This window comes from Sphaeramia orbicularis, chromosome 21 (assembly GCF_902148855.1).
Source record: "Sphaeramia orbicularis chromosome 21, fSphaOr1.1, whole genome shotgun sequence".
Lineage (NCBI taxonomy): Eukaryota > Metazoa > Chordata > Actinopteri > Kurtiformes > Apogonidae > Sphaeramia > Sphaeramia orbicularis.
The window spans coordinates 40,274,643-40,346,731 of record NC_043977.1 but is presented as its reverse complement, the minus strand read 5'-3'; positions in this window follow the sequence as shown (position 1 = coordinate 40,346,731).

The following is a 72,089-nucleotide window of genomic DNA, read 5'->3' as shown; positions in this document are numbered from 1 at the left end:
CAATCCGTTACTACAGCAACAGGTGGTGTGGTAGATATCCACAATTTAGCAGGAGCAGGAACTGATTATAAGTGACCAATCACTGAGCAGAGAGTGTATGGGCCAAGGAGAGTTATGGAGAAACACAGTCAGGATGACATCAGTGTCCACACGTGCACATTATCTAGAAATAGAGTCACTGTGTTTGTCTTGGCAAAACGATCTGTAATCGCTATTACTGGGCTTTTGTTAAAAGCCTGTGTCAGAGTGTGAGATGTTACAGATCTTGCATGTGCCAAGAATACTGTTTAGAGAAAGATTTAATGAGCCTGAGGTATTAATGTGTATGAGTCTCTATAAGCTCATTCTTGTCAAACAACACCATTGGACTGCATGGCTTTGAGTATTTACTGAGCAAAGGCTATGGAAAAAAAGAACAGTATTGGAAAAATACAGCGTAGGTGCAATCATAAAATCTGCCCAACCCTGGTTTATTATCTACCACATCTAAAAGACAATAAAAAGACATTCAACATGGGAAGCAACAAATATCCTATTAGTTTAAATGTTCACTTTTCAGTGCTTGACTTAACTATTTACAATTTTACTCCCTAAATTCAAATTCAAAGATTCTTTATTGTCAATTCACTAAATATACAGCACATACAGAGAATTGACATACTGTTTCTCTCTCACCTAGTTAAATGCCATGCATTAAAAAAAGAGGTAAAGTAGAATATGAATAGGAATAAATAAAAGTGTACATGCCTATTTACAGTAGCAGCACTGGTGCAATACAGTGATGGTTATGAGGTGAGGAGGTGTATAATGGAACCAAACAGCAACAGATTGTCAGCAGCAGTAGATATGGCACTAGTGCAATGTTTGAAGGAGGGATATTTTGCTTTTTTACATAAAATTATGCTTTTTAAAACATTTCCCTGTAGTCTACATAAACAGTAAATGCTATGCTTGGGCCTGAATTCTTCATTAATTCAACTCCACAGGTCCATTTTCAACCGTATTTCTGAGTAATGACACCAGAAAGGTTGTTTTGAGCGCTGGCCCTTTAAATGTACATGACCCCACCCCCTCCAAGTTGTTTTTGTGTTCGCTAATGCAACCAACAACTGATTTTTTTAGGTAATCGGCTCAAAGTTTGGACATATTTTCAGTATGGACTACAACCGCCGCTGCTGACAAACAATTATGTGGTGCTCGGAGAAATGTTCGTCAGAAGTCTTGACCTTATATGTGCATATGTCGTGACGTAACTAGTTATAGATGTAACAAATTAAAAATGAATTAAAACGGGTTGTAGAAATCCACTCGATTTTTGCCAAAATGAATATAAATATAGCTTTGCAGCACCTGGAGGGTTCAAATTCAAACTTTATGAACTTTTAGGGTCCAAATACACAAATAAATGTACCAACAAATAATAAAAGTGGGTTTAGCAAAATATGATCCCTTTAAAATAATATAACATATTTGTCACAAATATTAAGTCTGCTAACATTTTTAAAGCAGGCTCGTTTGCCTAATTTAAATATCTTTGTCGGGAAATATCAGTTATTTCTATTTTCCATTATTGCTTGCACACAGAGGAGACAAATTGTTTACATACCCACAGATGCATGAATGACACTAAACAACGATGGGATACTGTAATCATAAAATATCATGTTAGAATGGCGACATTGAAAAATTATTTGCACATTGGAGTGATGTTGATGGTCATTATTTTCAGAATATATATTGTTATATACAAATATGTTATTTTATTTTATGTTAAAATGGTTTAAAAGCATCATTTAATATGACATTAGGTTCAGTTAGCTTTGCACAGAAACAGCTGATAGAAATGCCCAAAGATACTTTTAACTTTTTAACTTTTAACACATTTCTGATTTTGTACTGTTTCACCCAAACTGCAGTAAAGAATTATTTGCACTTTACTTTTAATGTGCAAGTCCGCTGCTGCTGACATACAATTATGGCACTCTCTGAGAAATGTTCATCAGAAGTCTTGATCTTATATGTGTAAATGTTGTGATGTAACAAGTCATAAAACGTAACAAATTAAGCAGGAATTGAAAGAGGTTGTTGAAATCCACTTGTTTTTTTAATGAATGAATGAATAGACAAATAGCTTTGCAGCACCTGGAGGGTTCAAATTCAAACTTTATGAACTATTAGGGTCCAAATACACAAATAAATGTACCAAAGACTAATAAAAGTGGGTTTAGCAAAATATGACCCCTTTAGACCAGACTGTTTGAGCAAAGTGTAGACTTCTGCTGTTTCTTCACTTAGCTTTACGTTGTGGAATGAGGGCCCAAGTGTGAAATCTGCCTGTATAATGTAACATCCAATTTTTACTACCATCTCCCTATATAGGTCAGGAGTCCTGCAGAATGAAAAGAACCATTTTATGGGGTGTAATGTAAACACTTTGCCCAACTCGCTGCCTGTGTGACCACATTCCTCAATGTTCTTTTAATCTCTCATTTCAGACTCGCCAACCCCTGCTGTTACTCACCCGTGCATGCCCAACATATTTAACATGCCTTGTAAAATACAGAAGAAGTGATTCGTGACTCCTTCCACCCTGCATTGTTTGAAGGCTCTTTGTCGTTTTATGTGTGAACAGTAATCATGCAATTGCGACGAGTGCAAGCTGTACATTGAGGAATTTGGCAAACAAAAGAAGTTGACTTTGGCTTTAAGCTTTGTTGATAATAAATGTCAATAATTGGATCTTAGTGTTGATAACGTGGAGTTACAACACACCTGGTCGGCATGAACACAATAGGTGTTCCTGATGTGTGTTTAATGCTTAACTCTGCTGTAAATAGATGGATGTATCCCACTAACTCACGGTACGATGACAGAGCTTTAGTTAACTAAAACTAAGACCTGAGGTGGGCAGTGATGAAATACAAACACCTGGTTACTGAACTGAACTACATTTTCCATGCCTCTTTTTCTTTGTTTGGGAATTTATTTATTTTTTCTATTCCTTTTACACCCCATATTTTATTATAATGTACCTTCCCAATATTACAATTGCGGGAAAAATTATTAGACCACCCTTTGTTTTCTTCAATTTCTTGTTCATTTTAATGCCTGGTACAACTAAAAGTACATTTGTTTGGACAAATATAATGTTAACAACAAAAATAGCTCATAAGAGTTTAATTTCAGAGCTGATATCTAGTAATTTTCCATGGTTTTCTTGATAATAACCAAAATCACTTCAGTTCTTCCATCAATATCTATGGCATTGTACTGATAAAAACAGTGCTTTTAGGTATTCCATGTTTTCTTTTCTGTCTGTTTTAGTCACACGATACACACAGGAGTTAGTACTTCATGCATAACCATTGTTTTTGATGACTTTTGATGGTCTAATAATTTTTTCTGCAACTGTAAGTCTGATTTGACACAACATGGACATGACAATAACATGTAGAGCAGATGACTCTTTGGAAATAGACATATTTTCTTAGAATATTTTGCCTTTTTCCTAAAGGGAGGTCACATCTTCATTTGAAACAGTCTTTGTGTGTTTTGAATAAGTACTAATGCAGACTATGGACTTTTTCACATGTCGATAAAAACATTTTTAAAAAAGTTTTGCCTTATTAAGTGTCTGGTTTTGACCATCTCTTCATGTAAGTGTCATGAGATAACTTTTGTTATCATTTGGTGCTGTATAAAAAAATGTGATTTGATTTGAAGTGATATAAAGAAACACCAGAAATACAGTAGATGGCAGCACATGCAGGTTAAGGGAGAAATTGAATTATGGGGTCATCATTTTAGGAAAGAAGCATATGGTACATTAAAATGGTAAAGTTTTAGCTTTTAGCTTTGACTGGGCAATGTATATTGTTTTCTTGTAGACTGTATATTTGGATTGTATACTGAATAGTATATTGTATTTTTTTTCTATTGTCATTCTTATATATTTATATTGGAGAAGCCAATTTTCATTTGTTTTTTTTTTTAATTTTATTTTATTTACACCAGTTTTTTGCACAATCGGGGCCTGTCACAGCTCCCATTTCACTGTCATTGTCTTTGTCAATGTCATGTGACAAATAAAGATTCTATTCTATTCTATTCTATTCTATTCTATTCTTTATGGATAGTAAACATAGAAATGCAAGGGTGGCATTTGGTATGTGTTCACTCTGGGACTCAGTTTGAAAAATTTGCTTATTCAAGCTCCCAAATCAATGGTGCTGTGTGAATGAAATACCTATACGATACAAAATAAATAAATAAATAAAAATTGCAGATTCTATATCCCTTTATATTTAGCTGTAGGTGCAATAAAATAACTTCACATAATAAGGGTCTACTGCTGACCTATCACTTTATATATATAATATTTGACATAGAAAAATAATTTAAAACCAAAATATGACAAGAGCAAAAACTAAAATAAACAACTCAATAAATAAACAACTCAGTTGCAAATTGTCCCAAGATGATCAAACTTGGCAGTAAGGTTGACCTCGGTCACCTATGAATTTGGGGGACCAAAGGTAAAGTTCAAAGTCATAGGATCAAATGTGTCTACGATGCAAACATTTATGTCCTTCATTTCTTAAACAGCCATCAGTTTAGATAGATTAGATCAGTTTTGTTTAGATAAAAAGCATAAACATTGGACTTTTCAAAAGAAAAAGGTCATGAGGTCTGATGACTCCAGATTATTGACTCTGCTCCAGAGTGATGGATGCATCAGAGGTGAATGAATTGATTACCCATCATGCCTAGTGCCTACAGTACAATCCTATGGGGGCAGTGTTATGATCTGGGGTTGATTCAGTTGGTCAGGTCTTTGTCCAAAAACTAAAGACAACTCCCTTCAAAACTGTCACTGAACATTCCTGGAGATCCTTCATTTTCCCCATCATCATCAAAATCTACAACGTCTTAGTCTGATGACTAGGGATAGGAATCGTTAAGAATGTAACGATTCTGATTCCATTATTGATTTTGATTATCGATCCGATTCTCTTATCGATTCTCTTATCGATTCTCCTTGGGTGAGGGAATAAAAGAGTATAGGTGTGTTTGCATTAACTGTATTTTATATTTCCATCTGCACAGAAAATATAACATATACAGTATGTACAAATAATAATAACAGATGGTGCCAGTCCCGGTTTGCGGGGTGGAGGGATGGGTGGGGTGCAGTGAAAGTGAAACTAAAGACGCTTTACTAATTCCTCTATTGCTGCATGTCCACTACGTCGAACCAGTTTGACTCTGCTTGGCTCGTCTCCCGTTGTTGTGCACCTCATTTCCTTTCCCCTACCTTCGGAAACTTGTATTTGGGTATGACGTTTGTTGCCCGCACCGGAACTGGAACAGGGCCCGGATGACGGCCTGAGGTTCACTCTGCCGCTACATTCACAAATGTCGCTAAGTAGTGTATCAAATAGGTGACATTCCTGTACATGAATCACATGCTGTGGACAAATGTTTGAGCATATTGGAGGGATTCCACCCTTTTGAAGACATGGAAGCTTTGACAGTGTTCCAGTGGACCTGGTGTCGACTTTTTAGATCGTTTCTGCCCCAACACCACGTCGGGTAAGTTCTGACCAAAACAATGCAGCGTACTCGTGACGTCATCACACATGCGCACCAAAGGCGGAATCCATAAGCAGGCAGGCAAACAATTCCAAGGAATCGAGCTACTGGGATCCAGTTCTCAAAAAGAACCTGTTCTCGATTCCCATCCCTACTGATGACTGATAAATGCAATTCAAGACTAAACTGGATGTTGTGACAGTTTTTGTGACCTTGCATAAGCACTGAATGGCATAAATGAATGAATATGAAATGAATGTGTGTGACTTTGCTTTGGGCACAGCAGTGTATATATTGCATGGCATAATTTACAAAATAGAAGTCTATCTACTAAAAAATCTTGTCTAAGGGTAAATAAAGTTAGATTTGATCAGGTTCCAGCCACTGCTCAGCACCTCCTCTTAGTGCAGCGTAGTGTGGAAGAGTACTTGGTTTTACAAACTACCAGTACTTCTACATTTCCTGGCTGCTGTACCCACCTCTGTTGACGCTGCTACAACAGACTCTTGTGATGTTAAGGTGAGTTGACGGTGTAGAAAAAGCCACATGATGCAGACCACAAGAGGAGGTGGACACAGATTTATGAAAAGGATGACACATCCTGTAGGACTGGTGGGTACTGCTGCCCAGACCTAGGGCAGATGAGGGGGTTAAAGTTGGGGAATTGTGGGAAGACAGACCAGTGGACCGTCACAGATTGCTTCCGGGCCTTTCTGAATGCCAGTATTCAGATGGATGATTAACCGGAGGTGACTTGTTCTGGCTAGAACCAACCTGAGATTTAATCAGGCCTCATCCAAAATAGAACCTGACTACTACCCCCCCACTCCCCACCCCCACCCACCCATTGCACCTCCCTTCCATCCCGCTGTTGGTTTCCCTCCAGGCTTCTGCACATTTCTTCTTTGTTCTTTCCGTTTTAAACCTCCCTCCTTGTTCCATGCTCGCTCCATCCCATTTCTTTATTTCCTGCATCATGCATTTGTTCCTTATGTCCTTTCTTCAATATGCATTATTGACATTTTCCCATCATCAGGACCAATTTCAGTTTAAATGTATGTAGTAATAAACCATAGCAATGACAACCGTTTGATTTAATGTAATGAAACCATCATATGAAGGTAACTTTACTTGAATAAAGAAGTTTAATAAGTACTATGCACACTTTACTTTCTCATTTATAGTGTGTAGCTGTACTTTGGGCATTTGTCATTTCTACTTGGCTCTTTTTCTGATCCACTGCCTTGCATCTTTCGGTACTGAATTTATGCACAATTTATACAGAAGGAATGTATTTGAAAATGCATCAAGCCAAAGAAAAACACTCCTGCTGTGCATGCAGCATGTTACACAATACTGACAACATAATTATAAGAAAAGTTAAGAGTTTTGGGTTGTTCATTATAGTTTAGTTTTATTTAGTTTTGACTTTTTTTTCCCTCAAATTCAATTAGTTTTAATTAGGTTTTAGAGCAGACTTGCTAGTTTTCTTTTTTTGTAAATAATTAGTTTTTGTTTAATTTTAGTATAGGTTTTAGTTTTTTCATATTGTGGCGACAGTGGGGATGGATAAATAGGAACGTCACTAAGGCAGAGATGTAAAGGAATGCTTTGTACCAATCTTCCGACCTGACAACGCCACTCTGGGAATTTCACCCAGAGAATTTCTCTATTCAGTGAACCAACATAACATAACAGGCACACAGGTTCAAATATACAAAAGAGGGGGGTCGAGACATGGTTCCAAATGAGCAAAAAGTTATATTTTAATACAAATAGACAATTTTAAAATACAATTCAATACATGTAAAAAAAGGTGTGCAGGAAGAAAAGAAATAATACACTAAACAATCAAAAAAATGTGTAATTAGGGCTGGGGCCTTACCAGTGAGCGGAGAGAAGGGGAGGATGGTGAGGGATCCTGGGAGGGTCACCCCAATCACACGTGCAAAGACAATCACACACACAGCCACACGTGAAGTGAACAATCAACCGGGGCAGTGACGACACAGCAAACCAAAAAAAAAAAAAAAAAAAGGGGACTCCACCACCGACCACACCAGTCCCGCCGCCACGGCGGGCCCACAGCTACTAAAGAAGAAAAAACAAAAGAAAAAGAAATTAATTAACAAATACTCACAAAAAAAACAAAACAAAAAAAAAAAACAACTAAAGTAGGTACAGGAAAAGACACACTAAACCTAACACATTATAAGCAAAAGAGATCAAAAGTCATTACACAATATAATTATACTAAATCAAAATCCAAAATACATATACAACACTTTGATCAAATAATCAAAATTAACAAAAAGTTGACAAAGAAAACAAAACTTCACATGGATAAAATATAAAAGAAATATTACACAAAGTAAAATACCATGTGAGGAACAATAACCAGGACAAATCAATTACTAACAAAACAAATCATAATGACAATAAACCCCCTTAACACACATTCAATTAAAAGGAAGAAACTTGAAAGGTTTCCATGAAGGCGGCTTAAATGGTTCGCTTCAACAGCTAATACAAACGCCACGTTGTAGATGGGAAAGCAGCGATAACAGCCGCTAGATGGCCGTAGGCGTTAGCCAGCGAGCAAGCATGAAGTTCAGATTGAGATGAAGCGAACAGCTGACCGTTCGTAAGCCGCCGTTTTATCAGTCCGCAAAGCAGCAGTATTTCTAGGACCGTCAAATTAGCAGCAGGAGTGATGGTTCTGTTCACCCGGCCTCTAAAACAGAGACACGTGATGTTACCCACCGGAGACAACATGCTAATGCTAGCACAGCTAGTCAGGACCTACCATCATCGTAGCCGGTACACATTCATCCCCGAGAGGTACGGGAGCCCAGGAACGAACCTAAGGAAAGCGACAATGGCTGCTGAGTGGATGTTGCAAAATAAAATAAGTTACAAGCTGACTAGCAGCTACAGTCATACCTGCAGGAGCACAGCACCAGGTGAAAAAAAACCGTAAGGAAGCGGAACCGGAAATATGTCATCTTCCGCTCCAAAGGAGAGCAAGAGGGGTCAAGATGGCAGATCCCTGTTTATATAGAGTAGGCCCACAGCGATCGGCCAATGAGCAAGATGATGCGACTTCAAACCAATCAATATGGCATGTCTTGCTGCCACAATATCTTTTATCTTCCTCATCATCATATTCAGAGTATGGGATATACAGGACTCTACTGCTTTCTCCCAACTTTAGTCTCTATGTTTCCAGGTAGAGTGGGGATGAGAAGCCGACTCTAAATGACAAGTGATGGACTGTGAAGTGTCGTATGGTGCCCCCAGCTAAAATGGCTCAAGCTAAATAAATCAATTTCATATCAATCCAACACTGACAAAGACAAAAACAGAGGGAATTTTATCCTTAATTTACCTCCGCCAAGGAGGTTATGTTTTTGCCGGCGTTGGTTTGTCTGTCTGTCTGTTTGTCTGCCCGTGTGCAAGATAACTCAAAAAGTTATGGACAGATTTGGATGAAAATTTCAGGAAATGCTGATTCTGGCACAAGGAACAAATGATTAAATTTTGGTGGTGATCAGGGGTGGAGGGGGGTGGGAGGGTCACGGGGGCCCACTGATCTGCCTTGGCGGAGGTCTGCACTCTGAGTGCTTCTAGTTTTTATACATTTTCGTTAGTTTTGTAAGCGCACAATACAGTTTCAGTTAGTTATCATTTTTTCTCTTAATTATAGTTTTTATTTATTTCAATTGACGAAAATGTTTTTTCAATTCTAGTTTTTGTCATTTCATTAGTTTTGGTTAACGATAATAACCTTGAAACAGGACGAGAAAAATGTTCACTTTTATCTATGTAGGTTAGCCCTTATTCATAACTTTGTTACAAATTTTGTAAACACTGTAAAAAGCTCAAAGAATAATTGTTTTTCAATGAAAAGCTGATGCAGAGGCTGATCATTCATTCATATTAAGTGAAAGGCATAAGACTTCTCTATTCTGAGAAAAAGCCTTGGACACGTCACACTTTTAATTGTGCTTCCATAGCAACTTGCAGATATGAAAAGCATGGAGGGCATAAAGACACAGCAACTGATAGAGAGTGAAATATCCCATTCTTTTGCTGTTGAATGGATTACAAATCAAGTGGCTGATGTTTGCCATTGTTGTCTCTGTATATGTGTAAGTTACAAACTCAGTCACTCCTTCCTCTCCTCCTACGTATCCTGTTAACTTTCAAGAAAATGGAGTTTATTACCATGTGATGAGATCATAAAAACCAAAACTGAATGTGTTACAATGAAAATTAGCATTAGATTCAGTTATAGCACCCAGCTGAATATCATGTTATCACCATGTAGTGAAATACTGTATGACCACCTGCTATTAACTCTTTAAAACCTGATGTGTCATCACTGACACACCCTCCGCATTTGCAGTTTGGATGGCTGTAACTCTCTCACTGTTTGTGCAATTGGAAACATTCCAACAGTTTCTGAAACCTCAGATGTTGCACTTTATAGGGTTTATTGAGTCATTATGGTAATCTCACTTATGCCTGTACTACAAGCTGGAGAAGCAGCTGTTTTAGCTGTATTATAATATGTAGTAAGTTGTAAATGAACACTAGATTTTGAAAGTTCGAAGTGCTCTGTTAAAATGGGCAAGAGGACTCACTCACAGCATATTTTCTAAACTTGTTATAGTCATAATAACAAAAAAAAGTCCAGACGGGCCATTTTAGGCTCAGGGCTTAAAGGGTTAAATCAGTGTTTTTCAACCTTGGGGTTGGGACCCCACATGGGATCGCCTGGAATTCAAATGGGGTCGCCTGAAATTTCTAGTAATTGATTAAAAAAAGCTAACAACTTACTGATCAAAAAATATATGGTGAGTTGAGAGAGACAATCCCAATACATAAAAGACATGACAAACTGTAAAGCTGAAACTGAAGCACAGTGGTACTGTTTATCTGTCAAATGTTCATTGTGGTCAGTTTCAGATGCTGCAGCTCTTTCATAATTCATAGTTTGAGTTCTTGTTTGTTCAGTATTAATTGTCAGCCTTGTAAATCCAAGCTGGACTGACTGTACATATCCTGACCAAGGAAAATAAAATTCTCACTTTGTGCAGTAATCTACACCTGGCTTTTCTGCCTCCGTCCATAATAGTATATATTACATAGCCTAAATGTAGTCTGAAATTATTTGCAATACAATATAGCAAGCTATTACGTGATCAAAAACAAAATGATTTTAGCAAAAAAAAAAAAAAAAAAAAAAGTCTACGTTTTGAATGTCTGGGGTCGCCAAAAATTTGTGATGTTAAAATGGGGTCATGAGCCAAAAAAGGTTGGGAACCACTGGGTTAAGTAATGATTCCTCAAGAACCTGAATCCTTCAGTGAGTCACATGTTTAATAAATGCATGGCTGGCCTGTGTGTGTTGTGATCATGCAGTCAGTCCCATCTGCTCTTTCATATGGTTATCTAAGGATTCTAACACCAAGTTATGTAACAATTATCTAACTCCAATCTGTCTGGTCTTGAATTATCCTCTTTAATTTTTTTTAAATCAGGGTATCACATCCCTCAGACCAAAATAACTATTTTAGAGTCATTCACAGTGCATTTCTATAGCACGTGTCTATTTGTTGGTCCACATGATGTTGAAAAGTACATTTTAAAACTCTGTTATCAAGAATGGTTAGACAGAATGCCTAAAATTTGACACAAGCTTTCAGCTGAACTCATAAGTCAGGGTCATTGTGACATCACTGAACACTACTAGTAATTCTAACCTAGTAGAGAAGCAGCTGCAGTGGATGACTCACCTCACTACGTGCAGGACTGAACGTAATGTTAGAGAAGGTCCTTCAACTCCACTGACGTCAAACTGTACAACACCTAAATGAATGGAAGACAGACTGGAGGCTAAATTGAAAATACACAGAATAATCTGTCAATAAAATCACTATGCTTTCTTTTCTTTTCTTGAGCTGAAGGAGACTGAATTTGGCCCTGAGTATTAACAACTAAATATCTATAATTCACAGAACTGTATGAAACTACATGAGAATATGATACAACAATAGTGGAAGCGTCCCATTTAAGTTATATTTCTTGTGCATATCTGTGTAAATACTAGACCCTAACAGAAACTAAACAATTCACCACATACTGACATCATTGTAAAATCTCCTCTTAATATTTAGAGATTTACATACATTTTTTCCTTGCATCTTTTCATACAATATAGCTAAGTTAACCCACAACTGTTACAGAATATGCTTGATTTATTTGTATGAATAATAAAATAATGCACTAATGCAGTAGTTTCCAACCTTTTTTTTGGCTTGTGACCCCATTTTAACATCACAAATGCGTGGCAACCCCAGACATTCAAAATGGGGACATTTCTCTCTTGGAGATGTCTTAGCTGGGCCAGGCAGGTAAACAAATCTTTCCATTCTCTGTTTGGTCCAGTTTTTTTCTGATTGTGACTGTATCCGGGCAGGTTGAAGCGTAGTAACACCCAGGGTCACATGATCGGGTCAATCAAGATATACCCTTTCAGATATTATATTATATTTGAACTTGATTTTTATTAGGAAAAGTGTGAGGTGTTTTAATTATAATGAAATATATATTGAATGATTTTAAAAAAAATTGTATTAGTAATTTTTTAAAAAACAATTTCTAGAAATTTCAGGAGACCTCATCTGAATTTCAGGTGACCCCAAGGTTGAAAAACACTGCACTAATGAATAAGGTATTTAATATAGACCAAACACTGACTGACAAATTATTGAAATATATTAAGTTTTTATTATTATTATTATTATTATTATTATTATTATTATTATTATTATTATTATTATTATATTTCTTTATAACTCAAAAACTGATGATAATAGTCTGTCTGAAACCCTGGATATAGACACGTTTCCACATGTTTATTCCTGTTGGTAACCTGATTGTTACCCTACAGATAAGAGTGTTAGCTTAGCTGATTAATCATCATTAGTCATCATTTTTTCCCCATGGTGAACAGATTGTTTGATAGCAGGACTAATTTTAAAACAACAAAGGCCTATGATTTCTAAGGTTTTTGCCTGTTTCTGTACTGAGCTCCACTCTGGACTGTCTGTCTTGTTTTGGTGGCAGCATGACAAGTACTGATCACAGTAATTATTGGATAAACTTAAAAAGTACCACTCTGTGAACAACAGTCAGTGTTGTTATAGTCAGTATGAGTATATGCATCATGCAGTAATGGACTTTGCCTATCAGAAAAATGTAATAATTCACATAAATTCGTCAATTATTGCTATGATCAATTCAGTCCCTTATCAAATAAATAATTAAATAAACCAAAAAAAAAAATACAGAGGATTATTAATCATTAGGATAAACTAATACCAGGTAATAGGTATGTAAAAACAACCCAAAAACAAATCAGTGAACACTAGTTTTATCTCTGGTCTTGAGCGTGAGCATTAGTAATTGAAGAAAACAAAGTGATGAGTAGACTTTCATAAAAACAAGTCTTATGAAACATCTGGTTCTAATTCCTCTTCATGCCTAATTGTGTTATGTTTGACTCATTTCATGATACTTTAAAAACAACAAAAATCCCTTCTCTCCACAGGGCATCAGCCTGAAAAGAAAACCACACAGGTGTTGAATGTCCATGTCTGACCCTCCCCTGTCTTCTTCCTGAACTCTTTCCTTAAGTCCTCCCAGCTCTTCTGTGATTGCTGAATGAGTCTTGTTGTAAGATGAGCTCACTGGACAAGGATGTGCTTATATGCCAGAACAATCTGCCATACGTCTGCCTCCATAGACTTGGATGAAGCACCCTGATGCTTTGGAGTAAAATGGTCGGATGTGTGTCCATGGAACAGAAAACAGGTGCAGATTTTGCTGGTTTGTTCTCAGTTCAACCTTCAGAATTAATCATGCTTTTAGAAATGTATAATAGGATGTTATGGTGGAGTCTTAACGCTTCAGGGAATGATATTTTTTCCATAATTACCTTTCAACATATTGTAATGCTAGTGATCTGAGAGGAAATGAGACTTCTACACTGCTTTCTCTTCAGGTTGTGGAAAATCTACCCCACTAGAGGAAGTTTAGGCGGTTTTTGGCCACAGATGTTTTCAGGAGGATAGGCAGAAGAATGTAGGATTAACAGTTTTAGTAACCAATCACTGCTACCAAGGAGTTTTTCCTGATTTCCCTGTGAAGTGTTAAACTTACCCTACTGACAGGTAATAACACCTGTAATATTGTACTGTAGGCCACAGTTGGGTCAGTCACACCTCCCAAGGTTATAATAGCTTTGGATTTTTCATTATAGTTTAAGTTTTATTTAGTTTTGACTTTTTTTCTCTAATTCAGTTAGTTTTAATTAGCTTTTAGAGCAGGTTTGCTGGTTTTTATTAGTTTTCATTTTTTTCTAAATGCTTAGTTTTAGTTTAGTTTTGTCATATCTTTTATCTTTTTTGCTGTCGTATTCAAATAAATCCCAGACAGGACTCTGCTGCTTTCTCCCAACGTTAGTCTCCATGTTTCCAGGTAGAGTGGGGACCAGAGAACGACTCTAAACCACAAGTGACGACAAGTGACGGACGGTGAAGTACTGTATGGTGCCAGCAGCTAAACTTGCTCGAGCGAAATAAATCGCTTTCGTATCAATCCGACGTTGACAAAGATGAAAACGAAGGGGATTTTATCCATAATTTTTTTATGTTTTAGTTTTGTAAGCACACAATACAGTTTCAGTTAGTTATCGTTTTTTTCTTTTAATTATAGTTTTTATTTATTTCAGTTAAAGAAAATGTTTTTCCAATTCTAGTTTTCGTCATTTCATTAGTTTTCAATAATGAAAATAACGTTGACGCCTCCTAAGTGTGATGGCTCTTCAAACCTGTTCAAAGCTACTTTCATGTATGAACATAGCCTCTGCTTTCAGTAATAACTTCATATACACCAAATCGTTTTCAGAGAAGTTTTCATCGACACAAACATAAATACACCATGGAGCACGTAACCCTAAACATAAGTGACCTAAACCACAGTTTTCGTGTTGATGAAAGGAAAAATCACATGATAACATACTACTTTTTCCAGATACGTGGCTACGTATATATGGCATAAATCTCTCTAAAGCCAGGACACCTTGCTAAAATCCTTTAGGTTAAGAGCTCTCAGAGTGTTGTTGATTGTTCATAAACATGCTCCCAGTTTCTCCAGAGACTTGACCTTCACCTCTCTTCATTCTCTCACTGCAGCTTGTTCTAAAGCCCTGTCTGTAGCGTCAGTTTGAGCTCCTTACACAGATATAAACTTATGCATGTGGCACATTGACAGAATACTCCACAAAGCTGACAAAACCATTTTAAAAAATTGCTGAACTGGGAGGAAAATTCCCAAATGTGTCAAAACTGCTTTATTAAGATTGCAACATCAGCATAATTTATACAGTATGAAGTTCCCTGGTCCCCCAGTGTCTTGACTGTTGTGATTGTTTGAGATGTGAAACAGCTGGAAAAGTTTGTATCATCACCTTTTATGGAAAACAGCAGCTGTAGCCCCACTTTTTATTCTAGTGGAGAACCTGAGCAATCACCTCCAAGGCCTTTACTATATACCAGTTTATATTCATTACCATATTAAGATAAAGTGTACTTTAATTAAAACTTTTTCACAATCCTTCTTAGGAATGAGATCAGATGGTGCTGAATTTATCCCCCAGTTGCACTTAAAGCAAAATATCATGAACTAGAATGCATTTAGAAACAGAACAGTGACAAATTACAGGAAAAAGGAAAGGAAAACGCTGAGAATGAACATTGTTCTTCCAAAGGATTCACATTTGGTGTTTTAATGAGTGAGGAGGGTAGTGCTGTGTCAAATCTAATCTGTGTCCAAGTCTAATTTGTCATCTGTCTGTACTTGGATGTACTGGGTGACACAAAAAAACGGGAACTTTTTAACAGTCCAATAAAACCAAGAGTGATGGAAGAAAAATATTTTATTCATAGTAATTGAAACCTTAAACCATGCCATTTAAGAAACAATGATGGAATTTTCATTTTTTAAAAATTACTTCCTGTAGATGGCGTCCTCCTGTACGAATGCATTCTTGAAATCTACTGTTGAGATTCCTCATTGATCGCTGCAACATCTCAGCTGGGATACTGTGAATTTCATCCTGAATTCTCTGTTTTAACTCATCCAGAGTTCTTGGTCAAGTCGTGTACACTTTACTCTTGAGATAGCCCCACAAGAAAAAATCCCAAACGGACAAATCTGGCGATCTAGGGGGCCAGGAGTACGAGCACTTCTTGGTCGTCCTGTTGGTTTCTTCTTTAGGGCAGATCCAGTCTCTTCAAAGTTATTAATCCAACATTTTATCACGTGTTTTGATGGAACAGCACCATGACGTCCTAAGTTGTAAAAACTTCGGAACTCCCTCTGCGCAGCTGTCAAACTATCACCGTTTTTAAAACATTTTTATGGCTAACGCACGCAGTTGCCCGTTCCACTGATCCATGGTTACTAAAATGGGGGTGTGTTTACTTGCTCAAGGTCACTGTCTCGCAGTGCTGCCACTTGCTCATGTCTGCCAATACGCACTTCAAAAATTCCCGTTTTTTTTGGTCACCCTGTACACCTTCAGCAGATGTGCAACATACTGAAAAAAAATAAATAAATGAATAAATAAATAAATAATATAAAATAATAGATAAAAAGAGACTGCCAATGTTATACAATATGATTCACCCCACTGTGATGCAATATGATTCCACATTTTCTGTTTCAACAAACAATGTAATGCAGAAAGAATATTAAGCTGTGCATTCCGATAGAGAGTTTATTTTAATTTCCTTGGTTCTTTTTGGGAAGGCAGCAAATAATAAAATAAAAAAAAGATTCAACATACAGTAGGTGTTTACTGCAGCCCAGTGTTACATATATATGTATATATATATATATATATATATATATATATATATATATATATATATATATATATATATATATATATAAACAAGAAAAACCTCTCATAAGTCTCTGAAGATAAAATAGAACTAGTCCTGTACCACACTTTTAATCCCTTTAATCCACATCTTCTTCTACTACTTCTTCCCTTTTGTTTTATAACCATTTACATATTTGCGAAACACCTCCTCTTCTAAAGCAGATTAAAACCTTGCTTACTTACACTACATATGGTGGGGGAATATATCAATGAATTATTGGTTATATTTCTGAATAATAAAGGTATAAAACCTGTACAGAACCCTTTAACAGATTCAAGGATGTCATGACCCATACAGTTACATTACATTTGTTACTTACATCAACATTTATTTCAGTACATTTATACAATTTGGTGAATCCTACCAATAATTCTAGTGTTGAATAATTGCATATTTGTATATATATGAAAGAGTTCAATAAAACTCCCGTAAAGCAGATGCCAACCAACTGATGACAGCACTTGTTCCAAAGGTAACACTGGTCTTTTACATCTTTTAATTTGTCACCTGTCTGTAAACTGTCTGGTTAGGCTGTTGTTAAGAATTAAGAAGTTTATTGGACCTCACAGCGACAAAGTCCTCCTGCATGAGCACCATGACACACAAAGTCATTGGCTGACTGGATTCAGTTATGGTTATTGTACACTGACATTCCCAAATGTTTTCCTTTGAAGCTCTCAGAAATATGCACCAGATTAAGAAACAATACATTTAAAACATTGTTTTATATTACCTTGTTTAAATAGCAGCTAAACTGAAACCCTGCTCCTCTATAAAGGGCTTTTGAGAATACATTGGCAGCAGTGGTTACAGAGGTTACAGAAGCTCTCTAAATCTCTAAACTGTCTAGGAAAACACATGAAGAAGAAAATGAAACAGAACTGTTGTCATTTTCTAATATAGAAAGACATGCAGATATACCGGTATAGTGTGGAAGATAAAAACTACATAATAAGATCTTTAATTTGTTTGGGAACACTGAAGAGCTGTTGCAGTGCATTAACACACACAGACATCTGTTAAGGGAAAATATCCAGAGTAAAACAAATATAATTCCTCATGTATTTTTTAAATACATTTTACCTTCAGTTCAAATATATGTGTCCTTCTAAAGCAGACTGTCTTAGTATAAAACTGACTTTGCTATTGCTGTTAAACCTAAAAAAAGAAAAGATGTTTTTCTTTGTGCAATAAATCATGTGTTTGCAAATCCTTTGGGTCATATTCTTTGTGTGTGTGCATTTAGCCTTTGAATATTTCAGTCTTACTTATGGCCTTTGGGACTATAAAACAGTTGTGGCATTTTCTCTCCTGTAATAGTTGTAACATGTATGCCCAGCAGGCCATTACAGAGGATATTTTGCTTGTGAAGACAAATTATGAAATCAATCCCTGTAATTAACGGCGGTATTTTGGTCGGACTGTGAAAGTTATACCTATAATTACCTGCAAAATTTAGGGTAAAACATGAAGCGTCACCTCACTGTACAGCTTAGAATTTAGGTCAAACTATGAAATACATCCCTGTAATTACCTTCAAATGTGTCAGTTAAATGAGGGGTGAAATGCTTCATTATTCTGTTAATAGCCTACAGTAAAAAGAAAATGTGAAGCTCACCTGAAGCGGCCACAGTTACCGACAGATGTGCGTATTGACTGATCTCAGTTATTACATTGCCAAAAAAATTACAATCATTTTAAAGCCTCGAGACATGTGTGTGAAAAGAAAATGACAGAAGGTGAATGAGGCAAAGGAAGGCAAAGAATGAAGTGATGAAGATTCAAGATAAAACATGGATGTAATCCAAGAAGAGCACGTGCTGTGTGAAGATAAGATCAATCTTGGAAATGATTAAAGAGAGATTAGGTTGCGTGTAAGTGTTTAGAATCAAAGCAAATATGAGAAAGACAGACTATTGGTAAGAACACTTCAGCAGAACACTACAAGTGTTATATTGATCAAATTTCTATTGATTGCTGATTACAAAGAGCAATATTTAGTCATAGTCCTAACACAGTTGCAGAACTTGTTAATAAAATATAATTTTTTCAGCACTGTTGAAGGTATATGTAGAACAGATGTGGTGTAAAAAGAGTAGATACTCATTGGTGTCCTGCAGGGCTACATGTTTGGTCCTCTGTTCTTCTCACTGTTCATATACAACTACACCCCTGTGCATAGATCGAACATCAACATGAAGGTTGCAGATTAAATTGTAGTGTCGGGTTTAATCAGTGACTGCACACTGTATATTATGTACCGTACTTTCCGGACTATAAGCCGCAACTTTTTTCTTGTTTTGAACCCTGCGGCTTATACAGCGATGCTGCTCGAGTATAGATTTTTACGGGCTAACGGCCTCCAGGGGGCGAGCTAGCAGGAAGCGCAAAAGCGAGACAGACAGGTGGAAGAGGTGATGCGAAGAGGAGAAGTTTTAAGCTTAACTTTTAACAATCATTTTGCGTGTCATGCACAAACCCTCATCATGGAAAACACACAAAGAAATGCATATGATGCAGCTTTTAAGTTAAAAGCAATTGATCTGGCCGGCCAAGAAGGAGATAGAGCTGTTGCACGCAAGTGCCATTGAGAGCGACAACAGAAGAGAGACTGAGCAGGTGTGTGACGGAGCCTTTCTGAGGCTGTTCAACACCGACACTGAAGAAGACGACTGCAGTAGTTTTAATGAGCAGAAGGAAGATGAAGATAGCGATCATTGACTTTTCTGGGTTTTTTAACCAGCCGTGTTCCTGCCGTTTTACTGCCATGTTACAGGCACTGTTTGGAAAAAAGCAGTGAAGGTATGGAAATAAATATTTAAATAATCTTTCTGTTTCCCATCTTTCTGCGTAAATATCTCATGTCACAACGTGGACACCTGCAGCTTATAGTCAGGTGCGACTTAAAGTCAGGTGCGGCTTATGGCCCGGAAAGTACGGTATATATGTGACTAGCCGATGGAAGAACCATGACATCACCCATTGGTTTCTGAATTGTCATTTTGAAGCCAGTAGTTTACAATTTGACCATGGACATTGTTTATTGTTTATTGTTTATACAGATCCCCATTATCTTCCACTATAGTGGTTGCTACTCTTCCTGGGGTCCGTTAAAATACACATACAGTTACAAAATACATACATAAATAAAAACAAGTTTACAATTCATTGTTATCATCAGCCAGCTGAACATTTCATCTCAACACATACACCACAAAGCATTTAAACTTTTATCTTCACAGCAACTTGGATTGTGAGAGTCAAAACAATCATTTGCATTCCTGTATTTCCTTGAGAAGTTCCTGTTTGAGTGTTTTTTTTGAAGGAATATAAGCTTTTAGTGTGTTTGATGTATAAAGGTAACTTATTCCATAGACTGGAGGCCCTGTAAATGACAGAATTTTTCAATCGATTCGTTTTTGGTTTGGGAAGTTCAAGGTGACCCATGATAACCTGTCTGATGACATGTTGCTTTTTTTGATGCCAAAACTGACCATTTTTGGACAAAAGCCATCTGCATCTTTGTCATCTACAAAAGGGTCATTGATGAGATAATGCCAAACACCATCATACTGGTAAATGTCATGAAGCACTGTGTAATGGTGATTTGACAGTCTTAGTTGGTGTAAACTATTAACTGCAACCACAGCCAAGATGTTTGTCAGGAAACAACACAGTGAGCTGAACACTAAAAAATCACCAGTACCTATAGAATAATAATTTGTGAGCCAAAATTTGATAACTATCAGCATTTCATACGTATAAATATTGAACTGTCTTGTAGCTGATTATGGTGCATTCTAATTGTGCCTGTGAGAAATTTTGTTCATATATAATTTGAAAGGTTTTTTTTGATACTGACAATGCTTGGTTCACGTTAGGAAAAGATACCATGGCTTGGTTTAACCTGTAAAGACCCAAGCATCCACTGGCGACCAAAACCATCTATTGATTTAAAATGTTTAATACCTGTTGATCTACTAATTCTGTCAATACATGTAAATAACTGGTATAAAATGCAATTTGTCGTCTTTTCATGGTCATCAGATACAAACCATTTGGACATTCAGAGGCTCCGTAGTTACCGTGGAAACACCATCATCTTCTACAACATTTATTCACCAGTAAAACCCATGGAGTTGGATCAACGACATTGGATTAAGATACTTGATTTTATGTTCAGCTAATGATATCTTTGAAGAAAAGGTGACTTTTGCTGCAGTTTTCTCTGTTTTGAAGTGATAACCTTTGAATTTAATCTTAGTTTTCATGAGCTTCTAAACTAAATATAGGAAATTAGATATGGGAAAATACATGATTTACAGTGAAAAATACTAACTACAGAGAATTATATTATAATAAATAATGATAAGGCACTTAAGTAAAGGTTAAATAGAGAGAAAAATTCATTTGGGAACCACCACAAATGTAGCCCACAAAAGGCTTCACTCTCAGATTCACTGTTAAGGCTTAAATCTTTGGGAATGAAGTGGGCCATTGATGCTGTGATCTTCTTGGACTTCATTAAGCTAAAAAATGTAACAAATATCAGTGATTTTTTTCTTGCATGATTGTAGTTGTGCTATTACAGCACTGGTCTGGAGTTTGCAAAATGACTGTATCCAATTTTCCTTCCTTCTTGTAAAAACCAACAGTTTTCCAAACATTGCATTTTAGTTTCTGTGATATTTTTCACTTACATTTGCTTAATGCTTTACATGACTCTCCTAAAAGGTGAAAAGTCAGTGAGAGTCGATCAATGAGTAAATGCAATATGCACAATTAGCAGGAAATATTCAGTTAAATGATTCACACCTAAGCCGTCATTCATTTCATTGTACATTTAGGTTAATTCTGAGGTTTGTGTATCAATGCAGAGGTATCTTTAAATTCAGTTAAGTTAAATTCAAACAGCTTTATTTATCCCCATGAGGGCAATTCAATAATAAATGAAAGTTAAGATCATACTGTCTATAGCCACATATAGCCTTAATACGATATGCAAGTTTGTACATGTTATCAGTACTGCACAATGTTACCAGTTTGCATCACATAAAGACAAAAACACACACTGAGTCATGTTTCATCACTTAAGGGAACGTTGCACTGACTTACCTTATTTTCTTAAAAATGAGACGGCAGACCACATACATACACACCCAGTTTACACCCACTTTTATGTGATTTACTCAGAACATGTGACCCCAATAGTCTGTCCATTTTTTTCTCTTGTGCCATATTATTATAATTGAATCTGCTCTTGTTTTAGTTTTCTTCATGTGCTGTGGTTGTAATGCATTGAGCTACTGCCCTTCATGTGGGTTTCTGTATTATTTTTATTTGTACCGTTCTTGTGACACCATTGCAAAAACAGTATATTTAATCCGATTTTTGTCTCTCTGGATTTGTCTTGATTTGATGAAACTCGACATACTGGAGTGACCCAATGAAGTTGAATGTGTTGTTTGAGCAGGCCAAAAACAAGGAACAGTGGAGAATGTGGCTGGAGGGGAAACTATCGCATCGACTGAATGTTGGCTCCTGTGAAGTGACAGTTTTAACAAACTGAACAGACAATGTGAGGAGAAACAGGAAGAAGATGCAGAAGTAGATGTAGGAAAATGAGTTACAAAGTCATTTTTTTCTGCAAAATTTGCAGAGGACATTAACCCATGAGGACCCAGTGTGACTTTTGTGGCAGTTCCCAGATGAATTTTTCTCTCTGTTTAACCTGTCCGAAGTGATTTGTCACCATTTATTATAATATTGTACTGTGAATTTTGCATTTTTTCCTGTGAAAATCATCTATTTCCTATATTTAATTGACTGATTATGATGATGTTCATAAAAGCTCAGATTAAAGTTAAGTATTATTATATTCAAAACAGAGAAAATTGAAGAAAAAGATGATTTTTTTCTGCAAAATATATCATTAACTGAACATAAACCAAGTCTGTCCATCAAACTGTCATTGATCCAACTCCATGGGTTTAACTGGTGAATCAATGTTACAGAAGATGATAGTGTTTCCACGTTCACTACAGAGCCTCTGAATGTCAGAATGGGTCTTATCTGATGACCATGAAAAGATGACAAACTGTATTTTACACCAATTTTTTACATGGATTGATAGGATTAGTGGATCAACAGTTTAGATCAGTAGATGCTTTTTGTCGATGGTGGATGTTTGGGTCTTTATGGGTTAAACAACATTGTGTAATTTACTGTTATTGTAGTAGTTTCAGTTTTGGTTTCACAAAACTCTTTAGATCACAGGTGTCAAACATGCGGCCTGGGGGCCAAAACCAGCCCACCAAAGGATCCAGTCTGGCCCCTGGAATGAATTTGTAAAATGCAAAAATTACACCGAAGAAATTAAGGATGTTAAAATAATTTTAGGTCCGTTCAATCTAAAGTGGGTCAGACCAATAACATACTATCATAATAACCTATAAATAATGAAAACCACAAAATTTCTTCTTTGTTTTAGTGTAAAAAAAAAGGAAAATGACACAAAAATGTTTACATTTATAGACAAAAAATGTGAATAACCTGAAATGTCTTAATAGAAGTATATGGAATTGTACCACTATTCTGCCTCTTACTATTTGTAGATCCACTGTAATCTGTAAATTGTGATGCACTTGTATAAATAATGAACTAAGACGTAATATTGTTAAAATTGCGCTTACTTCTCTTGTTTTTTTTTTTTTTTTTAGGGTTATTTACATCTTTTAAATGTTTAGATAGTTTGTAAATGTAAATATGTTCATAATTTAATGTTTTTTTATTGCAATAAAACAAAGAGGAAAAAGTTGGAGTTGTCATTATTTACAGGTTATTACGTATAAATGATAAACTAAGGTGTAATATTGTTAAAATTGCACTTATTTTTCTTCAGAATTTTCAAGTTGTTCATATTTGTTCATGTTATGTTCAAGTACAGTTCGTAGATGTAAAGATTTTCATTATGGAATTGTACTTTTTTCACTCAAAAGTATATAGAAAACTTAAGAGTTGATATTATTTATAAGTTCTTATCTTATTATTTGTATTATTTTTCTGGTCCAGCCCACTTTAGATTATATTAAGTTGAATGTGGCCCCTGAACTAACATGAGTTTGACACACCTGCTTTAGATAACGCCCTTAATTTTGCTTCCTTTAACATTCAACCTGTCTTTTGCACCCATTCAGGACCCTTTTTATCCCTGTAGATCTAATTTATTTCATTACTCCTTACTTTTGCCTACTTTACAACATTGCCAGAGTTGTGTATTTCCAGTTAACAACATAACATTTAAACCCATATCAGCATAAATCCTTTTAATTAATAAGGACAACAAGGAAAATAAATAAATCTTATGCTACAGGGCTGTTCATCTCATCTCAATTCTTTGGCTGCTTAGTTGGGTTGGCACACACTCTTGAGCATAAATCTGGGTCTGGAGGTCTTTCTCTCATAGCTGCATGTGAACATATTGTCTTTGCAGGTGCTTGGAGAGATTTGATGTACTGTCTACAGTGGTTGTTTCTGGCCTGGGAACAGTTTGCACTTGGTTGTTACATTCTTGTCTTGTTGCACAAGAAGCTGAAAGTAATGTGCATATTTTCATCTCTCAAAAGTTGTCAAGTTATCATCCTGTAGAAAAAGTTGGGACTAGACATTAAATTAAAATCAAAACCTCAAACAAGTATTAGTAAATTATTGTGAGGTGTAGGAGGAGAAGCTGGGGGAAGCTTCCCAGCATGCATTGGAACAAAGTAGTTTGGGATAGTTTTATGTATTTACAGTGTTCTAAATTTAAAAGAAGTGTTGTTCTTGTTAAATAGCAGAGTTATGGTGTGTTTTACCCTTTTTGTTAGTTTTCTTGTGGAATGATTATTTCTATTGAATTAATTTTCTTGCACCATGAGCTAAGTGGCTCCTTTGTTTCATAACCCTCTTTAGTGGTTATTAAGTACAGTAATGAAATCATAAAAGTCTGAAATTACATTTATTTGCGACTAATGATGGGACTTTTGACTATTTGAAGGGAGCTGTTCAATCAAGAGCTATTCACTGACAAGAGCCGTTTAAAAGACTGGCTCTTTTATGTTTAATGCATCATTGTGAAACACCAATGTTTTAATGACCAAATAGACTACATGTGATGATTGAAATTACGTTTTAAAGGTGTTTAATTGGTGCGGCAGTAAATATTATCTTACCGTAAAAAAGAATAGTTAGTTCAAATGTGTGGGCTAAATACATGACATGAGAGGTGACATTAGGCAAATGGCGGTGCAAATTATTCGTTGACCCAGATTTGAAAGATATATATCTTTTTGCAAATATTGCTAATTGCATGCCCATGTTTTCTTTCTGAAAAGTGCATCCAAATACTACTCCTTTTTCTTTGGCTCATTACTCACAGGTGGTCACTCACTCACTCTCAAACTTTTCTCCGGTTTCGACCAGTTTTCCAGCTCCGCCTCCTCGAATATACTCACCTCACGCTTCAAACTGTTGTTTTTTTGCTAACTTCTTGCCATGAGACATGCTCGAATAATCTCCTCCTGCCCACTGCCTCCCCAGTGACGTTAAATTGACAGGCAATCGGACACTCCCAACTTAAAAACAAAACAAAACAAAAAAAAAAAAAAAGAACGGCTCTTTACAAAGACTTGGTTCCCATCGTTCATTTCAAAGAGCCTTTCAAAAGATCTGATTCATTCGTGAACGCCACATCACTACTTGCTACATTATCTTTGACCTGAATGACACTGAAAACAATGCAACAGGACTTATTCACTGTATAATTTAAGGGAGGAAGTATTTCAGAAAGAACAAACCAAAAAATCAAATCTGTTTTCATGCACAAAAATTGAGATGTGACAGTAATGGCAGAGCAGTTAACTTATAGTATAATGAAATATTATATCACTGCTTTATGTTTGCAGTTGGATTACAGTTAATATTAGTTTACAATACCCCCCAAAACTGCATATAACACACTAGTAGAAAACACAAATCACATGTTCAAGGACAATGCAGTTATTTCACAGTCAGTAGATAGACAGTAGATGATCAACTTTCATCATCATTTTTAAAATTACTGTCTCTACAAAACCATTTGCATTCAGTACAGGTTATCTTATATGCAAATACATGACCAGAACACAAAACAAAACTTTATGCAAAACTCTACTTTGCATAAACAGCAGCAGAACAAGAAAAACTTGAAAACGTCCCTTATGTGAGACGCTGATGGTTTAATGTATCCATTTCCTTATTCTGGCATGTGTGTCTGGATATGTATACCCTTTTGTGAACCCCACCCATGTGTAAGCTATTTTTCAGGTTTATTAGGCAAATAGGTGAGTATACTTACTACACCATTACCTTTTAAATTGACTGTATCTGAATCTCCATGTAAGCAGAAAACACTTAAAAGCATTCATGAAGGAGGAATCTGCAGCACTGAATAGCTCTCTTGTTTTGTAAACCTCCACCACAGTTCAATGCTAAATTTACTGTAAATTATATCATTAGGAATCACATTTTACAAATAATATTATTCTAAGCCTCATATGTTTTAAATATCTAACTGTTAACCAACACAAATAGACATCTTGGTATCATTTATAACATCCTCACCGAGGCTTGAAGTGGAAAAAAGGGATTTGTTATTTAGTACGAGTAAATATTACATGTTACATCCTCTGCTCTGTCTTATTTTAGTGTGCTACGCAGTCAAAGCACTTCTGCTGCATGGAGAAGAATGGTCTGAAGTTACTGGAAGATTAATCATATACTACCAATGTTATGTTCCATGTACTTCAGATGATGAATGTTAGAGTTGAAAATGTCTCTCCTTAGTTGATTGATTCCAGTTCAAGTTGAACTAGAATTGTGTAAACTGGAACTACCAGTTCTATCAACATGATGAATACCACACAGTATTTTGCACATACAAGTACCATAGACATATGTCTATGTTTAGTGACTCTGTGGAGTAATAAATAGTGCATTATTAGAGCTTGCAGTTCTGTTGATGCACATGTTGTCAGAAAAAAAAATCATTATTAAGGTGGAACTTAACTGGATTATTTTTATTACTGAAACTCAATACAATAACCAGTGTAACTTTACTGCATTAGCTAATGTTAGCATTAATTCATATTGAGTTATATGATAGTCATAATTAGCATGTTAATGCATTTCACATTGTGGGAGACACGGTGGTGCAATGGATAGCACTTGTGCCTCACACCAAGAAGGTCCTGGGTTCAATTCCAACACCAGTTAATGGGGGTGGGTCCTTTCTGTGTGGAGTTGGCATGTTCTCCCCTCTTCGGGTACTCCGGCTTCCTCCCACCATCCAAAGACATGCACTGATAGGTTAATTGGTTCATCTAAATTGCCCATAGGTGTGAATGTGAGAGTGATTGTTTGTCTCTATATGTCAGCCCTGCGATGAACTGGCGAAATGTCCAGGGTGTACCCCGCCTTCGCCCATAAGTAGTTGGGATAGGCTCCAAGCGACCCCCATGACCCTAGTGAGGATAAAGCGGGTTCAGATAATGAATGAATGAATGAATACATTTCACAACAATGCCCTTACTGTTACCAAATACAGCTTCATGTCTTATCAAGTAGTAAAAAATTCTATATGGTGTTTATTATTACAGTATTAGAGGTTAAGGTTAATTTATTTATTTTATTATCCCCATAGGAGGATTTGGTCACTGTATTTTACCCATCATAATACACACACACACACACACACACACACACACACACACACACACACACACACAGTACATAGCATTAGCATTAGCACACAGTGAGCTGCCATTGAAGGTGCTTGGGCTCCAAATCCAGATCTTCATCCGTACTGTGGTCAGGGACACTGGCAGGAAAATTAACCTAAATGTTCCTGTTTTAATGGTGGTGGAAGCTTGCATGGTGTGGAGAGAACAGGTAAACTCAACACAGAGTGACTCTAGTCCACTAGAGAGTCAAACCCAGAACCTTCTTGTTGAGGGGCAAAGGGGCTTGATGTTGTCTTTATAAAACCAACATGCCGATGGCCAGGTTGCACATGTCAAGGCTTCAAAATTGCAGTCCACAAACCAATGGATGACGTAAACTTGGGTTTGTTCAATATATTTTATATATTAGTGAAGTGTGAAGAACTGGCCAAAACCACAGCAGGGCAAGTGACAGTAATACCAACCCACCATTAGACAAAAGAACAGGATGACTGTAAGACATCATAGGATGTAGTATGTCATGTGAGTAGCTCAAACAGCACAGTAAAAATGTGTCCAGTGCAATATATTGTACATCCAGGTATGTTTGATATACTGCATGTTTTCAGTTGGTTGCATATCACATATTACAGTACTTTTACTCTGAATCAGTATGGCAGCCCATTTTGAACACAGCCATTGTCAGTCATGCACTCTATCAGTAGAAAGCTTTGGTTGTTCAGGAACTCTGGGTGTTGACCTTCCAGAACATTTGTGACTGGTCTGAACTGGCAGCATTTTACTTCAGATACTCTTTTTGTATTTTTGTATCCATTGATGAATTTGTGGCAGGTCACAGCAGTATCAACAGACTGTCACATATTGATTTCGTCAAAATTTGAATGGATAAAACAAAGCCTGTTCTCACTATTGCAGCCAGTCTCTCTCTCTCTCTCTCTCTCTCTCTCTCTCTCTCTCTCTCCCTCTCAAACTTGTTGACAACAGACCCATCCTCTCTGCATGCACTCAGCCAAAACAAGCATTTATATTTAGAGGGCATTTATTGATTTCTTTTACTTTATGAATGCAGTCCATTGTTAAACTATTGCATAATATAAAACAGTGACTGTGATCAATTAACAGTCACTTTTAGACCATATTCATACATTTATCTTCAGGTCAGTATCATTGATTTTTTTCTCCCTGAATTCTAACATCCCCTTATGTAATGCAGTGATTTTATCCAAGCCTGGATGCCCATCATGTTTGTGTTGTTTCAGAGCATGTTGGTTTACATGTGGGCAGTTTGTTTGTTTATACTGTACAAACATGCCCTGTTTTGGCCCAGGTTCATTATGTGCATTGATTTACTCTAGGGGTACAGTGTGTTACATGATTTGGTTTTGGATGATCAGTCAAAAACAGTGACCTGTGAACACAGCACAGAACATATCATTGCTATGTGTCTTTGTGTTTGCTAAGGGGGTTTTCAACAACAGGTCAAAGCTACATCTATGCACTGAATTTAAAGCTTGTTAACACATAACATCCAGTGCATGGTTTATGGGAACAGGACCAATTAGTGCTTCATGTTGGGTCACTGTTATGTAACAGAATATGAAGTACAATGCATGATGGAGAAGGGTTTGTGTTTATAGTGTCATTTTAAATCGCTTCCACAAAATGAACGAAGTAAGAAATTATGTTTGTAAAAGACATTTATGGCTAATGGTTTTTCATGCAACATCTTTAAAGACTTTTAAACGTGAGCTTTTTGCCTTAACTCCTTCATGTTACAGTGAACAGCGCAGATTTCCATTGCTTGGCATATCTTTTTCTGCAGTTTATTGTGGAATTTTCATTAAACCCAAATTTATTTACATAGCACCGATAATAACACATAATTTTCTGAAGGTACATCACCATTGGTAGATCTATAAATATTTTATGGGGTGGAAAAGGAATGCTAGGAGGTCTTTACTTGATGACATGGGAGGACAGTACACGGGAATCCCCATACATACTTGTAAACAGATTCAACAAAAGATGTAATTTTTCTTATGTCATCCCCTGTATTTACACACTACCCAAGTGTTCTTAAAGGTACAGTGTGTAGGATTTTCATAGTGTTCTTTCCAACAATCAGTCTAATTATTGATTATAATTAAAAAATAGTGCTCAATCAGTAAAAAAAAAAAAATGTTGGATTATTTAGAACCTAGAAAAACCTGTTTAAAAATACATAGCTTGGCTCGCTGGGCACCACCATTATCAATGCCATTTTTTCCCTACAGAGGACAAAAATCGAAGTAGCCACCTGCAGAACAAGGCGGGCTTCTCCATATCTTAATCGCCGAATAGTCTGTGATGGGCCCACGGAAGTGATACCAGTGTAAGTCAGTGACAGGCGTCAGCTGTGGTCCATGCACAGATCCCCTGATTCAAATATAACTGCATTGGGATCACTCATCTGACAAGCTTAAGATGAGTTATCCCAATGGAGTTATACTTGGATCGGGGATCTGCGTTTATCTTTCAAAAATTGCGACAGAGACAGCCAAGGCTCTTTGTCCCAAAGTGCCAGCTGTTAGGTAAGCGCAACACCGGAACAGAGAAATTGTCTTTGCACTGATTCAGGTATTTGCTGCCACCTTGGATAGGGGAGTACCACACTGTACCTTTAAGGAACAATAGGAACAGGAAGTCCAGTGATCAAATGAAGCAAAACTGTGTAGCTCTTAAAAAGTATAAGCCATTAAGTATTAATAGCAAAAAGAAAAGTAAAAGTTGTGCTCTGAGAAACATTACAATAACTGCCTCTGTATTGGAATAGAAGAAATAAAATACTTCTTGGTCAATCTACTGTTTGTTTCAATGCTCACTTGAGAAACTTGGGGACATAAAAAGTTTGGGGGTACACTAGGAGGAGAGGGGCTGTAGATCTACACTTGCATTTCACAAATCCAGTCCTACGTTCAGCACTGCCCAAGATGAGTGTGATTCATTTTAAGACCTGGCCAAATGACCCAGAGCTTTTACTCCAATGTCAGATCCACTGTCTCTAAAACACTGGCACACTTTGAACAAAGTGTAGATACAGATATGGTTATGTTACTTTACTCTCTGAATGTCCTTATCTTCTAACACATGCGAAGCAAAAAGACCCACAATACTGAATCTCTGCAGATTTTTTTCTTGGATCACTGTCAAAAACTGAAAGAAAAAAAGGGTTTTTATGTACTAAGAAAAGTAAGTATGTTTTGGTCAAAGAGAAACCATTTCATCCAGTAGAAACTGACTCAAAATCTACAAAAAAAAAAAAAAAAACCCAATGGATCACATCACTGTGTCTACTTCATACACTGTTTATAATGGCACTCTGCAGGGTCATGTGGATGCTTGTGAGTGTCGAGGAGATGCTGAGAAATTGGAGGCAGGTGAAGGTTCAGATACCCATCAAAACCCTACCCCTTGGGCCAGGTTCAGCTGCTGAGCCCTGGCTTTCAGATTTCATTTATTGAAGGAAGGAAGAGCGTCTTGACAGGTTTGAGCCTGGCCTTGGGCTTCTCTCAGCTGCCCCTGCCAAGCTGGACACTTGTATAATGACAGGATGTACGTCTGATTGCTATCTCCCCTCAGCCAACTATGGTAGGGTTTGTTGGAGGGCATGGGGTTTATGTAACTGCGATGAGAATGAGGGCATGGGAGGATACTGTACCCTGTCATCTGTGTCTATCTTTGGCGATGGATACTGAGAGTCCTGGCTGAGACAGACATAGACATGATATATACAGAACATCTGCTGGTCACTATCCAGTAACATTCGCTGGGAAACAGAAGCAGGGGCTGGTTGTGTCTTCTGACGTGTGCATCTGCAACCATCATGTGACTATATAAAAGCAGAAGCTTAAAGAAGCAAAAAAATATGTATAAAGACACAAGTAAAGCACAGTATCCTTAAATGTTTAGTGTGCAAGATTCACTGAGATTTAGGAGGACTTACCTGCAGAAATGGAACATAATATTCATGATTAAGTTTTCATCAGTGGATAGGTATGGGAAAATAAGAATGGGTGTATTTTTGTTTCCTTCAGTAGAGCCATTTAAACTGCCTGGCAAAAGAAAGTCTCTCAAACCACTTGCCAAGGTGGGTGGGGATGGGTTTGACCACATTGTAAATATATACTGATGTGTCCCTCATGAGGACTTAACAGGAACATACTGTATGTCATCAATACAGAATTTGGTGGTGAAAACATGGGGAAGAGTGTTGAGTACAATATCAATAGTCCAGACATTATTAGCTCTTTAAACATCTGTTTTCTTAGTTAGACTTAGGGCTGGGCGATATGGAAAAAAATCATATCACAATAATTTTTTCATATCAGATGATATTGATAGGTATCACGATATAAATCAAATCACTATTTTTGGCAAGCTTAAATTTTCCGTAACTCATAAGTTAGTTGTGAAGACATCAGAAGGTTATTTTTGATTTAAATATGATTTGTTTTCTGTCAGAGGTGGAACATGACAGATGTGCTGAAGAACATTATACAACTGTTTCAGATAAACAAAACAGGAACGTATATTTAAAACTAAACTAAAAGTCTGACTGTGAGGCAAAAGCTTTTAAGTTTTAAAAGAGAACACAAACTAAACAGACCATCTTCACAAAACAATGCCGAGTTTATACATGTGGGTCTGTGTGGTGTCAAAAAATCTGTATTTTTACCAAAAGTATTCATTTTGTATTCAAAAGTATTTAACCTGTATTCATTTGCATGCCAGAAGTTTTTCTTAGTGTAAGTGGTGGATTAGTGGTGGATTAGTAGTGGTTAGTGTGGATTGTACCAGAGTAGCTGACTTTTTTTCCTGGGAGACCCACAAAAGAACGAATACGTGAAGCCATCGAAAGAACATGTGAAATTGTGGAAAGTTACAAAACGAGGCGGGCAGAAAGGACATGTGAGCTCATGGAAAGTTTCGGAAATCGTGGTTCACAAAAGAAGTACACATGAGTGGAAATTTTGGACATTCTGGGAATTAATTTACATTTTCTGGGAAAAAGTTTAATATTAATATATGATAAACTAATACTGGGAATTAGTTGCATATGTATATATTTTGGCCAATCTTGACAGATACCAAAAAACCATACCCTATCGGACACAAGCTAAAAAGGGGGGTTTCAGACGTGACTAGATTAATGTTCAAAATATGATAAAAAATGGGTATGGTTTGTAGCTAAACCCAACCTAAAAATGGTCTCCCTGGCCAAAAAGTCAGTTACCTCTGCAGATGTCAACTCAGTGGGTTTTTTTTCTAAGAATAAACACTTCATGCGGCTCGAATTCTGCTCGATCTCCGACTTTTGCCTTGACTCTGTGTGCATTTATTCAACAGAGCTTCACAACCTAGACAGAGCTATAAAGATATAAGTTTCTGAAATATAGTGTGGAAGAATTCCAAAAGGGACCAATGATATCTACCACCTGTGGCCCTGAAGATTTGACACAACAACTGCCGTAGCTACTGTAACTGGCGTAAAGTGAAAGTGAAGCTTAACATACTTTGAACATCTGACTCCCAGCTTCTATGCCTCTGTTGTACGCTGGAACCCTACTTTTCAGTAACCCGGTTGCTCAAATTCTCAGTCAAATTTTCTCCTAAGGGAACAGTCATTACCTCCCGCTGTAGCCCAAACGTTAGTGTGTGTGCTGTGGTTGCTCTTACGCCTGTGCTGTGTGCGTCAACCTAACTTGCTGTGGCTCTAGTGTGTTTTGTTTGGTGCGGTGCTACTTAATTATTATTGGCTGTTCTTACATCTCTCAAAACATGGATGAATGAATTCTATCGAAATTGTATCGAGCATGTCTCATATTTCTATTGAGAAAAAGTTATTTTGCGATTTATATCGGTATCGTTTTATCGCCCAGCCCTAGTTAGACCATGTGCAACAAATCTGGCTTTTATCTGTTGATACATTGACATAAAAACTGTGCATGTGTGATCCAGCCAAAGGGATGGCGTTTTTGGTGTGACATTTTCTTGATGTGTTTTATTTAATTCACCTTTTGCATGTTTTGGTTTGTTTTGTTTTTCCACTGTCTGTATTTTGAGTTTGTCACGCCTCCCTAGTTAGCTGCCAAGGAAACACCCTGGACACATGACTGTCGTACCCAATCTGCGGGACTCAGTAATCAGCGCACCTGTGCCTGGCGGGGCACGAGAACAATAAAAGTGTCATTATGGGAAGACGCCAAGAAGAGGGACACAGAAGGAGCGAGGCACGCGACCAGAAGACAGCGGCACGCACAGGACCAGCCAGACACCAGAGTAAGACCACCGACACCACGGTGAGACCACACGCAGCGGCCAGCAGTCGAACCTGGTTTAAGGGGTTGACCACTACTACACGGACGGACAGGAAGGCGGACCGGAGCGCACCGTGTAGAGGACTCCGTGGGGCCGTATACAGCAGCGGGAGAGCAGAGAGCTCTCCCTGCCTGTGAGTATTGGAAAAGTTTTGATTACATGCTCTGACCGGAGCGGCCTTTGGCCTGGGGGTTTGGTGCGCTGGTGTGTCCTGTGCTGGCCTTTTGTGTGCCGTCTGTCAGGTGCGGACAGTGGACCTGAAGGAGTGAGGAGTGAGGAGCTGGAGCTGGCGTGGGTCCTAGTGCAGCTCAGCACATCGAGCCCCGAACGACGCAGCGGAGCGGGCCGGACGTGCTGAGGCCTGGACTCAACCTTGTGGATGACCTTCGTGACGCTGCTCGGAAGGGACCATCGTGTCACCTCGTTCCTTGTTTTTCTTTTTAAATTCTACTTTTAAACATAGTGTTTTTAATTGTAATTATTATCATTGAATAAATTTTATAATTCATTTTAACAGTGACTTTTCTTTTTTTTTGGTTACACCACTGCTCTCTTTTAACTTGGGTTTTAATAATTCGCGTTTTAATTCGGCCAAGTTTCCACTACTAAAAACAGTTATTCCAACCCCTCTTTACACATGGGTCCATTAAATGTCCTGAACAGTAGTGGTCATTTGGACACCTTGGGGATGTCTGCTGTCCACTTGTGCTCAGATGAACCACTTTAAAACCAAGTCTCTGACATTATGAGAAGATAATATGACTTATGACCCTATTCTGCACAACTGACTCTCAATTTTGAGGAATTCTCTGGTGTAAAACAGCGAAATCTCAGTAAAATGTAGAAATAAATGTAATACACGTTCAGGTTTATTGTCCAAATTATAGTGTCTTTTAAACCCAGAGAGAACACACATGAGAAAAAAAGCTCCTCCTGTTTGCTATTTATTTCTCACTGCTGAGTCCTGCATTGGCCTCTGAACACAAAACACACACTCTATCACACACACACACACACACACGAAGCTATAAAAATGCAGGGAGGAATGCACAGACGTCACTGCTCTGCTAATGTTATGTTATGTTTGTTAAGAGTACAGACTGGAGGAACATCTGGGGCTCAATAAAAAGTGGATGCTCTTTGCAGTGAACATAGGGTGTAAGTTTCATTAATGATTACAGAAACACAAACATGACAGAGACATTCCTGCAGCAATAAATGAAAGGACTCAGGGTTCATAATGAGACAGGGCTAATGTACCGCTCTGATCATTTTATGCTATTTATGATGTTTTACTTTTCATGCAACCGGTCTTTGTGAATTGTTTTAATCATAGCTCATAGTTCTTTCTTTTGTTCCAGGTTGTATACTTAGTGTAATTCACATTCGTATTTTTCATAAACATTTACAGGTTTTCACCTCCCAAATGAAATAAACCAGATGACTGAAATTGTGGGTAAAATGTATAAGAATGAAGGAGGAAAAGTGATATCAAACTGTATCAGGGATTGGTGTCTAACAGGAAAACTTCAACTCTGTATATTATAGATAAATGGAAAAAAGAACTGTTCGTAGAATTAAGTGATGATACATGGTATGAAATATGTGAAACTCAAGTGACTTTATCTAATTCCAGAAATTGGAAAATATTTTGTTGGAAAAACATAATGAGATTTTTTTTATAACACCAAAGATCCAAAAGGCTTCACTATTATTACCTCAGCCCTGTTGGAGGTTGTGTGGTGAGCAGGATGTGGGTCATGTGCATGTGTTTTGGCAGTGCACAAAACTGTCCCAATATTGGAATAATATCAGCGAAGAACTTGGAAAAATATTGGGATACGAACTACTAAGGATGTGTTCTGTGCTATATTTGGGTCATTTGACAGGAAAAGACATACCAAGTGGGGATGGATATTTGATAAAAATCCTCTTGGCATCTTTTAAAAAAGCCATCACACGAAAATGGTGCAAAGAGGACCCCCCTACCCTAAATAATTGGAGAGACATTGTGGAAGAAATTCACAACATGGAGAGACTTACATATAACATAAGACTACAGCAAGTAACTTGTGAAGATCGATAGAAAAAATGGACAATATACAGGACAATAACCGACACTATGTTCTAAATGTTTTTGTTGTAAAATTTAAAAAACGGAACAATAAAATATAAGTTAAAAAAAAAAAAAAACATTTACAGGTTTTGAAATCAATAAACACTGAATGGATGCATCTGCATTATTCGCTACAATGCCACAAAGCAGGTTCCTGGGAGAAGTCATGCCATTTTGCCACTGGCACAGCCTCCTCCAACAGAAATATATCTGTACTACTAAGTCTCAAAAAAGGGGAAGATTTAGCCTTTCAAGTAGCTAAATGTGCAATTCCCATCCATTTGAATTACTCAGATTTAATAGAAACACTTGAATTACTTAAATTAACTCTTTCCCCGCCAGAGCATTTTCCAGTGAGTTGGTAGCCAGCGCCAGCCGTTTTGGTCATTTTCACTAATCTTTGGAGGCTCACTGAAAATGTTGTGTTAGGAGTATGTGAACACTGAATACATCAAAAGAAAGAACAGAACTTCAACTTTTAAACACAAAAAACTATTTTATTCTATCTTTATTCGTTCGTGAGATATAAACATTTGAATATTGGTCATTTTCAGGAAAAAACTGAATTTTGAGCAAAAAGCTGAGAAAATTGCATTTTTTTCAAAGATATTGATTTTCAAGAGAAAACTGATTTCCTATTTACATTTTTGACTCTTTCTTATTTACCAACAGTAACACTGTCTTCAAAATCACAAAATAAAATAATAATAACAGCAATAATAGTAACAAACAGCTCTAAGATATCCCATCATTCCACAAAATGTTAGGGGAATCCACACCAAACTTTAGACCGAACATCTTGTAAAGCACCAGGTTCCTTCTAAACTTTGCACATTTACATACATCAGTTATAAGTCTAACACATAGTAGTTTAGCTTTTGGATATAAACACCTCAATATTCCTCATTTTCAAGAAAAAAAGAAACAAATGCACTAAATACTGTAGATTTCTGGCCTTTGGCTGCACCAGGTCCTCCTGTTGGACCAGCTGCTGTGTTTGATCTGTAAATAATTCTATGGACATCTAGTTATTTATCTCTGTATGAATATATGTATTTATTTATTTCATACAAAAGCCAAATCCAAAAGTGTCTTCCATGTGTCCTGCTGACATTCTACAGCTGAATCTGTTCTGTGTCCTCAGTCTGAATCTGAACTCACTCTAACAGATGCAGACTAGCTTTCCTTTGTCTTGTCCCATGTCTGTATGTCTGTCTTCTCCTTGAATGTCCTCTACAAATGTCTCTTTTCTCTTCCTCCTGTCTGTCATTTTCTCCGTGTTGCTCTGTGCCCCCGCCCCCCCCACCCGCACCTCCGTGTCGGACCTGAGCCGCTCCTTGTTTCCCGTGTTCCATCTTCGTCTCCCTCACCTTCTGTTTCTCCGTTCCTGTCTCTAAATGGTTCTTCTGTAGCTCCATCATATATTGAATTGTCAGACTCTGTCTCCATAATCATCTTTAAGGCTTTTGAAACTGCGCGCGGTTCCTGCAGTCTTCATTTCCTCATTCAGTGACTGCCGCTGGATGCGTTGCCATGGGATACGGAGACTCCAGTGCAAAAACGTTAAACCCGGCCCGTCATTTTTCCGAAAAAGCTGCTTAATTGTTTGTTTTTGGACTAAAGAAAGTAATTCACATGATCCACAACACCTCCAACTACAGTATAACAGTGAAAACACGGATTGACGGAAAATCTCGTCATTGGCGGGGAAGCGTTGGGAAGCAATTGACGGAATATCTCGTCAATGGCGGGGAAAGAGTTAATTTAATTTGATGTATAAGGAAAGAAGCAAAAACCTGATTTGCAGCAAATTTGATTTACTATGATTGACTATGATTGACTATATGACAAGGTTGAAACTTTGAGTATCATTATTGTGACATTATTGTGAAAAAAATATTCTGGAATAAATGTATACCTTTCATGCAGTGTCTTGTGTTGAATTTATCGGAAAAATTGTGTAGTTTCAGAATATAACATCAAAAAATGTATATCACTTTTCCTTGTGTGACTTTTTGCATGTTTGCTGAAAAGTGGGCAAAAATTACCCTTTTTCAGTGACAAATAATTTGAAAACCCATATTAATCCTGTTGCTGCTTGCAATTTTTCATTGAACTTGCTTCCTTTGAACCTTAGAAGAAGAGCTTATGGTCTGGCCTTTTGAATGAGGATCAGTTTCTGTAATTTCAGTTCAAAGTCGATGACATATCAGCCAGTTCCTCAGAAGACGTCCTGTGACGATTTTGTTTGGATTTTTTGGCTTCTAGGTAAGAATTTGACTTATAATTCTTTATGTAGAGTTGATATTATCATAAATCTGTATGTATTATACACCATTCTCTTTCTTTTTCTGTTGTGAATAAAACATTACCCAACAATTAAGTATATTCTAATATTAGATAAGTAAAATCATTACTTTTACTAACCCTACCCCCATCAGTTTTTAGTTTGTGAAAAAAATACATACCATTGTAAAAAAAACAAAAAAAAAAAAAAAACTTGCATTCACTCAATTTTCAAAATCTAGCCTCCAAAATGTAATCTATTATGCCCACCTACATGGGCTACAATTAGTTTAAGCTGATTTAACCAGCCAGAATCACTTTAGGAAGGCTTGTATATTTCAATTTATAGTTAAACTAATAAAACAACTCTTACACATGTTATGGAGTAATGCCTAACTGATATATATTTTTTTTAAATTTCAGACTGACTGAATAGGGCTAAGATGTTAAGACGAAAGCCAGGGGTGGAGGAAGGAAGGCCCCCTGGGGAGTGTTCAAAGCTCACAGATGAAGACAAGAAAGTATATCACACTCAGGCTACTCAAATAGTGCACAGGCAAAATTTCATGTTTTTTTGTTTCAACCTTGTGTCAATAAAGGCTCAGTGATTTGAAAACCACAAAAGATTTTGCGTAAATGATTTCAGATTCAGATTCCTGAGAAAATTTGACTCTAAACTGATAATATTTTCAGTCCATAACCAAGAACTTGAATTTTTACTCTTAATGTCACTAAAATGCAACTCAAACCTTGAACCTTGTCATACTGTGTATTAAAACACATGAGGTTTATTGTTACTATTACTATAGATAACCCTCTGTTTTATTTAATTCAATTCAACTCAGTTGTATTTGTAGAGCCCTATATCACAACAAGGTTGCCTCACAGGGCTTTACAGAATTAGATATGAAAACAAACAACAGTCAAATAAACAGTATTTATGCATGACTGACAAATATGAATCACACTTAACAGGTAATATTCTTACAGTAATAAAAGAATAAAATCCAACTGATAGGGGTAAATCATTTAAGGTTCAAAACCCTCTTAGATCAAAACTCTCAAGCAACTCGTGGCCCCAGTACACTTATATTGAGGTCAAATTGCTGAACAGGACAGGATAAAAAAAAGAAAAAAAAAAGAAAAAAAGAATGAATCACACTAAGTTTATCACTTTATTATGCAATCAGCTTTGATCAAAATGTTTGTCACATTGTTGATTTCTTTCTTAAGCAGCATATAAGTGAGATAATAGTCAGTGATCTGGTCATTACTCATGATCATGAGCCTGTCAGTGTTTATTTCACAGAAATGACAAGTCCACTGTACAGTATTCCTTGCACGTCCAAAGTGGAGTATCTGTTTTGTGAGCCAGATGTTTGTTGATGTTCGCTACTTCCATTTCCAAGACTATATCCATGATTACATCCTATACAGTGATTTCTATATAGAGAACTCAGATCAGTTTTTTCCACAAACATCCTTCAGTGTACTGCATGATGAAATATCAATCTTTCGAGTTGGCTAAAGTAAAAAAAAAAAAAAAAAAAAAAAAAAGATAATTTCCCACAAACACTTTATGTAAGCACATGTGCAAGTAATTAAAACATGATATTGTTTTTTTCTATTCGTTTTTTTTTGCGAATTTTGATTCTTAAAGCTACAGTATTGGACAGTTTTTTCAGCCATTTTAGTGAAAAATTCCATAATTAGCGACTGGCATATATTCATTCAAGAGGTCTGATTGTAAAGAAGAACTTCACTTCTTCCTTCTCTGGGTTTTCTGTAGACAATGTACCCCATGAAATAGACTGTGGCTGGATAGACAGGGGGTTGACAGTTTGTAAATGCAAGTTCAGATTCTATTAATTCACTGTTCTACTCCTTAACTCAGACACTTTGAAAAGGGACTAAGCTTTTCAGTAGTGATGTGAAATGGTGTCAGGTCATCTATTTTTATATTTAGTGTTCTGATTTGGACTGATCGAAGAGCGCTGTATGATGATGTCTACAAATTCTTTTTTTAAACCTTTTCTCTTTTCCCCTGATTTCAGCTCCTGCAGCTTTAAGCAGTGGTTTATGAATGCCTGTATTCATCTGCTGTTGACGCCTGATGAGTGAATGAGTCTGCTCTAAGCATGGCCTGGCAGCACCGCTCAACTCACAGCAAAACACTCCGTCTCTTCACAGACCTCCTCAATAGTTAGATCGGCTTTTGTTACATCTGAATGCTGACGCTGTGGACCACATCCCTGAAGCTCCAATACAACAGTGATTCACACCAAATGAGTCACATGGTGTCATCCCTTAAATCATGTATCAGTGTTCATTCGCCCACCTCTGTCAGTGGAAGAGTTCACTGAGGAGGAGCAAAGGACCAGGATGACTTTAATCCACTGGAGCATTGAGCATATACCCTTCTTATCCTATAGATACATACCCCACTAGAGAAAAAACAAAAACAGGTCACTGTTCTTTAATTGGTTTATAGGTGAAGTGAAACTTTTCTATTTTATTCTGTATTTTCTGTAGAAATTACTGGCAACATTTCACCTAAATTCAAGCAAAAAAGTCATTTACAACCTTTTTTTTTTTTCATTAAATGAAACTTTTCAGACCTTGAGGAATACAAAAAAAAAAGACATGAATTTTAAACAACACAAAAAAATATTAACATGTTATATTTGTCATTGCAGCACAGTGGTGCAGTGGTTAACACTGTGTTAGAATTCCTTGACGTATGAAATGGTGGACTCAAATGCACAACTCACAAAAACTGAACATTTTAACAAAAAGCGCTCACTAGGAGGATATAAAAAACTACAAACAAATCTCTATGATGAACAAAACAGAAAAACTTGAAGCATAAAACTGACGAACATGGAAAAACCTAGTAGGCAGCTGGATGTGAAACACAATGACAGAATCAGACAAACTGGCACAAGACAAAGGGAGACAGGACGATGTATATGTCGAGGCCCAAAACGGAATCTGGCTCGATTCAGAATCGGGCCGGCCCAGAATGGAATTCTATTCTAGGCCGGCCTAGAATGGAATCCTGCTGCTATAATGTTATTTTTATACCATGTTTAATGCAAATGATCCATAATTCCATAATTTGTCATAATTTTACATTTTCAGTCTTACATACCTTGAGTAACTATTGTCAATTTCAGTCGACTTCACTGTACCATATATTGGTGGGGAGTACCACTAGGTTCTATTTGTAAATAAAGTGTATTATAGTTTACAATTAAAATGTTGTTTGTTTCATTTTTTTTTTTTCACATATTTGCAAATTCCATGTATTGATTTTTGTAATAATTTAGATCATTTGCATTAAACATGGTATAAAAATAACATTATAGCAGCAGGATTCCATTCTAGGCCGGCCTAGAATAGAATTCCATTCTGGGCCGGCCCGATTCTGAATCGGGCCAGATTCCGTTTTGGGCCTCGACATATACATGAGGTAGGGGAACACAGGTGACAACAATCTGGGGTGGGGCTGACAATCACACTGGTGGGAAAACACACAAAGGGAGGAAGTCAGGGTCTGAAACAAGAGGGAAAAGGTGTGTACAAAATAAAACAGGAAGTGCAAGACAGGACAAAATGTGAAACTCTAACTTAACATAAAGTGACCAATCAAACAAAGACAAAACACTGAAAACCAAAGATGAGACGTGAAACACTAAACATTAACATAATTAACAAATCTGACCAGACATGACACACTGTCACCTCACAGCAACAAAGTCCTGGTTCAATTCCATCAGGGGTGGAGCCTTTCTGTGTGGAGTTTGCATGTTCTCCCTGTGTTTGTGTGGGTTCTCTCCCGGTTTTCCGGCTTCCTCCCACCATCCAAAGAGATGCACCAGTAGGTTAATTGGTTTATCTAAGTTACCCATAGGTGTGAATGTGAGAGTGATTAGTTGTTTGTCTCTACATGTCCAGGTTGAAAATAAGAATCAGTTCTCAACTAACTTACCTGGTTAAGCCTTTATAGGGCACTCACTGTAATACTCTGAAATTCAAAATTCCAACCTTAGTGTGTTAGTCTTCCTCCTCTTGACATAAAACATCCAAAAAGCATTTGCTAAAAAGTAAACACATGCAATAAAATGACTATAAAAACATCATAAACTGACAAAAAAACATTCATATTCACAATTTACAGGTTCAAAATGTCTGCAAAATCTTTCTGAACCACTGTATAGTGTTATAAAAACCAACATGCTTCTTGACCTCACTGAGGCACGGGATTGACCCCATATTTAATGTTTGCGGAAATTACCAAAAATAGTCACTTGCCTGATAAAGGTTTAAATAATAATAATTTATCTGTATTTTGTTAGACCCACTGACCTCAATCATTCCCAGTTCCAGGAAACATAAGTTTAAGAATTCAGGAACATAAACTTCATAACTACAGTAAATATTATTTCAATTAATTCGACTACAGATGATGATATGTTAGGGATGCTTCATTATGCTTAATTTGTGTTGGATTATGCAGAAGAGGACCTGCACACTAAGAAATAAATCTGCAAGGAACTCTTATTTATTTATTTATTTATTTATTGGTAGAATTATGTTCCTGGCTACATTTAGCAAGTTTTCAGTTTTTAGGACCTCCTCATTTACTAATGAAGCATTGAATATTAATCAAAAGTATACTGTATGCATCCATGCATGCAGGTTGTTGGAGCTTGCTTTCTTGTCTTGCACATGCATGCACTTATGAATTCACACAGACACATTCATTTTTCACAGGCATACAAAATAAAATAGCATTCAACAGACATTTCATACATTTCAGTAATTTATGTTTTCATGTTACTGATGCTCATTTTTCATATTCTTTGATAATTTGTTTATTTTTATATACTTATTTCATGAAATAATTTAATAAATATCTTTGGATTTTTAGTATTACCAGCACTATTTGTTGTATTTTGATTTAGACTTTTTCTTTTGTTTTACTGTGCAAATAATAAAAAAACGATTAAATGAATGGGCTACAGAAACACTATTCATTATCTAATCTTAGTTAAGATTCTGAAGCCCTTGGATGACGTATGTCCAGTTTCAGAAAGTCTTACATAATGCCTAAGTTGGGGACTGAAGTGTGTTTGGAGTGATGGGGAAATGCAGATTTGGTTAAGAATGTTTGATGCATCTGGTGCTGACTCTTTTAACAGACCAGTAGGAGACATTTAAGAGAATATTGTTGCATCAGGTCCAATATTATATAGAGAATAAGCTAGATTTTCAGTCACAGGATTCATTCATTCATTCATCTCCTTATGTTTACCGCCATTCTTTCAGATTACTGTTTAGTCCTTTATGCCCTTTCAGTTCTCATTGTTTGAAACAACTGTTCTTTCTACCAAAAATACCTTCATTCACTCAATCTGAAGGTTATTTTTGCGCTCTTTCGGCTCTTTTTCTCCAATCAGAGTTCTGTTGTTGGATCTACCACATGCTGGGTTTCCTGGAGAAGTTTGGGATTGTGGTTATGTTGATTAGTGGCTTGGAGATGTATGTGGCTATATATATACTTCAGAAACACACCAAAAGTACAGGCCTTTCTGGAAAAAAAGGTGGGGTGGGGGGTGGAGACGGACATGCAGAGAAGAAAAAGAGAGAGACAGAGCAAGAGGATAAAGTCCCCAACATACCACACATGTTTATGCAAACCATTTGATCCACAGAGAAATGCCTAAGGAAAAGTCACTTGCTTGAATGATACCGTATGTGATTCACTCTTCTGCTGCCAAAAAGCTGAAAAGCCACAGACCTTCAACATCTTCTGTCCTCTAGGGAGGCCTGGGCTCACTTTCTTAAACTCTCAAACAAGCTTATTACCAGTTCAGGACTCAAACGAGGACTTAAAGGAGGATTTAAACCAACACTGTTAAGTCTTACGCTACATTCAGACAGCAGGTCTCAAAGCACAATTATAGAATTTTTGGGTGAAATCCAATATTTTTGTGTGCTCGTTCATATTACACAGTAAATGCGACCAGTGACCATGCGATCAGTTTTGAATATGAACCAAGGTCACAATAGTTTTGGATTTTTCATTATAGTTTAGTTTTATTTAGTTTTGACTTTTTTTCTCTAATTCAGTTAGTATTAATTAGTTTTTAGAGCAGGTTTGCTAGTTTTTATTAGTTTTCTTTTTTTTTTTCTAAATGCTTAGTTTTAGTTTAGTTTTAGTATTAATTTTAGTTTTGTCAAATCTTTTATCTTCCTCGCGGTTATATTCGCATAAATCCCAGACAGGACTCTGTTGCTTTCTCCCAACTTTAGTCTCCATGTTTCCAGGTAGAATAGGGACCAGAAGACGACTGTAAACCACAACTGACGAGAAGTGACGGACCATGAAGTACCGTATGGTGCCGCTAGCTAAAATTGCTAGAGCAAAATAAATCGATTTCGTATCAATCCAACATTGTCAAAGACGAAAACGAAGGGAATTTTGTCCATAAGTTTTATACGTTTGTTAGTTTTATAAGCACACAATACAGTTTCAGTTAGTTATCGTTTTTTCTTTTAATTATAGTTTTTATTTATTTCAGTTAACGAAAATGGTTTTTCAGTTCCAGTTTTTGTCATTTCATTAGTTTTCGTTAACAATAATAACCTTTGTATGAACTGATAAAGGTGAAGTGAAGACCCTGAAGTGACCTGCATGTGCAAAACAGGTCCTGACGTATTACGTGACCACACAGGCATGCACTATGTTTACGGTAGTAAATACATTTTTCCCGCCGCTACTCCTCCTGGGATGCAGAATTGTGACGTTTGTTGCATTTCAGTGGCATAAAGGTCGGATACATGTGACCTGGCCGATCAGACTGAAGTTGCATTGCAAAATATTAGAAACATATCGGATTTAGGACCACATATGAAAGTGGCTTGGGTCGGATTAGAAAAAATCGTATGTGTGGTGTTCAAACAGTCTAACAGATCGGCTACAGGTCACAAATGGGCAAAAAAGTCAGATTTGGGCCACATTTACCTGCAGTCTCACCGTTGCATTAGTTCAGCCTTTAGTTTGTTTCATGCATGTAGATATGAATGTCAGTCACACAAAGGAGAAAAAAACCACCATGACTGTGAAGGGTTTAGTCTGCAGAAGAATGGGGGCAAACCAGGATGCAGATGGAGATGAGGAGGAACTAAACCAGCAGAATTACAACAACCGACAACAAATAAATAGTTTGGTCTGATGTTTGGTCAGATATAAGGTTCTTAATGCCCTTTAAATTTCAACATGAAGTCTTGAGGAATGAGATGAGATGATGATGAATTCAGTTGCTGACATCCTGAATCCTGACAGAAGAGGTTTACAATAATCTGAGAGGTTTCTAAAGACAAACACATGCACATGCACACACACACACACATGCACACACACACACATGCACATACAGTACATACATGAGCACACACACTTTCAAAACTCATTAGATCACACAAATGAGTTATTTTGGATACAATACAGTATAAGGTGTCCTATCCTGACTAATGAAATAGAAGATATTGTCATATCAGTCCCTGGACTTTTTCTTGTTTTGTGTGTTTCCTGTTTTATTTTGTTAGTTTCCCTCATGTGTCTTGTCTGGTGTCTTTACTTCCTCTTTGTGTTCACCTTTGCCCTGATTACCTGCCTCCTCCCTGATTGTCTCCACCTGTGTCCAATTGTCTTCCCGCCCTCTTGTGTATTTAAACCCTGTGTTTCCCCCTGTTCGTTGCCAGTTCGTTTTCTACCCTCGGTGTGATAACTTACCAGTGTTTTTTGATCCTGCCTGCCTGTTGTGACCTGTTTTGCCCATCGACCTCCGACTCTGCCTGTTCCTCGTCTGCCTGCTTGTCTGTCTTCGACCTGGTTTGTCCATCACACCTGAGATTACGCCTGACCCCTGTCTGTTCCTCCGCCCTGGTGCCTTATCCTGGTTTCGACCCCTGCCTGGACTATCGGTACGTGAGCCTGCCTATCCCCATGTACGTTTGCCTGAGTAATTGTCTGCCCGTGTATGACCTGGTCTGTCCCTTGACTATCCTTTGCTTTCTCCTAGTCGGGTTCCCCTCGTGTGCTCCCGACCTGGGCTGCAAAGCGGTTCACTTGGAATCTGAAGCCGAGACGATTCCCCAGCACAGTTCCGCCGAAGATTTATCCATTACTTTCCTGTGTGAACCAATTACTCTGATTGTATTTAATAAATCCCCTTTAACTGTACACCTGTCTGAGGGTCTTGCATCTGGGTTCAGTTTACGTACCATCAGCCTTAACAGATATATGATATGTATTTATGTTTATTTGTTCGGAGAGAAATCCATCAATGCAAACTTCGCACTTTTGTTGCTAAATTGAGCAACTTTTCAGACTACCCTAGCTACTTTTTTTCAAAAAGCACCAAGCACACAAATTTAGCTACTACTAAAACTGCTTTTAGTAAATTTTGAGAAGTAACTCAAACGCTAAAATGCGTTTTCTCTATAAATGACATAAAATAGTTTTCTGTGCATGGTCTCTCTCTGTAGTTGCAAAAGTCAGTGTCGCCAAATTATCCACTTTGTTGGTATAGGCTATTTAACCCATAAAGACTCAGTGCTACTTTTATGTCAGTTCCCAAATGAATTTTTCTCTCTATTTAACATTTATTAAGTAATTTATCACTGTTTCTTGTAATATTATCCTCTGTATTTTGCACTTTTTCAGTGGAAATTTATATATATTTAATTCACTGATCATGTAGATGTTCATTGAAACTCAGTGTAAGTTCAATGGTTATATCAAAACACTGAAAACTGAAGAAAAAAATGACTTTTTCAGTAAAATCTATCATTAACTGAACATAAACCATGTGTCTCCATCCACTGTTATTGATCCAACTCCATGGGTTTTACTGGCAAATCCATATTGTAGAAGATGACAATGTTTCCACGTTCACTACGGAGCCTCTGAAGGTCCAAATGGGTCAGATCTGATGACCAGGAAAAGATGACAAACTGTATTTTACACGAATTATTTACATGTATTGATAGGATTAGTGGATCAACAGGCTGGAAGCCATGTATAAGATATAGACGATCCAAATTATCAAGAAGCATAGCAGTATTAAATAAAGCAAAACAGGTTCTGGATCACAAATCACTCCACATTCTCTACTGTTCCACAGTTCTTTCATATATAAGTTACTGTGGAGAGGTCTGGGGCAATAACTACAAGAGTACAATCCATCCACTAACCATTCTACAAAAGAAAGCAGTAAGGATCATTCACAAGGCAGGTTAAACAGATCACACAAATGCATTCTTTTTACAGTCAAAGTTACTAAAACTCAAAGACATCATAGAACTACAAACAACACAAATCATATTCAAAGCCAAAAATAATCTACTACCAGGAAACATACAGAAATTATTCACTGAAAGGGAAGGGAATTATAATTTAAGGGGTAGATTTAATTTCAAAATTCAGAGGGTGCGCACTACTAGGAAAAGTTTTAGCATTTGTGTGTGTGGTGTTAAAGTGTGGAATAGACTGAGGGAGGAGCACAAGGAATGTTCAAACATAAGACAATTCAAAAACACTCATAAGAACATGTTTTTCACAAGATATAGGGAAGGGGGTTATTAATTGTCACCATATGTTCACTGTTGTTTATGTATATATTTCCTTCCTTGAGTTAGTTATTATTTGTTTATTTATTCGCTAGCACAACTAAGAAAGGCACTGGTAAAAGATTATATGTGTATTTGTATGTGTGTATATGTATAAACGTATATATGTGTATATGGATGAATGAGTGTGTGTGTATGTGTGCTTGTGTGTGTGTGTGTGAATAGATATATAAATATAGAAGAGTAATGTAAAAGGAAGAGGGACATATATTATTCATAATATTGTAGGGAGAGGGGGTGGGATTAAATAAGCTATACTTCTTCCCACCCCTTTTCGGGCATGTAAATGGAATTATTGTGCTTTTCTTCTGACTAAGATTGTTATGATTCTTGATATTTGTATTATTATGTATGTTTTGCAAGTCCATATATGTTAAATTTCATTGCATGTTTGGAATAAATCACTAAATCACTATTAAACATTTCTGATCAGTAGACATTCTTGTTTGATGATGGATGTTTGGGTCTTTGTGGGTTAATGATTTTTTAGACTCCTTTAGGGACAAAAAAGTGACTAGAAACAAATCCACCAACTTTTTCTAGTGTTATTGGAGACTTTGGGAGACTCCGATGTGAAAGCACATCACATTGTTCTTTGTCTAAAATGAATCACTGCGCTGAATATAAATCACTCCCACTGGCATTCACAGTTTTCTCTGTTGTCTTTTTGGTCCATTTAGGTTGTTAATGTAGACTTTCTTTTTGGCCCAAATAAAGGATGAGGGTTGAAACAGTGACATTAAATTGTTTAGTTCATATGTAGTTCTATTTATGATGTTTTTACACTCACTTTTTGCCCCACAATGTTATTCCTCTGTCCTACATTGTTCATTATGCAATTACATGTACATTTCTGATTATGCAAATTATGTTTTGATGTCATTTTGCAACTTCTACTGACTTTTCAGACAGACAATAGCTACTTTCCTTACTGAGCAGTTGAACAACGCTGGATAAATTTACTACTACTTTCAGCTGCTTCCTTTAGGGCACAGGTGTCAAACATGCGGCCCGGGGGCCAAATCCGGCCCGCCAAAGGTTCCATTCCGGCCCGCTGAATGAAAGACCAAAAATAACCTGAACAGGTCCAAATCATTTTGGTTCAGGTTCTACATACAGACCAGTGTGATCTACAGAAAAAATAACAACACAATAACCCATAAATAATGACAACTACAAATTTACTTTGTGAAAAATTATGTGGAAAAAATTTAAGTGAAAAAAATAACATTACACTGTGAAAATATTTACATTTACAAAACTATTCTTTCACAATAAAATGCAAATAAATACACAAACAAAACAAAGATTAACAACCCAAAACATGCAGTTTTAACAATATTCTGCCTGTTACTAAATGTTTATGCATTTATGGATCCACTGTGATCTGGAGTTGTGTTAATAATAAGATAAGTAATATTGTAGAAATTGTTCAAATTTTAGTTCCAAACTACAAAATTGTAACAATATTCTGCCTGTTACAAATGTTTATGTAACACTGTGTGTAAATGCACATGTATAAATAATAAGTCAAGGCATAATATTGTTAAAACTGCACATATTTTTCAAATGAAATTTGTGTTTTTTCAGGTTATTCGCATCTTTTTTGTTAAGTGTAAATACTTTCAAAATTTAATTGGGGCTTTTTTGTACAAAAAAAAAAGAAAAACTTGGATTTGTCATTATTTGTAGGTTATTAAGTCATTATTTTACTGGCCTGGCCTGCTTGAGATCAAATTGGGCAAAATATGGCCCCTGAACCAAAATGAGTTTGATACCCCTGCTTTAGGGGTCACCGCAGCAAATCATCTGCTTCCATCTGACCCTGTCACTACTTCTCACATACCAGCTACCCGCATGTCCTCCTTCACCACATCCATAAATCTCTTCTTTGTTTCCTGTTAATTCCATCTTCATCATCCATCTTCTGCTATATTTACCATCCCTGCTCTGCACACGTCTGTCTCCCTTTGTCTCCAACGCGTCCAACCTGAGCTGATGGATGCATTTTCATACATAAATGCAGAACAAAATGAAATGCATCAGTTTCCCACTACTTCAATGACAAAATATGTTCTCATGTGATCCACTAAACCCTCACAGAGTTTGTTGACATCAGCTGGTAAGTGGTTTGAGTGTGAGAGAATGTAAGGACTCAGATTGGTATAAAGACACACACAATGGGACAGCACTTTGCTAAATATGGCATCACATTCCCTTGATGACGCAAAACATGTTTCATACTATTGTGGGTTTGGGGATTTTTATTTTTACATTTTTTACTTTCTGAACAGCCAAGACGCTTAAGGAACCAAATGCACTGCATGTTCTTTCTTTATATAGAAGAGGACAAGTAGCTGACACTCAAAGTACAATTTTTGGCTAAAAAACGTCAGTAAGTAAATATGGAGAAGAGACAATTATGTTACCATTATTTTTGCCTGCCATAGTCCTTGAATGAGTCCATGTTGCATTTCTTTTTGTTACAATGTAAAGATCGGATAAATTCCACTTTTTCAACACAAAAATCTGTAGATATGGACACTGAGTGACTGAATACTTTTTCTCCAGATGAACGTTTCCCCTCTAATCCTCTCCTGACATGGGGCTTGTCACTCACAGTGTCATGGCTTGACTTCTCTCCCATGTCCACTCAGGATGAAGACCCCCCCCCCCCCCCCACACACACACACACACACACATTACATACATCTGCAGCTCATCACAATCTAATGACCCATGATGCAACACTGCACAGTCTTATTTATTTCAAATAAGTTTAACTGACCAAATGAAGTTGATTTTACTTAAGTTGCATTAACCCATAAAGACCCAGGGCTACTATTATGTCAGTTCCCAAATGAATTGTTCTCTCTACCTTTCTCTTAACCTTTCCTATGTGATTTATCACCATTTATTATAATATTGAATTCTGTATTTTGCATTTTTTCAGTGAAAATCATGAGTTTTCCTATATTTAGTTCACTGATCATGTACAGTCGAGGAAAAAATGATCAGACCGGCCCTTATTTTCTTCAATTTCTTGTTCATTTTAATGCCTGGTACAACTAAAGGTACATTTGTTTGGACAAATATAATGATAACAACAAAAATAGCTCATAAAAGTTTAATGTAATAGCTGATATCTAGCCATTTTCCATGGTTTTCTTGATAATAAACAAAATCACTTAAGTTCTTACATCAATAGCTATGGCATTGTATTGACAAAAACAGTGCTTTTAGACATTCCATGTTTTCTTTTGTGTGTTTTAGTCACATGATACACACAGGAGTTAGTACTTGATTAAATAGTCATTGTTTTTGATGACTTTTGATGGTCTGATCAGTTTGTCCACGACTGTAGATGTTCATAAAAACTCAGATTAAAGTTGAAGGTGATTATATCAGAAACATGGAAAACTGAAGAAAAAGCAAATATATCATTAACTGAACATAGACCAAGTGTCTCTATCCACTGTCATTAATCCAACTCCATGGGTGTTACTGGTGAATCAATTTTGTAGAAGATGATGGTGTTTCCACATTCACTATAGAGCCTCTGAACATCCAAATGGGTCATATCTGATGACCATGAAAAGATGACAAACTGTATTTTACATTAATTATTTACATGTGTTGATAGGATTAGTGGATCAACAGGTTTTAAAAATTTTAGATCAGTAGATGCTTTTGTTCATTGGTGGATGTTTAGATCTTTATGGGTAAGCTATAAATACTTGAGTTCCTTGTACTCATGATGATGATATCATTTTTTCATGCTTGAATTGTTTTCAGTTAATAAACTCACATGACAGTTTCCTCAAATAATTTGACTTGACTCATCAGGTTTTACAAAGTAATTATGTTTTGCACGTTGTGAAAGTTGCCAACATTTGTCTGGAAGCAAGCAACCGACAGCCTGTCATTTCATTCAGCCACAACATGGCACACATTTCTACACCACGTCTCACACATTAACCATCGTAGGTGACAACAGTATAATCTGAATAATATGACTGTGGCTTCAGTTCAAAACCAACATATTCACACTCACTCTGCACATTACTGCTACCCTGATGAAAGAGTCTGACCTTTGTGTCAAGCTCTGTTCATGTTTTATCTGATTGTAAAGCAGATGTGTGGCTTTCACTGTCTTTTTTCTTTCCATGATGGAATTTCATTCAAACCAGTGCTTCCAGTATAACCCCCTGTTTAACCCATAAAAACCAGGACCTACTTTTCTGGTAGTTCCCACATAGATTTTTCTCTCTATTTAACCTTTCTTAAGTGATTTATCATCATTTATTATAATATAATACTATGCATTTTACAATTTTTCATGGTAAATTATGTTGTTGGTTTTTGTTTTTATATTTGATTTGGATCAGTAAATTCAAAGATTATTATATCAAAACTTTGTGTCAAAATTGAAGAAAAAGTGACTTTTTCAGCGAATATATTAATAACTGACCATAAAACATGTGTCTCCATCCACTGTCATTGATCCAACTCCATGGGTTTTTCAGGTGCATCAATGTTATAGAAGATGATGGTGGTTCCACGTTCACTACGAAGCCTTGGAATGTCCAAATGGGTCATATCTGATGACCATGAAAAGATGACAAACTGCATTTTACACCAATTATTTACATGTACTGACAGGATTAGTGGATCAGCAGATATCAAACACTTTAGATCAGTAGATGGTTCGGGTCTTTATGGGTTAAGCTGGATTGATGCAGCTCTTATCAGATCATAGTCAGACATTTCCAGAGTGAATTAATCACAGGCCATTGAGATTGTGGTTGAATATTTAATTAAACTGTGCTGTTACTCAATCCATCCCCCAGTGTCATGGTCTGTACTCAAATACTGAGACATTGTACATTTGCACAGAATGTAATGACAGCGGCCTTCAGTGGAAATGTAAATAAGTGGCTCCGTGTTTATGTAAAGGATGAAACTGAAACCAGGTGAAAGATTTTTCGAAGACGATGATGAACTGTGTTAGTCATTTGGGTTGTCGGTTCAAAAACCCCAAGGGCATAATTTCCAAGCAAATCTAAAATGTGTTAGTCATCTTACTTTTAATTCTGTTATTATTTTCTCAGAGGTCGGCACTTCAGCTGAAACCACTCTGAAATCGAATCCATATGGGTGAATTTTTCCATTAGTAATTTGTGAGGATCAACAACAGAGTTAGTGGAGAAGCAGCCAGAGGAGAAATAAAGGAAAACAACAACAACATAGTAGGTGGTTATGGATGAGGAGATTATCTGTGTTGATTTATATACTATAAACACATAAACAGAACAGATACTACACCGAGCCCTGGAGTATTTGGTCAAAACTCAGTGGATGAAAGATTTTAATTTAAGATGGTCAAAAGTTTAATATGATCCTCAACACTTAGCGGAATTGTATTGTGCAGTTTCCCATAAAGTATGACTAACAAAACCATAATTTAATCAAAAAATAATTATGTCTGCCAAAATGTCCATATAAATCTTGTCCATCAATAGTACTGCTGTAGGAGATGTAGCCCAGTTTGTTATAGAATAATCTAATTTTATGTTATGCGGTTTTTATTTCACTCTGTTTTGGTTGATACTTGTTTTCTATGATCATCCAACTGTAAATCACATGGAGCTGCTCCAATATTTATAAAAAAAAATCTGCCCGAAATTTACCCGAAAAAACAGCGCTCAATGAGACAGACACGGACCGGAAGAGGAGGAATTGATTCTACACAAACTTATACAAATAAATAGATATAATGTAAACCCAGACAATGCAGTCCTAACATTACGGCACTATAGTACAAAAACTAAACAAAGCAGTGGTATGACATGAGACAATAATCATAATAATAATAAATACTGACCCAAGTTTGTGTAGAATCAATTCCTCCTCTTCCGGTCCGTGTCTGTCTCATTGAGCGCTGTTTTTTCGGGTAAATGTAACTAGCGAGCTAATTGGAGAGTGAACAGCCAATCAGAGTGTACTTCCGCAAGCTCTCCGATTGGTTGGTTTTGTGGCACAATTGTAACGTGTGTGTCAAGTTGAGCATGCGGACACGACAACCTGAGCGCGCAGGGAGAGGGAGGTTGAGCGAGAGAGGGAGGGGGAAAGCGAGCGAGCGCAGCGGTCTGTTTGTGCGCCATGGAAAGAACTGGTGAGAGAACATTATGAGTAAAACTAACATGCAAACGCATTTATGGAGCACAATATCGATTTTTGTTTGCTCAAGCGTAATTTCTTTTTGAAATATAATTGATGTGCTCGCAAAATATATTTTTATGTGCTCAAAATCTCTAATTGTGTGCTCAGAATCTATCGTTGCTCGCTCAAGAAACTGGCACAAATATAATTCTATAGTAAAACTATTGGTTGAATTCATTCCGAATTGGGTTATTAATTGTCAGTGACCCAGAATAGATCTGATTACATTTTGGGAAAAGTAGGTCAAAGTTTAAATTTTTTATGAATTTTTAAAATGTTTTTTTCCCCCATTTACTTATAATGGGCGAAATTTCAAATATCTATAAAATCATCTATTTTGTTTTAGTTTACTTCAAACTTGGCACATATATAGAGGCAATTGATATGGTGACATCACTGAAATAAGCTACAATACGTGCGAAGGGTGGGGTTTGCCGTGTCTGGCACCACTTGTTTTTCATTGTTTTCTTTTTTTACTGTGTGTCCATGAACTCATCTTCCACTATGTTAGTCTGTACTTTCTCATGGAAAAAACCCAATTCCATTAAGACCCTTTTCAGGAAGTAACATCCATTTTCTCTCTACAGAACTGAGCCATGTCAACTGATGCTTATCACCTCAGTTTTATAAACATTTTCCCACTTGTCACACAACTAAAGGTCCACCCTCTTGGATGATTTCATCCACGATGTTTGGCTAGAAAAAACAAAACAAAAAACACATACCTAACATGATTAGGAATATTCAGTGTGTTTTATTTGCTTGTCTGTAGAAGGGCCACTAGTTAAATACTGATCATGTAAACCTCTATAGCTAACTTAGCTCTAAATTCAGCTCTGAATTTGTATAACACTTTCACTTTTCTGTTGTCCATTCTATCTATTTCATGATTCTTCATAATGATAATTTAAGTATGTATTTGTTTCTTACGTCTCATTAAAACATGAAAAAAAAAGTATTTTAGAGATTATTAACCCATAAAGACCCAAACATCCATCACCAACCAAAAGTATCTACTGATCTAAACTGTTTAATACCTGTTGATCCACTAATCCTATCAATACATGTAAATAATTAATGTAAAATGCAGGTTGTCATCTTTTCATGGTCATCAGATATGACCCATTTGGATGTTTAGAGACTCCGTAGTTACCATGGAAACACCGTCATCTTCAACAAAATTGATTCACCAGTAACACCCATGGTGTTGGATCAATGACAGTGGATGTAAATGCTTGGTTTATGTTCAGTTAATGATATATTTGCTTTTTCTTCAGTTTTCCATGTTTCTGATATAATAACCTTCAACTTTAATCTGAGTTTTTATGAACCTCTACAGTCGTGGAAAAAATTATTAGACCATCAAAAGTCATCAAAAACAATGGTTATGCAATCAAGTACTAACTCCTGTGTGTATCATGTAACTAAAAGAGACAAAAGAAAACATGGAATGCCTAAAAGCACTGTTTTTGTCAGGACAATGCCATAGCTATTGATGTATGAACTTAAGTGAATTTGGTTATTATCAAGAAAACCATGGAAAATGGCTAGATATCAGCTCTGAAATTAAACTCTTATATACTACTCTGATACTTTACTATTACTCTGATATATTTTACCGAAAATGTAATTTTTTCTTCAGTTTTCATAGTTTTGATATAATAACCATTGAACTTACATTAATGAACATCTACTTTTTCTGCAGTTTTCTCTGTTTTTGATAAAATAACCCTAAACTTTAATCTGAGCTTTTATGAACATCCACATGATCAGTAAATTAAATACAGGAAAATACCTGATTAATACTGATAAAATGCAAAACACAGAGGATAATATTATAATAAATGATGATAAATCACTTAAGAAAGGTTGGATATACAAGAAATTTTATTTGGGAACTGACACAAAAGTGGCACAGGGTCTTTATGAGTTAAGATAAAATGTTACCAGATAAAAGAAATAATCATACAATATATTATAAAACTCAAATAAACCATTTTGATGTTATGTATAAATATATGGATTTGTATAACTGTGTCTTTGTGAAGTACAGCTGAACTGACATTGTTAACTGTCTCTTTTAGCCAGACTTTTAAACAGACACTGTATTCATTATTTTTGCAGACCAGCAGGTATGGAGCAGGGATTAGTGACATGCATACACATACACCCTGTCAACACGGTGACAGATGACAGCAGTGTGATGTGTTTATGACCATATTTGGTATAGGACAACTCTGTCTCTTCGTTCAATACAACAGATTAAGAATTCTGGCTGCAGCTGTATTGTCTTCGTCACTAATGTGAAGAGTTATTAGACAGCTCTCCCACGGAGTTTTCCACAGGAATGCAGCATGTTTATCAGTCTTTACACCACATTTTATGAACTCCAAAGTTAACCGTGTCAGGAATGTTGTATGTAGTTACAGTACCGATGCTCTGTCCTTTGAGAGGTCATGTACGGAGCAGTGGTGACTCTGCAGCTGGGAGTCATTTCACATTTAGTTCAGGAGGATTTCAGCAGGGTGAGCACATGCTTTCAGCAACTGTAATTCCTACTTTTAGGATGGTTTGTTTCCTCGAAGCCACACGCTGACTCAGACATTTCCGAAATTACATTCATTTTTTCCAATATTAAATCAATATCTATAGTTGATTGTTCTGATTCTGCAGCTGTGATCTTACTCCTGTGTTGAGCCATTGACTAGTGCAGTAGACTCACATCTGACTGAATCCCAACTGTGATGCCCAAACCCCCCATCTCTGGTTAGATTTTCTGCAGCCTGAAAACACAGCAAGAAGCAGATGTAGAGGTTTTCCTTCCTGTCAGACTACTTGACTATTAACCCTTTAAAGGAGTGACATTTTGTTTTTGTTTTTTTTTAAATGGAATTATGCATTTTAAACCATTTCCCTGTGGTCTACATAAACTGTAAATGCTATCCTTGGGTCTGAATTCTTCATTAATTCAACTTCACAGGTCCATCTTCGACCCTATTTCTGAGTAATGACACCAGAAATGTCGTTTTGAACACTGAGGGATGTTCGTCGGAAGTCTTGACCATATATGTGCAAATGTCGTGAAGTAACTCGTTATAGACATAACAAATAAAGCAGGAATTGACACGGGTTGTAGAAAGGGTTCATATGCTGATAAGTGCCACAGTCTTAACTGTTAACGTGGATGCTACATAGTGTGATCAGCTTTCTCAACTGAGCTGTGATACAAAAGTGGATCACATGCACCTTCCAAGTAGATTGTGTGGTTAATAAAAAGCTTTTAAATGAGTTTTTATTGATTTAAATGTAATCGAATGTCTTACTTTTACTCCATCCATCCATCCATCCATCCATCCATCCATCCCCTTTATACTTCACTCATAAACATACTCTGAAATTCAACATTTCAAACTTAGTGTGTAATTGGAGGACATAATGAGACTTTAATACTTTTTGTGAAATTTTTACATTTTTTTACTATGAAGAAAATCAAGGTCAAAGAAGTTACCATATTTGGTTCCTCACCCATAAGTGGCAGAAAAAAAAAATTAGAAGTATGCATAAAAAATACAAGAAAAACACATGTAAGGTGAAAGGAACATGTATTTTAGAACATTAAAAGATCACTTTTAGAACATTAGACCAACATAAGTGCTGATCCAGACCCGTCCACATCCACATTCTCCCTTTGAACATCATTCCTTACATTAGTACCATTACTTCATGGTACCTAACAAAGCAGGTCCACTCACTGTTCATGCAGAGGTGGACCTTACAGACCCTGTAGACCACATTGGACCTGAGATTGTTGACTCACTGTCCTCACTGGAGCTGTTGCTGTCACTGTTTTTTTAATGCATGCAGAAATGATCAAAAATAGTCACTTGCCCAAAAAGGGTTAAAGAAAAGCTCACAGACAGTAATCTTGTGTTCACAGGCCTGCTGTTGAGAAATACATTTGCATGGGTTGAATTCTATAAAAGTGGGTGGAAACTTGATGACGGGTGCGAGTTCAGACCAGCTGAGAACCACTGCAATAGGATATAGGTTTGCATAGCCAATGGCATTTAATCTGAGTATGACTTTAGTGATATTCATACAGTAATTTAATCCAGTACGATGCATTTTGTCTGCCAGAAAACTGACAGAATAGGGCTGTTCTTTTGTTCCCAAGATTTTGGCTCTGTTCATCTTTTAATAAACTTAATCTTTGAACATCTCCAGTTCTGCCTTTCCTGGAAACTCATCATGTCATCAGAAAGAATAGATTTGCTTCAACCAGAGAGAAATGATCAGATTAAGTGTTTTCATGGTTATTATGGACTAATATGTTCCTGTAGATCGGATTATCCCTCCTCTCAATCTGATTGAAATGTCCATCTGATCGGCTCAGACTTCTTTTTTTATAATCTGCTTATTATTAGAGTTTTATGGCAGCTATTGTTTCATCACGCTCCCCAAGGAAAGTGTGCTAAAGACATGCTAATTATAAATGAAACCAAATTTTGTTTTGCTTTTGTCTTGTGGGATTTATGTGAAGGTTGAAATGAAGACATATCATCAGTTTCTCAGCATTTTACACAATGGAAGTAACATTAATAACCATGCCTAATTAGTTTCACCTCAGCCTATTTAAGTCAGTGGGATCCATGCACAGAAGTAATAACAAATGAATTACAGCATACAGTCCTGAAGTATGATACATCACTGAGGTAATTGTTGATTTTGGATAAGATGTCTCTTTCTGAATGCTGCATATCATTAGATATATAACATGGAGTGCTTCATTTCATTTCTCTTCTGAAGTGTAAAAGGTCACAGGCTTTCCAAAAACTATTACCTCGAACCTGAAAATTTCATTTTGCTGCATGAGCCTCCTCCTCACGTGCTGGACTTAATGCAAATTCACCTGTTTTGACTGAGATTATCAGTAAATCAGCCACTTAACTCAGATAGAGATCTCAGGGAAGTATCACCTTACCTAAAAGTATTCAGAGTTGCCATATTTCACAGGGTGAGATGCATTGTGGGCTGTCAGCACAAGTCAAGAGCAGCAGGCTGTTTAAAAAAATGACTGCTCATATCACAGATCCTGTTACAGTATTAAGGAGGTCTCATGTACAAGTGGAACACCTACATCCTTTCACCTTAGACATTCACGGCTGTAAAACAAGTTGTTCACAGTTGTATGTCAGCTCCAGGTGGAGAAAACTATTTCACCCTTTTCACGTGCATATTTGTAAAACAGAACATCCAGGCATATGTCTGTGCATATGAGCCGCTGTTTTACAATGAATTACAGTGGACAGCACAAAGAGGCAGACATTTATATGCACTTTGTAATTTTTATGTACACACTAAATGTTCATATTTCATCATCATATATTTATTCATGACTGGGTAGGTATGAGCGAAGAAAATGAAGAAAAATATCCTGTAAAGAATATAGGAGGCAAACAAGATTCAGGACTAAGAACTAAAGCAGAAAAATGTATGTAAAACTATGTATGACACTTAAATATGAATATTATACCCACTCGTGGATAAAGCAGTTAAGAGAATGAATGAATGAATGAATACCTGAATGTGTCTGGACAATGATAATCTAAATGAGAATCAAACTCCAAAATTCAACCTGAGGGAACATAACTGCATCATTTTTACCTCTACCAAGGAGGTTATGTTTTTGCTGGCATTGGTGTGTCTGTCTGTCTGTCCGTGTGCAAGATAACTCAAAAAGTTATGGATGGATTTGGATGAAAATTTCAGGAAATGTTGATATTGGCACAAGGAACAAATGATTAAATTTTGGAGGTGATGGGGGGGGGCAACTGATCTGCCTTGGTGGAGGTCTGCGCTCTCTGAGTGCTTTTCTAGTTACAAAATAATTTTTTCTTTTTTTTTTGTTAATTCCTGAACGTTTTAAATGGTGATGCTGATGCAGGTGGGTGATGCTCAATTAAAATAATGTTAAATATTTGATATACAGTGTTTGTGTTCACTATATAGTCACTTCCTACTTACAACTTACAAAATTTAGGTCTGTGCTTAAAATTTTGGAATTCAATGTTGGAAAGGACTTCCTACCTAGAATTACTCAGTCACTACATAACTACACATATTAACTCATAAAGACCCAAACAGCCACTGACGACTCAAATCATCTACTGATGTAAACTGTTTAATACCTGTTGATCCACTTATTCTATCAATACATGTAAATATTTGGTGTAAAATGCAGTTTGTCATCTTTTCATGGTCATCAGATATGATCCATTTGGACGTTCAGAGGCTCTGTAGTGAACGTGGAAACATCGTCATCTTCTACAACATTGATTCACCAGTGAAACTCATTGAGTTGGATCAATGACAGTTGTTAGAGACACTTATTTTTATGTTCAGTTAATGTTAGATTTTACTGGAAAAGTAATTTTTCTCTTAAGTTTGCTCTGTTTTTGATGTAATAACCCTCACATGTAATATCAGAATGGTGATAAAAGTACATGATTACTAAATTAAATATAGGAAAATTCCAGATTTTTTACTGAAAAAGTGCAAAATACAGAGGATTATATAATATTAAATGGTAATAAATCACTTAAAAGTTAAATAGAAAGAAAAATTGATTTGGGAACAGTCACAAAAGTAGCACTGGGTCTTTATGGGTTAAACAGACATTTACCTCAGTGGTTAGTAAATTAGACAATGATAAAACAGCAGATCAATCAAGAGAAGTTTTTTTTTTTGTAAAAGACAGATGATAACATCATTCCTGAACTCAAAATATACATTTAGACAGCTGCTTTACCTCAGAGTTACAATGAAGTAACTTATGTAATATGTTCATATTTATGTTTATCATTAGCAACCCTCTGAGCATAATCAGTGAAGCTGTTTAAATTCATCAAGAACTAACTCTGTGTTCTGAATCATCTAAGTGTCTCCGTCTAGATGTTGTTCTTTTAAACACTGATAACTGTGAAGCTGCTCCAGTCTCATATAAAATAACACTGGTCCTTTACAATGTGGGTGAACAGAATTATTGTGATAATTGGAGCCGAAATGTCTTATATTTTATTGTTACATATTATGGTTTCAGAGAATATGCTTTTTTTTTTTTTTTTTTTTTTTTTTTTTTGCTGAACTGGTCAGCCACATTTTTTGTTTAAAATCTTGAAGTAACTGCTCTGAAAAAAAAACAAAAAACAAAAAAACAATCACATTGCAAAACAAAGCAAGGAAGTTGCAACATTTGGTTCCACAGTCACAGATACAGTGTTGACACTGGGTTATCAATTACATGCAAGGAGGAAGGAAATCTGAAGTCTGGAATCATTTTGAGAAGGTAAAGACTGAACCCAAGACGGAGAAATGCATCAGTTGTCAACCTTAAACATGCTTATCATCTAAACGTGTATGTAGGTTATTGTTAAGGTATTTCTAACCTTGTGGGCAAAAGTGAAGAATTAGTTAAACTCATAGCTTCAGAAGTCTTGAGTCATTCACTTCATTCCTTACTGCAACTGTGCATGGGACATGATACCCTGGAGCATAATGACACACACAGACTCATGCATCACTGCAAATATGTACATACACAGACCTGCAGTTTGTCAGCTGAAGGCAGATCCAGGTGTGGGGGTGTGAGATCAGTACATACATCAGATTCCACCTTCTCTTTCTCTGACTAAAATTAACAGCTTCCCCTCCCCTGCCTCAGGACGACCCTCAATGAAGAACATAGACATGTGGTGTTGTCAGAAATTTATGAATGAATGGACAAAGTTACTCAGAGCAGAGGCGATTTCTCATAGACTGCAAGGGAAGCTCAGCTTCCCCTAAAATTATGAAAATTAAATGGTCAAATATGTTCGGTTGTGTTGACATTTCATTGACTACAAATGTGTTAGAACACGTTCATCTCACAGACGAGTTCGTTCAGAATCAGTTTTATCACAAATCAGCGGACTCAAAGTTGTTCACTTCTCATACATTCCCGTTGTGCTGTTTTCTCATTCGATCTCTGCTCAGTGCATTTTCCCGTAGACACTCAGCGTCCATGCACTTCAATGGGACTGAGTGGAACAGTTTTTTTCATTGTCTCAAAACTGGACAGTAATTGGATAAATGCCACGATGTTGTCCCACCCCCGGACGCTCAGCGTTTCTGTGGGTGAATGGAGCTGTGGGCGGAGCTTGGCTGGTCTGGACGCCAGGCTTCCACGTGCTGATTGGAGGATCAGTCAAAAGGCTGAATCCTGTTTGATTGACAGCTATTTTGAGATCTACTCCTTCACTGACACAGTTCAGTTTAATACCGTCGCACATTCTGCTGTGAAATCAAGAGAGAAACCACTACGAAATTACTTGTTCATTTCTTCCACTGTAAATAAAACACACTCATTGTACTTCCTTGCTTCAATTTAACATAATTTCAGTGTTTTCTTGGTTAGTTGGTACGATAAGGTCACTGACCATTTTCTTAAAAAGGAACGGAGGGACGAATTTCTGTTTAAATAACTTGACTTTTTTTTTTTTTTTTATGTAAGCCGACAATGAGCTTCCCCTCCCTGAAAGACTTGTCACAATTCATGTGTGTAAACTTAAAGTTTTCCAAAACAAGTGCTTTTTTTGGCCAGACGCCAATAACTCAGTGGATGTCACGCCTCTGCTTGACCCTCTTCACACTTGGGATTAGAACACGTCTTGGGTGATCTGCAGCGGTGGAAAACTTCCCCATCTTTTACTTAAGTCAACATCAATGCAATGCATCCATATAACACACATGGAAGTCCTGAAGGACAAATCTACTGAACAAACCAAACAGCATATTGGGTATTTTAAATAAAAGCACTGGTTTTAGGCCTCAGACTGGTCCTACATATTACCTCATTAGGTTATTAATAGTCTTGTGTGAGTGTTGTTTCTGCTGGAAGTGCAGGGTGTTTAATCCACTTTATATCCAGTTTTATAAAAAGAAACACTGGATAAAAGAGCTTATCATAGGATTCAATGGAATGTACAGAAGAGATAACAAGGTCTGATACACAAATCCTTATTTAGCCTTTGGACTTGTTCTCTGGTCTTTGATTTTTGGTGACATGTTTGAAGACTTGAACATTTATTGAAACATTTCCATGTGAAAGATTTTGAGAGAAAAATCACTATTTGGATTGTTAACAGCTCAAAGACGTGTGATGGGATCCGGAAAATAAAACAATCCCAAAAAGTATTGAAATTACTGTTTTTAACATGCAGTATGTTTAAATCTAAAAATGAATGATATTTGTGTTTACAACTCAAAAACTACAGCACAAAGAATGTCATGGGTGTTACATTTTTTATCTGAACTGTTGGAAAATAGACATTTTTGGCATTTTCTTAGAATTAAATGCAGTTTTTCCTTTGATAAAAAACAAAACAAAAAACAAACAAACAAAAAAAAAAACAATGCTTATGCTCATACATGTTAGTCTGGGGGAAGTCTACCAACCCATGTTTTTTATGAGCTGCTGATGCCTCAAAAACATTGCACTCAAAATACCAAACTATCTACAACTGGTACTACTGGTTCCTATTCTGACCAAAGCAGTATGTTGTATATGACACACCTACGGTAAATCTGTATTATGTCATTGGAACAGAGCTACTTTTCTGCCACTATAAGCTGTAAGCCGTTCTTGTCCCAGTTTTGTCCATATGATTATCAAGCCAACAGTAAATAAACTTAATCAAATGAATTCAATCATGAAGATCTACACAATGACCTAAAGAGCAACATACACATTAATCCAGCAGAAATATGACTCATCTAAAACCCTGACATGGCCCATTTATTTAGTTTCATTTTCTACATAAGTGAGATATATTTGACTGATGAAACCGGCAACGTTTAGATATTATACTTCCGTAAAATCTTCTTCCACTGCTCCTAGAATGCATGTTCATTCTGTGACAGAGTTCTAAACAAACCTGTCTACAGAGGCTTCTCCTGCCAGGCTGCAGCTTCTATAATACTGTTGCCTGATCGCTGAGTGCATCAACATCCCATATGGCTGTTGTAATCTTTACTTTTTCTAAACCAGTTTCAGCTTTTCAAACTTTCCTGAGATGATTTATGCTACGGTGGATGTCCAAACTAGCAATGTCAGGAATATTTTAATATTTCACGCATTGAAATCCACGCTCATATTTGGGATTAATATGGATAGGGTAAAATGTTGGTCAGTTTCTCCATGTTATGCTCCATTTTAAGGCTAACACTTTGCTGCTAGAAAAATATATTTAGTGATGGTGTTTTATGGTTTTCTGTAAGTGGACACTGGTGGCTGGACAAATGAGCAATGACGTATGGAGCTGGATCAATGACAGTGGATGGAGACACTAAGTTTATGTTCAGTTAAAGATAAATTTGCTGAAAAAGTCACTTTTTCTTCAATTTTCTCTGTTTTTGATGTAATAACCCTCAACTTTACTCTGAGCTTTTATGAACATCTACATGATTAGTAAATTAAATGTAGGAAAATATCTGATTTTCACTAAAAAAATAAAAAAAACACAAAAAACACAAGATAATATTTCAGTAAATGGTGACAAATCACTTAAAGCTATACTGTATGATGTGGCATTTTTACACTTTGGTTTTGTAATCTTAAAATGTTCCTAATAAGCATGTGTTAAACTAAAATGTAACAGAAATCCACCAGGTTTTGAAACTCAAAAATGTTTAATTCTCATTTGTTTCTGATAAAAGTCAGACTAATCATTTTATTCAGACCGAATAAAGCTGGTGGCTGGACAAATGAGCATTGACATATAGTGCACTGTAATGTGAAAGCATCTACACTGGAACAAAAAGACCTTTAAAACTGTTTTAGTACTACAGCAATTCCCAGTTTCTGCAGTGCAAACACACTCTCTCTTAGTTGTAAGACTCATAAAAAGTTTCCACTGAAAATGTTGGGCACCACCAAGCAAGTGAGCAAGTATCTGATTTCTTAAAGTTCAATATGGGAGAATGTAATAAACAGCACAAACCTTAATCGATGCAAATTTGAGTGAAAATATGCTAAAATGAGGGAGACAATGGGTAAATAACATATAAATTGTTATAAGATGTCATTTCATGCACTTTGTAGATCCACCACTTCCATTGTTGTCTTAAACATATATATAAGGAGGGGTGTCAAACTCATTTTTGTTCAGGGGCCATATTTAGCCCAATTTGATCTCAAGTGGGCCAGACCTGTAATATAATTACTAAATGACCTATAAATAATGACAAATCCAAGTTTTTCTTTTTGTTTTAGTACAAAAAAACCCCCCAATTAAATTATGAAAATATTTACATTTTACAAAAAAGATGTGAATAACCTGAAAAAACAGAAATTTCACTTGAAAAATTAGTGCAATTTTAACAATATTATCCCTCGACTTATTATTTATACATGTACATTACACACAGTGTTACATAATCATTTGGTAACAGGCAGAAAATTGTTAAAATTTTGGAGTTTGGAACTAAAATTTGAACAATTTCTACAATTACATCTCTTCTTATTAACACAACTCCAGATCACAGTGGATCCATAAATGCACAAAACATTTAGTAACAGGCAGAATATTGTTGAAACTGCTCTGTTTTCATTTATGTATTTATTTGCATTTTATTGTGAAAGAATAGTTTTGTAGATGTTAATATTTTCACAGTGTAATGTTATTTTTTTCACTTAAAATTTTTCCACATAATTTTTTACAAAGACAATTTTGTAGTTGTCATCATTATTGGGTTATTGTGTTGTTATTTTTTCTGTAGATCACATTGGTCTGTATGTGGAACCGGAACCAAAATGATTTTGACAACCTTGACTGTTCAGGTTCATTTTTGCACTTTCATCCTGCGGGCTGGAATGGAACCTTTGGTGGGCCAGATTTGGCCCCCGGGCCGCATGTTTGACACCCCTGATATAAAGCATTGTTTAGAGAATTCCAGCATTCCTAAGAGGTCAATAAAAACTGGTACAGTTCAATTCACATCATGTTTAGTGATGCAAATAAGCCTAGGCCTTATAGTCTCCATATCATTAGCCTCATGGCATAAGTCTTTTTTTTTTTTTTCTCCAGATTATTGTCAGTGGTGCAAAATGAAGCAGTAGCAGTAGGTAATACAATTACAGTTGTGCAGATGTCACAGTTTGGCCAAAAATATGACTTAGGTATTATGCTATGAGGTTAATGAATGTTGATGAGGTTCCTGTACTGGACCATCTCTCAGCCTAGTTTGACAAGACAAGCAGGAGATGACCAACTACATGTCGAGGTCCAGTCAAAGGCCTCTGAACCCCATGTACCTTCCATGATTGTGACCCAGAAAGCCCAAGTGCATGGTTTCTGTGAAACTGAAAGGACTGTTAAACAGGTACTGCTGCTGCTGTACCAACAGGCAGATCTGCACTGGTGAACGCATTTGTGCCATAACTAATGATGTGATGGCATTTTTATGTGCAAAAGATCCACTTGACTGTGACATAATAAAGTTCTGTAAAAGCATGTTCTGGTCCATTACTCAACACTGTACTCCTCTGTAAAAAATAGCCTTCAAGAGAAAATCAAGTGTTTCTCACAGGGAATAATTCACTATAGTCACAGTAGCATGTCAATGTACTGAGAATATGTATTGTACTAGGAAATACACTCAGAACCTTAACCCATAAAGACCCAGACATCCACCCTCTACCAAAACTATCTTCTGATGTAAACTATTTAATACCTGCTGATCCACTAATCCTATCACTCATTCATTCATTCATTCATTTTCTGAACCTGCTTTATCCTCACTAGGGTCACGGGGGTCGCTGGAGCCTATCCCAGCTACTTATGGGCAAAGGCGGGGTTCACCCTGGACATGTCACCAGTTCATCACAGGGCTGAACATACAGAGACAAACAATCACTCTCACATTCACACCTATGGGCAATTTAGATTAACCAATTAACCTATCAGTGCATGTCTGTGGATGGTGGGAGGGAGCCGGAGTACCTGGAGACAACCCACGCAGACATGAGTAGAACATGCAAACTCCACACAGAAAGGTCCCACCCCCATCGACTGGTGTTAGAATTGAACTCAGGACCTTCTTGCTGTGAGACACGAGTGCTAACCACTATACCTATCAATCACCTATCACCCATCAATACATGTAAATAATTAAAGTAAAATTTGTCATTTTTTCAAGGTCATCAGGTATAGACATTCAGAGGCTTTGTTGTTACCGTGGAAACACTGTCATGTTCTACAACATTAATTCACCAGGAGTTTGATAAATGACAACGAACGGAGACACTTGGTTTATGTTCAGTTAATGACAAATTTGCTGAAAAAGTCACATTTTCTTCAATTTTCTCTGTTTTTGATATAATAACTCTCAACTTTACAATGAGCTTTTATGAACATCTACACGATTAGTAAATTAAATGTAGGAAAATACCTGATTTTCACTGAGAAAACACAAAATACACAAGATAATATTACAGTAAATGGTGATAAATCACATAAGGAAGGTTAAATATAGAGAAACATTCATTTGGGAACTGCCACAAAAGTGGCACTGGGTCCTCATGGGTTAACATAGTAGTAATGATTCTAGTTTCAAAAGTGTTCTCTACTACAGTCTAATCTACTAAATCCTTTTCATGTTTTGTCTATTATTATATGGAATGTAGTAACAAGTGATACATGAAAGATTTATAGTCAACAATATAGGACTAATGTCATTGTATTTTCTTCTTGGCTCACTATTTCATGATAATAAGTAAAAATATAATAAAATGCATAAAAATGTACTAAACGCTCTATTCCCTGTATATATACACACCTAAAGGTAACGCAATGGAGCTTAAAATACATTCTTAACTTTTCTGCCAACAGGGAGCCAATGCCATTGTGGTTTGTGAACCTAGTTTTAAGCATTTGGAACATTATGAAATTTGTTCTCAGCTAAAACCAACATATAATAGATTTTCTTTGAACTGAGGGGGAATATGCTGAGGCTGAGTTTAAGGAAAACATTGAAACTAGCACAAATAAGAGGTAATAAGTAGACTGGACTACAGATGATATGTTGTTACCATTACTGTTACCAATATTTTTATGGTTGTTGGACATTGTGCCTCACCCTATGTTATCGACAGATTCCTGTTAGGATAGTTCTGCTCAAAACTGGAGTAAATGTGCCCTTATTCACAAAATGGAAGCTAATTCAGTGGAAAAGGCCTCTGGCTGGATTGACTCTGAAGCTGCTCTAATGTTCTTGATCCTAAGCCAGTGATAATGACGATGCATAATTCCAATGTCATTTATTATAATCCATCTGTCCATCTGTCTGTCCATCCATCCATCCATCCATCCATCCATCCATCCATCCATCCATCCATCCATCCATTTATTTGGTTGTTCTGTCACTAGTAAGACCACATTTCAGCCTTGCATTGTAATGCTACGTATATAATGTTTAAAGGAGCTGCATGTAAGAATTATGTTCCAAGTAATCATAAAATTGCCCTGAATGTCACCAGACATTAAGGAATCATGTTCATTTCAAATACTGATATCACTGACAGTAGTAGTCCAGCCAGACTATTCACATTTGAAAAACTAAGTGTCAGCCCTTAAATAATGTTGATGTTATTTTGTGTTTTGGTCTGATGCTCCACCCATCACCCATCTCCCGATCACCAAGCCAGTAGCGTTTGGGCATCCAGGTTGGCAGTTCCCACTGAGGTGCAGCTGGAACATTTCTGATTATAAATGTCTGAAATTAATAAACCTAAATGGTCTCTTATTATACCCAAATATGTCGTGACAAAGTGAGAAACAAAACAAGGACATGTATAGGAGATGATTTTGAAGCATAGAGAAAGTGCAGAAGAATTTGAAGACTGACGCCAGGTCTCACTGGGCCCGGACTGGCCATGGCCCGGGCCTGGTGAGACTGTGGTATAATTACCGGTACAGTATTTATACCAGTGTAGGACTCGTTGCTTACCATGGCATCTCCTTGTAGTAGACGGTCATGCTGGATCTGGCAACCCCTAGTCTGGGGGGAGGCGGAGGGGATACCACGCTCTACAGTATTTTGAGTGTGATTGCAGAACCAGTTTTGGCCACAAACCTACAAACGACTCCTTTAACCCATAAGGACCCAGTGTTACTTTTCTGGCACTTTCCAAATACATTTTTCTCTATATTTAACCTTCCATGAGTGATTTAGCATCACTTATTGTAAAATTATGTACTGTATTTTGTGTTTTTTTTTTTTCGGTCCAAATCAGATATTTTCCTAATTTTAATTCACTGATCATGTAGATGCTGATCAAAACTCAGATTAAAGTTCAGGATTATTGTATCAGAAATGGTGAAAACTGAGGAAAAGGGGACTTTTTCAGTAAAATCTATCATTAACTGAACATAAACCCAGTGTCTCCACCCACTGTCATTGAGCCAACTCCATGGGTTTTACTGGTGAATCGATGTTGTAGAAGATGATGGTGTTTCCACGGTAACTACGAAGCTTCTGAATGTCCAAATGGGGTCATATCTGATGACCGTGAAAAGATGAATAACTGTATTTTACACCAATTATTTACGTGGATTGATTTGATTAATGGATCAACAGGTATTAAACAGCTGAGATCAGTAGATGGTTTAGGTTAAAGGTGGATGTTTGGCTGTGTGCTGTGTTGACGCTATCCATTGGATCAGTAATGATGGTAGGACTGTTCATAAGACACAGACTAGCCTCTAATTTTAACAAACGAACACTATTCTCCAGAAGCAGCACAGTAGCAGTACAACAACAATACAATATTGTACAAATCCGTGTTTTAACTGATAAACATCTGCGAGGTTGTAACCTACGTGTAATTACCCACAATGAACACAACTGGAGTGCAGAGACATTTTCTGACCCATTTGCTGTGACACGTTACTGGACACAGCTCAATGATAAACCAGCTGTTTATTAATGGCTGATGTGGGTGGATTTCTATTTCAGTGCCAAAAACAACTTGGGCTCCTCCCAGCTGCTAAACAGAGCTTTACACGGAAATGATTCTCTGTTATCTTTCACATTCTTGTTTTTGCTTGTTTGTTTTTAATTTGGTCTGGTGTCTTTCCCTCAGCTTAGAGTTAAGGCCAGTGTAATGGAACATTTTCCAAGGAATTCTCAATAATAATAATAATCTTGATAAAGCGGTTTCCCCACCCTGCGTTGTCTGCTCATGTGCTAAAAAATATTTAGATGAATCACAGACAGTGAAGCTAACAAATAATTTCTGATGTATCAGGCACATTTTTACATGACCCAGTATGGAGAGTGCATTAAATAAACAGTATATGTCCACAGACAGATATTAAACAATATGTTGTAGTAATATATCTGTCCCCAAAGCATATACATACATATACAGTGCTGTTGTTTTTGCAGAGTTGTATGATTTTTTTCCTCAAATTTATTTTTGTTTTTAATTCTGTTTACATATTTGCTGTATATTCCTGTCATACACATATTACTGCAGTGACTGGGAAATGCATGTGTGGTCATGCATTTAAAAAAAAAAAGACAATTATAGAATCTTTATAGAATCATCTGGACAGAGAAAAGGATAAAGGATAAAAAAAAGCTGAAGATTTACCAAATGCAACTCACACTAATACTGATTTTACCTGCAGAAACTGTTTAGTTCTGATTTTCTTGTTTTGTTTTTTGTGTGTTTCAAAATTGTGCACATATTTTTACAATATGGTTCTTGTTAGAAATAAAGCCTCATGCCCATTACAACCCTGCAAAAATTACAAAGCTAAAGGCTGCCTAAGGCCTTTGACATATACATATACATATATATACACATATACATATATGTATACATATGCACATACACATATGCATATACAAATACATGCACATATATGTACACATATACATACAGGTATACATATGCACATACACATATGCATATACATACACATATGCATATGCATATACATATACATATGCATATACATACACATATACATATGCATATACACATATACATATATGGATATACACATATACATATATGTACACATACATACACTTACATATACATCTACATATACATACATACACATACATATCCAAATATATAGACATATAGGCTACATATACATCCATAATTATGAATCAATGGAAACAAGAGCTGGCTCTGTAGGTGGAACCAAGGTTCTGAGCACCCTGAAAAGAACCGGTTCAAGAATCAGAGCCAGTGTGGCTGTAAAGGCCCTGCTTGAGTTTTATGTTTTTCGATATTAAATGTGAGACTGTCTCTTTCAATTTATCTGGACTCTGGAGACATAATTGAGTAAGTTGTTGTTCCAGTTTACATGATACTGAGAGTATATTATTATTTGTTGATGCTTGGTTTTGCTTTGTATTCATGCGTTTCATCATCTAGACCAGCTATGAAACAGTAGAACTGTGGTGTGCATCCTGTTGCAATTTACAATAAAATGTCAAACTCCATTCCTGGTCCTCGCATTGGATCATGTTCAAGAGCAGAAGCTTTTGGCCTTAACCCTAAAAAAAGAGTTGTAACACAGTGACTTTTGACTCTGAAGTGCACATTTCCTAATCATTTTTTCTGTGTTGCAACCCTGTGTTAATCTAAACATGACAGAACTGCATATTCATATATGAAAAAAAGTGTATTGTTGTTATAATTCCTGGTCTGCCCATTCCTGTCAGCATGTCACCATTTGCAAAATTGAATCCCATCCGACAGGAACTCCACAGGAATCCTGTAACCCACAGGATTGTCTTCCTGGGATGAAGACAAAAATGCTGCGAGTGACTGTAAACAATGGAAGGATTTTCTTGCCTGATATGATACTTAGCATGGATTTCAGTCTCAGTCTATAGGAAAAACTTTCATCCAATGTCTTCTGACTCAGATCCAAAATGAATGAACCGACCTCTGTTTTGGCTGATCTTCAGTTTCCCTTTGAC